Genomic DNA, 72,089 nt, shown 5'->3' with positions numbered 1-72,089 from the left:
AGACAGCCACATTCTCACACATAAATATGTGTAAACATAAACACAGGTGTGTATGTATGTGTACTGACAAAGAGAAGTGTAGATCCTCTACAATGTGTCAATATTACAAAACCATGCTCTCTGATGTCCTGCCTCCTGTACATTGAGAGCACATGAATCTTTCTAGGCTTGAGAATATTCATGCATAAATCAAAAGGTCTGACACCTGCAGCCCTTCATGAAGGCAGGCTCTGTGAGCAGAAAGATTGAAACAACTGGTCGTTTGTGGGAACCCACAGAGGTTTCCTAATGAGATATGAGCTTCCTTTACCTAGGCAGGGTTGCATAAAGGGATGGATTGACCACATGCATGGTTACCAGGTGTTTGGAAGGTTCTACACTTGACTATGCTGGGGGGGAGGTCTTTTGCTCCACCCCTTGGCATTTATATAACAAAAAGCCCTTTAGAAGAGACAGAAGGGACCAGTGGATAAGGATCCAGGCCCTTCCGAGGTTATCCTGTGTTTCTGTCTTTCTCTCTCCCTTCTATATTTCTATCTACATCTCTTATCTCTCACTCCTCAAGAGTACCTTGGGAGAAAAGGTGGGAGCAGGTCCCCCACAAATAACATCATGAACAGAGACAGAGAATTGGCAAAAGGGGTGTTAGGGGGTGTTGCAGGTACAAGGAGGCATGCTGATAAGGAAGTCAAAAATAAAGGTGATGGTATTTTATTCTCAGGAGTGAAAGTTGGGCAGTGGGATGCTGGAGTTGAAAAGTGAGGCTGCAGTGTATATTTCTCCCCATCTAGGTTTCTCTCTCTCTCTCTCTCTCTCTCTCTCTCTCTCTCTCTCTCTCTCTCTCTCTCTCTCTCTCTCCCTTAATTTCTATCTATAGGAAAATAGTGTAAGAAGAAATTTAGAATAAGAGTAGAATGTAGGAATATAGTTTAAGAAAAAAATTAGGATAAGATAAGCAATAAGACAGAGGAACTATGTCCTTGATTTTCCTATGAGACTATGAATGCAAACTCCTGGGACAAATCAGAGAAAAAAAATCTATCAAAGATGAGAAAACTGGACAGAAAAAGATTCCTATGGAAGCTTTTTGGCCTATGAACAGCTTAGATTTAAGTTCTGAGTGGCAGAGGAAAGAATTTTCCCTGAGGTGGATATGGATGAAACAAAATTCTCTGTTCTGCTGGCAAACACCATTACAACACTGTACCATCAGAATTAGTTTCCATTTGGCCATGAAGTCAAGGAGAACAGAGGTTTTAGGAAAATTTTAATAATCTCTCTCTAAAAATCTAAAAGCTTTTCAGGTCTTTGTTTCTCAGATTTTTTCTCTTTCTGTAAAAGCAAAAATTAGATTCACCTAAAAATAACATCAGTTTAGGAAAAATCACTTGCAATTGCTCTAGAAAAAACAAAAAAAAATCTTTTGGAATATGGCAAATCCTCTCTGCTAGTTCTGTCTCTCCTTCCAACTAGTGTTAGAAAAACAACATCCAGAATCCCCTGGGGCTAGAGCCTAGCCATAGATGCTTGGGAGAGTGCAGGTGGAGTCTTGTAGAGCCCCTAATTGTGAATCCACAACAGAGGTGGTGTGGGACCTGGGGAGGGGCTGCTGGCATGGAGGAAGCAGTGAAGCTGAGCTTCAGCTGCAGCATCAGGGACTCTGTATCTGGGGGAGGAGATAAGTCAGGATAAGACAAAGATCTGTCCCGGAGGAAATCTCTCTTGAAAAGGCTGAATAGACTTTTAAGTATTTTCTTTTTCTTTCACTGACCCAGTAAGATGGGAGACAAGCGCCGATCCATAAGTGCATGCATGCAGACACGTCCCACTCTGGAGACAATATCAGGTGAAGGAAATACACTTATTAATGCCAGCTCAGGGAGAACAGAAACCTCCTGTGATGAAAAAAAAAAAGCTCATTTGATCTTGGTTTTCAATACAAAATCAATCCATAGAAATGGAAATGGGAGTGCAGCATACTCGAAAGGCAGCATGGGAAACATAGTCTGAAACGTCATTCGTAACCACAGGACGATATTGAGAAAGCAATATGGGAAATGTAGTTTTTCAGCTCAAAATGGCGATACTGCTACAAACTGTTTTTTTTTTTTTTTCAGCTCAAAGTGCAGTTTCTTTTCCAAGCAATGTTAGAAAGCTTAGTCCTACCTCCTGAGAACTAAGAACAGTTGAACAGCTTGCCTCTCAGGATATAATTAAAAATGCTAATACTGTTTATCAACAAGTCACTTTGAAAACCTTAAGAAAGCAAAGGAAAGCAGTTTGTACACTGGAAAATTGCTTTAAATACGGAAAAACTTACAGGCAAATAAAGAAGTTCTTTGCCTCTTGAAAAGCAGCCTGCAGTGAGTGATTCCTTTGCAAATCTAATGGGGGGACAAGGAAGCATGTATTCAGAAAGGAATGACTGCTTTGTTGATGGGGACCAAATTTCAGGAAATCTAGCTGTCTTACAAAATACAGTCACTTCACTTGAAAGTTCCCTATGAAAAAAACAATGCTAAATTAGAATGCTTGCTTAGTGAATGCACTCATGTTTGTGAGAAGCTAGTGAATGAAGTGAAAATACTAAATGATGAAAATATATAAAACAACACATCTATATTCTTAACTCTTTGGGACAGTAGCAGCTTCTGTGAACAAATAACCTTGTTAGAAACATTGGACTAATAAAAATCTATCAAAAACAAGGCATCCTTAAAAAGAGCTCATGGTAATCTTAAAAGGCAGCTTTAAAAAATTAAGAAGGGGAAGCCGGGCGGTGGTGGCACACGCCTTTAATCCCAGCACTCGGGAGGCAGAGCCAGGTGGATCTCTGTGAGTTCGAGGCCAGCCTGGGCTACCAAGTGAGTCCCAGGAAAGGCACAAAGCTACGCAGAGAAACCCTGTCTCGAAAAACCAAAAAAAAAAAAAATTAAGAAGGGGAAATCATACCCTCAGAAACTTGCTGGCTGTCTGAGCATTTGGTGAGGAGTGTAGAACAGAGGAATGTCAGCTCCAATGACATTCCTCCAGAGAACCTCGATTGAAAACAGCTGAACCAATGTTCCTGATATTGAAGTTCAATCCTGCAGTCTAGGGAAAGCAGCAGACTAAGGGGTCCCCAGACTGCTGAGGAGTTTGGGACAAAGGTTTTGTGAAAGGAAACGGAGCTCAGAGCCACACTGCTTTTTTTGACTAGCAGAAAATCAATGCAGGCTCCTTTGAGATGGTGCTTAATAGCGCACAGGAAGTTTTTTCTAAAAGCTTTATGGCAGCTCAATATGGTAATTTCACCCTCGCCCTGAGGCAAGGCTTCTTGGTAGAGCAAACCAAAAGTTCTGCTGTAGCTGAGTGAAGTTTCAGCAATGTTTATCTGAATTGTGGCACTCAGAGGAACTGCAATGAGTTAAGTGAAGGGACAGCCTCCAACTGGCAACTGTCTGTGCTGTGTGAAACAGTTGGAAGGGCCAGTGGGAAAGGTGGCTTTGGGGAGTGGCATTGTCCCAAGTGTTACAGCCCCATAGCAACAGCACTCACTAAATTACAGAGTTGAGGGAGTTAGATGCAACTATTTTAGAGCTATTGACGAATTAGGCTCTTGTTTCCAACTGTCATGGGAACTTTAAAAATGTTATCAAAACTGACTATGAACTTCAGAAACAAAGCAGTTTTGAGTTCACCTGCAATTTTAACTGTGGCGATTCTCAATTCATGTGCTTTGTCTTATTGGAAGAAAATGTAAATAGTTCTGTGAAGAAATCTGGTTTAGATATTTGTTAAGGTTTGCAAGGTAGTCCTATAGAGAGCTTGCTTTTGAATGTAGGTTTGTAAGAAGTGTAAATACATATAGTAAATAGTCATGCTAGTTGTAAATATGTATAGTAATGTTCATACTAGAATTATGTTGATATTAATGAACCAGGGTTTGATGAAGCTAAGAGAATCTTTAAGTTTGATGCAGTTTATTGGATGTAGTTTGCATCAGGAGTTTATTGATTTAAAAAGGGCTTGGCACAGCTAAGGCTGCTATAGACATCTTAAGACCCATTCAAAAAGGAACATTCCAACTTGGTCATCTTCTACTTCTTTACTAGGGAATGTGGAAGCCTAGGGATCACTGGGTTATTCAAACTACTTGCAAGCTCCTGAGTCAGAGTTGAGGTAAGCTCTGTACCTCCTACTGCCAGAGGCTGGTAGTCAGAGATGGGTCACATTCCTCTTGTTAGCTGCCAACCTAAGATGCAAGTATGCTTGATGGAAAGTATATTTCCATGACGAGTAAGGTTTGTCTAACTGAAGTAGATGAGCTAAGACAGACACAGTACATCTGAGGGGAATGGGGGCCCTTTAGAAAATTAAGAAGAGGGACCTGTGGGAACCCATAGAGGTTTCCCAGTGAGATCTGAGCTTGCTTTACCCAGCAGGGCTGCATAAAGGGATAGATTGACCACATGCATGGTTACCAGGTGTTTGGAAGGGTCTGCACGTGGATGTGCAGTGTGCTTTGATCTGGCAAGAGGGAGGTCTTTTGCTCCACCCCTTGGCATTCCTATACAAAGCCCTTTAGAAGAGACAGAAGAGGCCAATAGATAAGGATCCAGGCCCTCCTGAGGCTATCCTGTGTTTCTGTCTTTGTCTCCCTCTTCTAGATATTACAGATTAGATATTTCTATCTAAATCTCTTATCCCTCATTCCTCAAGAGTACCCTGGGGCAGAAGGTGGGGGCAGATTCTCCCAAAGTCGTTGGGCCACATTTCCTGACCATTTGCTCAAATTCAAATAGAGAACATAAGACACAAATGTAGCAACAGAGTGAGGAAGGAATGACATAGGAAGACAGAGAGACACTCAGACATAGAGCCAGGAGACAGAGAATTGTGTTAATGCACGGCATCAAGACAGAATAGACCATACTACATATCACTTGCCTGGATGAAGGTCACCACTCAAAATTCAAAGCATAGTTTCTACAGAGCTTGTTCTGTTTTTCACATTATTGTGATTTTGATAAATAAATCATTAAATTGAACCATCATAACTCAAAGCTTCAGTATTGCTCAACTTCCCATAGATCAAAATACTTGAGAGCACAACTTAATAAGGAATGATTTAGTTTGGGTCATAGTTCAGAGATCTGAGTCTATTGTCCTTGGTTTTGTGGATTTCACAAGGGCAGGAGCCAGATATTTCTCTATGGTGAGAGCAGGCGACAGAGGCTACCCACATCAGAGAGGATAGGTATCAGAGACACAAGGGACCAGGGATAAGGTAAAATTTTCAGAGATATGCATGCTGATATCTACTTATAGCTATGTCCTAACTACTTAAGTGTTAAGAATATCCCACAACATTGTCACCAGCTAGGGACCAAATATTTAACACATGAGCCTCTTGGGGGTCAGATCACATCAAAATATAATATCACCACAGAAGATCAAATACTGTATGATTGCACTAAGAAGATCCCTGGTATGGTCAACTACACAGAGACAGAAAGCAGAATGGTAGTTACTAAGAGCTGGGGCAGTCAGAAATGGGAGATGACATTTAATGAGGACAGCATTTCTGTTGGGGAATATGGGCAGTGGTAGCCACTCCATGGCACTGTGAATATATTTATAGCCACAAATCTGTATACTTAGACAGGTCAGTGATGAATTGTGACATGTATATTTTGCCATATTGCTTAGAATATACACCAAAAATGGATGGAACCTCTACTAACCAGCAATGATGTCTTCACATGAACCAGTGACCCACTCTATGACAAAACAAGCAGCTGTCTGGGCCTGCAGGGATGATGACACAGCTCTGTTAATATATCCTTTGATGTCCTTTGTTGCTAGCAACACAACTGGCCTGTTTTATAATTCTGAGAATTCTACTATGTCATCAAATTCCAACCCTCACAGACCTCACCTATCTGTTTTCATCCATTAATATGTGAATATCATGATACTATTTGTGAACACATTATAGCACTGACTTTGCTTTCTTTTGTCACATATTAATTCCCATCCACACCCATTTTGCAGCATGGGTTGTATATACTAGTGGCCCTTTCTGCTCATGGCCAAGTAGAGCCATTTGAGTAATTCAGACCTGTCTGACATCCTTTTCTTAATTCCTTCCCTTTGAGGCATAGTTTCTCACCCCAGTATTAGAAAAGTTATTGCCATATTTAGATGTAGGTGATAGCAGAGGTGCTATCAACATACTAGGAATGATCCTGGTTAATTCATCAGAGATGTGCACAAAGATCCAGGTGTGTGGAACACCCAATGAGGTTATAGCTGCAACAAAAGGGAAAAACCTCCTAAAACACATTGATTGATGAAGCCCATGTGGCTAACCATTGTAGATCCTCACAGTGGAATACTACGCAGCCACACCAATTATGTTAAATTATATTGAAGGAAACGTCACAACACTACTTACTAAAAAAAGAATTTCAAAAAGCTATCATTTGCCTAAATCCTATTTCTATTTGAAAAAAAAAGGAAAAGTAAGAGATGGAGGTAGAAAATGATTTCAGAGAGGGAAGGAAAGTATGGAATTGATAGCAATGTTTCTTTATCTTTTTTCTTATTTTTGAGACAGTTTCACTATGTAGCCCATGGTCAACATGAACTTCTAATTCTCTAACCTCTAATCCCAGAGGCCTCAGATTTCAGGCATATGCCACCTGGAATCTAATATAATGACTGTGTCTGCCTGTAAGATTGAAAAATGCTTATTATTTCTTTAATATTTTGTAATATATCAATCTGTATTTCTATACTGAGTAGTGGTTGTCTTTAGAAACAGAAAAACAACACTGGTATGAATTTTCCTTCACTATATAGACCATTATGTAAAGGTTCAGACAGGCACAGATACCCCAGACAGATTCCCTGAAAATAAGAAAAGCAACTAACTATATGCAGAATTTAGAGGCAATGTCTGCACAAGGCCTGGGTTCCAAGCACATTACCATATTCACTCATATCAAAACAGCTCATCTCCGCCGCGCGGTGGTGGTGCACACCTTTAATCCCAGCACTCGGGAGGCAGAGGCAGGTGGATCTCTGTGAGTTCGAGTCCAGCCTGGTCTACAAAGCGAGTTCCAGGAAAGGCACAAGGCTACGCAGAGGAACCCTGCCTCAAAAAACCAAAAACAAACAAACAAACGAACAAACAAAAACAAAAACAACTCATCTCCAATTGAGAGAACATGCTCAGTAGGTTGGCAGTGCTGAGTCACTTGTTCAGGCCATGCAACTGTGAAGTGAAAGGTACTTTATACCAGGTAGTTTCTCAGGGTTTGAATGTGTTTGCACTTGGCCATGTGATTTGCTTAAGCCAATAGAAGATTTTGAGGTATGAAATGACCAATGCTATGACAAGCGTTTTTATGACTGGATTGGTGCTCTGTTTTACCTGCTAAAGGTGTGCCTAATTCACATGATTGCTTCCAGCAACAAGATGAGGGTCACAAGGTAAAGAGTCCAGTCTGTACCAGCTGCTGGACCTATAAACTCATGAGTTAAGTAAATACTTTGTATTCTGCATTGCTGAGAATTTATAATTGCTACATATCATAGATTTAGGCAGTTAACCAATAGAAGCTGTGCCCCACACCATTGCTGGACTGCAAATTATAAACATATTATCAATAGCAGAGATTGCTCAAATAATTTAAGAATCTCCCTTATAATGAGACTCTTCTTCCTCCTTCTTCTCATTCTCATCCCCCTCCTCCTCCCCCCTTTCCCTTATTCCTTTTCTCCTCTTCCTTTCCCCATCCCCCTATTTTACCCCCCACCTTTGCTCCTCTTTCTACACTGCATCTTATTGTATAGCCCAGGCTGGTTCTGAACTCTCATAATGCTCTTCTAGTATTTCAGGTGTGTGCTAACATACCTGGCTTAGGTTATTTTTTGGTGGGAAAAGAATAAGCAGGTTAATAGCTTGGCTTAAAGTAAAAACAAAATTTTTCATAGGAGGTTTGTGGACATATACCTCCACCTTTTCTAATGTGACCCATGTTCCATGTTCATAGGAAGAACTGAACACATGGAAGGAAGAGGAGGCTGTGGTGGCAGCAAGGTGGGAGTAGTTTCACTGAACAGGAATCAACACTTTTGCAAAAGTTTTCATCCAACAAGTATTGGTAAACTGTCAACAAGGCCATTTGTGTTCTTCAGTGCTGAAGCTTGTGAACCTTGACTCAACCGATTTGAGGGCATTATCAATCTTTACCAAAGCCTCTGGCACCAGGATCCTCTGGCTCAAGAAGTATGGATTTTAGTACTTCAAGACAACATGAGTCCATGTACATACATGAATGCATGTTTCAGGAAGGCTGTGGTTACTGCAGAGAAAAGGGAAATCTCTGCACCTGCTGAAAGCTCAGGAGAAAATGAGAAGTAAAGAACAAAGACCCTAGTGATAGATAAACTTCAGGTCTTCTGGGAAACTTCCTTACTGTTCTCCATGTATTTGGTTACATAAACATCTTTTGAGAACTACACGCAAGGATCTATACGCATTAAAAAGTGGGTTGTAACCAAGTCCTTGGTGGCTGAACATTTTTCATGTGCTTCCATGGGTATATCCTGTTTGACAAAGTATCTCATCAAATCCTTTGCCCACTTATTAAATTGAGCTGTTTGTTTTGTTACTTGGGTTTTTGGGAGTTCTTTGTATATCTAGGCATCAAAGCACTTATCAGATGCATGCAGTCATGAAGAAGGTGTGATAGTGCATGTCTATGATCCCAGCACTCAGAAGGTGGAGGCAGGAAGACCAGAAGATCAAGACTATCCTTGTCTACACAGGAAGATTGAGGTGAAGCTAAGGCTACATGAGACCCTTCTTACTAAAACAAGCAAACAAATCAGACACATGGCTTCAAAATGTTTTCTCATAGTTTCTCTTTTGTCAACTGGAAATTAACAGCATGGCAGTGTTTTCCTGATGGGTAAGACTCTACTTAGCATCTTCGGTTTTAATTGATTAGAAGAGCACAGAAACTTGAATCTCTGTTTCAAATGCAGGTGCTAGTCAGGCCACAAGACCTTTGACAAACCAGTGTGCTGACTTGTTTTATGTCAACTGACACAGCATAGAGTCATCTGAGAAGAGGGAACCTCAATTGAGAAAAAGCCTGTAGGGCATTTTATTGGTTGATGATTGATGTGGAAGGGCCCAGCCCATGGAGGGGGTGCTGCCCTTGGGCTAGTAGCCTTAAGTTGCATAAGAAAGCAGACTGAGCAAGTCATGAGAAGGAGCAGGCCTAAGCAGCACCCCTCATGGACACTGCATTATTTCCTGCCTCCAGGGTCCTTTTTTGAGTTCCTGCCCTGACTTCCCTAGATGATGAACTACAAATTGTAAGACAAAATGCCCCATGCTGCTTTTTGTTTTAGCAGAACAATAGAAAAGTAACCAATAGACACAAGAAGGGGGTCTTATGATCTTATGTGTGCTTATGTGTCATGGTAATAGCAGAGAGATAAAAAGAGAAAAGTCAAGAACTATGATACAGGATCATATGCACAAAATGATATTTCAAAGAAGGTAACTTCAAAATATTCCATTTGACTCAAAAAACCAAGAACTAGTGAGAACATTATTACTGGACATACTTCTTAATGTGGTTTGGTTTTGAGACTGGCCAGGAACTTGCTCTATAGACTAAGCTCGCCTCAAACTCATGGAGATCCAACTACATCAGCCTCCTGAGGACTGAGATTAAAGGCATGTGCCACCACAATCAGCACTGGACATGCTTTAAGCCAAGTGATGTTACTTGACTGGAAAATATTATTTAACCTGTGACAAGAAAAAAAACCACTATCTTTATTTTGAGTGTTTCAAAGCAACATGCATACAAGCTATATAGTGATTTTAATCCTGTATTGAATACACTTAACACACTGGTTGTTTCATGGGTTCACTGGTTTTTTTTTTTTTTTTTTTTTTTTTTTTGTTTGTTGGTTTTTAAGAACTAGGAAACCACTCATGTTTCCCACATATTAATAAGTTACCATCATCACTGATTTTTGCTTGGTCAGAGAACAACTTGATGATAGACACAATGGATGTGCACACTGTTGAACTAACAAGGACAAAACAGCCCATGCCTGTTTGAATCACAAGAGTCTCTCCTCTTCTGCACCTTAGGGATGTATGGTGTATCTACACATAGGAGGCAGGTCCATCCTTCATCCATCCTGGGGATCTTGCCAGTCAGCAGATCCCAGAGCTCATGTCCTTTGTATTCACATGTGATAGGAAACTCTGCTGAGCAATCCAAGAGAAACAAAAAGATAAACTCTCACACACTGACTGGATATTACCAGTTTTCTAGTACCCATGTGACTTGAGAGGATGTCTCTCTCGGAAATTAACAAACAGACTGGAGTTTTCTCTTGCACTCCCACACATAGAAGCACTTGAGGACCATGCATAGAGCCACTTGGGGACCATCCTTGCCTCTTTATGCCTTTTACTCACATCTTTGTTCCACATGAAAATCATAATCATTCCATATTGGGATATAAACAAGTGCACTATTTCTGGTTGTCTCGAAGAATTCCAATAATGAATTTCTGTGCAGAGCCCACCTGAGCTGCCTCGGGATTAAAATCCTATTCAGTGTCCTTAGTACATACAGTGCTTCCTGATGTACCACCAAATTCTGCTGCATGCCTTTTGCTTCTTCACACCCCTAGTTTTCTTTTTTAAATTACCTTTTAAAAGATTTTAAAGAGTTATTTATTTTTATTTCATGTGTATAAATGTTTTGTCTATGTATTGTGCATATTGTCTATGTATTCCTTCATCTTGTATCCTTGCTGATGCCACTCCATGCTTAACTAGAATATGTTCTCCTTGATGGAGAATCCCATGGAAAACTACCCAGCCCTATTCTAGGAACCAAAGATCAGGATATCCTAGCTACCTTATTTTGGCACCTGTTAAACTGTCTGTTTGTACAAAACCACCTCCAGCAGTTCACCTTAGCTTCTGTTAAAATTACGTGTTTGTACCCCAAGCCCACTCCAGCTAACCGCTTATCTAAGCTTCTGTTAAAACTGCTCACTTCAAACTACTTATTCTGTGAAGCCCCATACACAGCTGCAGAGTGAGATGCCAGGATGTGGACACTCGGAGCTACATCCAGATCCCTGAACACTTGGGGTGTAGTCCCAGCCAGCTGGAATAAAGAATTTCAATTGGCTCTATAGTGTATCTGAGTGGTCATCTCTGGAGAGCTCCCATACTACAATCTAATCCTCAGAGAGATACTGGGTTTGGCAAGGACTTTAAAACCCCAAAGGCCACCCTCAATAACATATTTCCTTCCTTCAACAATGTCATACCTCCTAATCCTTTTAAATAATGTCACTTCCTAGTGACTAAGAATTCAAATATAGGAGCCTTTGAGGGACATTCTTATTCAAACCACCACAGATTTCCTGGAGGTGGAGTTACAGACAACTGTAAGCTGCCATGACGGTGCTGGGAACTGAACCTGGGTTCCCTGCAAGGACAGTAAGTGCTCTTAACCATGAAACCATATCTCCAGGCCCAAATTCTTAGTTTACTAAATCAAACTTTGGTTTGCCTCTTGGTTCTCTGACACATTGGTGGAGATAGTAGCTAAGACCACTAGGGAATGCTGGATATATGTGCAATGTGGTTTGAGTAGTCTCCCAGAATTCAATGTTGGAAAGTTAATCTCAGAACCTATATGTTGATGGTGTTTGGAAGATGAATATTGGAACAGAATTAGAACCAGATAAGGTCATGATCTTAGGGCTCACAGGAATGGCACATAAGATGATGAAGAGAGATCTAAGTGAGCATGCTTGGTCCATCTCTCCTCATTGCTATTGAGGTAGGATAGGAAGACAGGAACTATAATGGGGGCATAAGAAGTGAGAAAGGTCCCTAACACAAGAATATGTTTGAAGCCTTTTCCAGCAGAGAAGCAAGAATTCCAGCACAATTAACAATGGGTTAGGACCTTGCTCCTTTCCTAGATACAAACCTCTCATTTTCTAGGAATCCCACCACAGACTTTATTCACAGGCAAAGGCCATGTGCTCAAACCCCTTGTGAACCTTAATGGCTCCCCACTTTACCTTAGTCTATCCAAGGCAGCTCCACCACTACCCTATGCTTTCACTCACAGAGAAAGAGAGAGAGAGTGTGTGTGAGAGAGAGAGACAGAGACAGAGAGACAGAGAGAGAGACAGAGGCAGAGACAAACAGACAGACAGAGATAGAACACCTCTAACACTAGCCAGCTTCTAAGGCAATTGACACAGTGAAATGGCTAGACTTGAAAAACCCATGTCAACTTGCACAGCTCAGGGAAAACTTTGGAAAGCACAGGTCCCAATCAGGATCCTAAGGATGGATTTCCAGTGCTAGACAACTACTATCAGTGGGCAGCATCAATAGCTAGAGGCAAAGAGAAATCAACCTTCTTGGGTAGAAGGCTGGAGATGCAGGCTTATTGTATCTTAATGCCTCCTCTTTCTGTGTAGCATCTCCAAGCTTGTTGTTCTTTGAGATGAGAATTCTTTCCCTTCTCGAGCCTGTAACTCCAGTTCCAGGGAGTCTAGTGTCTTTTTCTGGTCTCTGAAGGTACAAGTCACATAGTTATCTCTGAGGTGAGATGCTCCATGGCTGTTGTCTGCTTTGCTTCTGTAACATTATGCCCTGGGTACCCTGCTTTTGTTTTTATTTTCCAGTTCACTGTGATGTAAATAGGATAAGGAAAAAGAAAATTGTGCTGCCATTTATTTTCAAGTTCTTTTAGATGTTACTGTTTTATATGTCCCATGTTCTTTAGATGATGGGTTTTATAAAATGGCGTGCAATAGCAAGTGGAGGGGGATTAGGGTGTGGAATTCTGGAAGCTGCTTCCTGCTGATTTTGGAGTGAAGTGGGAAGGGGGAGTTGGGAGTCACACACATCAGGAGGTGTGAGTGAAGAAGCATTCACTTAGCTGTCATCCTGGAGACCCCTTGAGGGAGCTGAGAAGGCAGGTTTCTAGGAAAAGAAATAGATTGTTATCATTGGCACATATGCCCACTGGAAAATTAAATATCTCCTCGTGAGGATTGGACTCATTTTCAAATTGAGTGGAGACATACCCTGTTTCTAATAAGTGGGTTCAGACAGTTGCAGATCTCCTTCTCTGAAAAATTATTCCTTGGTTTGGGATTCCTGCCCCGATTCAGTCTGACAATGGTCCAGAGTTCACCTCCCAGGTTTCCCAGACACTAGCTAAGGCTCTTAACATTCCTTGGCATTTTCATATCCCATACCATCCTCAGTCCTCAGGAAAGGTGGAGCACACCAACTGGTCTTTAAAATCTATTCTTACTAAAATGTCACAGGAACTTCACCTCGACTGGGTAAGATCATTGGCTCTAGCTCTTTTCAGGCTCAGGGCTCTTCCTAAGAAGCCTCTTTCAATTTCTGCATTTGAACTAATGTATGGAAGACCGGTTCTAACATCAGGTTTTCTATCCAACCCTTCAACCATTCCAGACAGGCTGTTAACTCCCCTGCTGTGTCACTTAAGGTCTATCCTGTGGAACTTCATAGACCATTCCTTACCTCAGCCATGTGACAGTCCTTGCCCACCCCCAATCCACACTGGGGATCAGGTTCTTCTTTCCCTTCCAGGCCAGTGCCCTTCACCCCTTTCCCCTAAATGGCAGGAACCCTTCAAGGTAACTCTTTTAACTCTCAAGGGCTTTCCTCACTGGGTCCACCTGTCTCATCTGAAACCTTTTATCTCACCTCCATCCCAGAAAAATCTCTCTTCATACACAGCGACAAAGACAGGGCCCTGCTCTCTCAAGTTCTAGAGGACACAAGGATCCACTGCTTTGTCACCAATTCTGGAGGAACGAGGTATCACCCCACAAGCTGTCCCTTTCCTAATTAACTACTCAGCTAATTGTTATAGGGCTACCACAGAGCTGGAGGCAAAAGGACCATCAGATGTATCCAGACAGTAAGGAAAAAAACAGTAATAAGCAAAAGGTATTTACACCCCCAGACCAAAGAGTGTCTGGGCTCTGCAAAAAACATACTCTAATATATTAAACAATCTTTCATTGTTGAATGCTTTCAGCAATTGATCACCTGTGTCTCCTGAATTCTAAACTAATAAAGGAAGCAGGCACCTTAAATAATCTACCTCCAATAAAGCTTGTCTCAGGTAAAAATTAAGCAGAGTACTAAACACTACAATGGTCACCAGTGCAAAACTTTAATTATCTCATGGCTTCTTGATATGTTCAAAATTTTCCCAAGCTCTAGAAATCAGCTTAAATCCATCTGGACAGGTCAGATCTACTTCAGATAATTGCCAAACCCAAACTTTCCTGGTCTGAGAACACTCCAAAGAAAAATAATAAAAATAATAATGATTCTTTTTTCCAAGCTTTTCTCTGTCTCACCAGCATCCCGTCAGACACAAAAGCAGCCAGAGTGCCAAGCCAGAAAAGATGGACGCCTCCAGGGCAGCAGATGATAGCTCACCATCCCAGGACACCTGCTTACTTCAGAAGCCCCCTTCCCTATCTCCCCCAAGAGCCAACCGATGCCCACCAAGTCAGCTGGCACCCACCAAGTCAGCTGGAAGCAGTTTTTGGGAGAAACAATACCCCATACCCACTCATCCACCATCTTTTATAAAAACAAAGAGTTCAGATGATAGGAATTCCAGCCACGCCCCCATGGTCGTACATGCCCTGGCAGGACACTTAGTCATTTCTGCCTAGTCATTTCCGGGCCATACATTCCTATGTAACCCATGCACAGTGTGGTCACGTGATCAGGCATGGCATGACCTTGTGATTTATGTGCATGCATGGAGTAGCCACATGGGCCTGTGTACACATGTGCAGGGTGGTCCTTAAAAAAGCGGGCTCTATGTCACCCCACCATCCTTCCCTCACATGTTCTTTCAGCAGGCCTGATCATATCTATCCCTTTCTCCTTGTCTTAATAATACTCCTGTTAGTGGGTTTGTCGTGTTCCATGACTTTTCCTCTCAGGATAAGAGCGCCGATAAAAACCATCACTTACGCTAGAAGGAGATAAAATGAACACAGAGGTCATCAGGGCTAAATTTATTTTTTAACCTTAGTAAACCTTAGTAAAAGATGGCTGCCAGCCACATGGCTGGCTACATCATGATGAGGTCACCAGCCAAGATGGAGGAAAGCCCTGTGGTTGCTGCACAAAACATGTTTTGTTTTGTTTTGTTTTTCTAAATGGGTAAATCTAAGTGATAAGGAAAGGAGAAGAAAGAAAGTGGAGAATTTTTTCTTGGTTCCATGACTGTCTGGCCCAAGAAATACTGAGGCCAGTTTCACATCCATGGGGATGGTCAGAGGTGGGTAGCTCTGCCAGATATCCGAGTGGTGGTATTGAATGGAAGACAAAGCCACTCATGAATGAGAAAGCAGACTTGTTACAGGTGGGAGAGAGCAGATCTACCACAGGTGGAGACAAGTACCACCAAAGAAACAGGTCACACACCTAGGAGTTTTGAGGAGGAGGAAAGCAAAAGAGTGAAAGACTGCATCAGAGTCGGGGCTTGAGAGGGGCAGGCCCTGATCACTCACCTTAGCCGTAAATGTCCTGAAAAATACAACACAGTACCCATGGATGAGATGGGGGAAAAGGGAGTCACTATAGCCTGTAGCCATGGACGAACCAGGACTAAAGGGAGGATGAACAAGGACCAAACTATTAAGAGGGTCGTTACCACACTCAACAGGGGTCAGAGAATCTCAGCCCCTAGTACCAGGAGGAGAGGCCAGGAGGAGAGAATGAAAACTGATCTCCAAGAGGGATCTCATCCATAGGAAAAGATCAGGAATTGTGTTTCAAAAGCCAGAAGGGCCTAAAGGAGCTGTGGGATTGTGGGCAGCACCCATTTGAAACTTACAAGGTTGTCTCTGGTGGTGAGTGATCAGCGAGCTGGAAGGGGAGCCTGGCGCAGGTAGACAGTCCAGTCCAGGGTCCCAGCATACCTCAGATTGAGGAACCACCAGGAGAACCTGCCGAGATTTCATGACACCAATTTTGTAAAATGGTGCCCAAGAGGTCTTGATGGGTTTGAGCCCAGGTTCTCCATGGAGGCCAAGGAGGCATGATGCAGGCAGTGGTGTGGCATGGTGCAAAGTTATTCACACAATGCAGACACGGCATCCATGTGGAAAATTTTATTATTTTCCCACCTGTAACAAGTCTGCTTTCTCATTCATGAGTGGCTTTGTCTTCAATTCAATACCACCACTCAGATATCTGGCAGAGCTACCCACCTCTGACCATCCCCATGGATGTGAAACTGGCCTCAGTATTTCTTGGGCCAGACAGTCATGGAACCAAGAAAAAATTCTCCACTTTCTTTCTTCTCCTTTCCTTATCACTTAGATTTACCCATTTAGAAAAACAAAACATGTTTTGTGCAGCAACCACAGGGCTCTCCTCCATCTTGGCTGGTGACCTCATCATGATGTAAAGGGAGAGGGGAGAGAGAAGGGGAGAAAGATAGGGAAGGAGTAGGAGAGAGAAAGAGAAAGAGAGGGAAAAGAAGGAAAGTGGAGGTGTGCACTACCTCAGAATGAGACAGGGAGGAAGGAAGGAGGAAGAAGAAGAGAGAAGGTTTTTTTCTCTTAAAGGGGACTTTATCTAAGATGATATCATGATGCTGGGTGGGTTCCCAAGGAGCGATTCACAATGCTAACAATGGGTGCTTGATCCAAGTTTACTATTATTTATCCCATGATATAAAAATATTTATAATAAAAATAGCTAATGGATGCTCATCCGTGGAGAAGATAGAAAGGCCCTCTGTTTAAAAAAGTAACTCAATAGTAATTCTAGCATCATAGTTTTAAGAAGGCCTCCTTAGTTGAGTTTTGCTGGATGTTGTAACCACCTATTTGATGGTGTTTTGCTATGTGTCTACTGTTTCTCTTCATCTGTTATTCACATTTATTAAAAAACCCAAAGCACAGTTATGATAGATCACTCTCTGTACTGTATAAAGCAAAAACTAAACAAAAGGATTTTTTAAAAACTTCTTGTGTTTCCTATAAGGTTTACTTACAAAGCCTTGGGAACTTACAAAACCTCATTATTTAACAGCATATACATAGGTGATATTTATTATACTATCTTATGTATGTAATTTGGATTTAGATTTCTTTTATTAAGGTGGCCTTACACAGAACTTTCCTCTAAGCCAAATGACTGCCATATTCTCTTTGGACCCTTACCTGAGCATTCAGTCACTTCTCCCTGCCAGGAATATGATAATCCGCCCTAATCACATGGGGCTTCATGGTTTCAGAGAAGGCTAGAACATATAGGCTGGGAAAGGTTAGGGAGAGAGGCTCCATCTATATGTCTAGGGAAAAGCTACCATTCACACTGAGTGTACTGGATAGAGTGCAGCTGCTTTTACATATTCCCTTGTTGGTAACCCTCCACCCATTATCTACAAGGAAGCCCAATAAACTCACTGGTCCCCCAGAATGACTGGTGGGCTTAAACTTTGGTTTCTCACAAGAATTTCACAAGAAAGGGGTGCACATCACTTGGTTTCTCCCTGCCACACCTGGGAAGAAAATTAGCACAACACATGGCAAATTTATTCATTGGTTTTATTATGTTTTGTGGCATTAATAAAAAGAAATCAAAAAATAAAATAAAATGTTAAAATGATGTAAACATGAAAATAGTTTTATTAAAGAAGGATTTGTGCCGGGCGGTGGTGGTGCACGCCTGTAATCCCCAGCACTTGGGAGGCAGGGGCAGGTGGATCTCTGTGAGTTTGAAGCCAGCCTGGTCTACAGAGCTAGTCCAGGACAAGCTCCAAAGCTACAGAGAAACCCTGTCTCAAAAAACCAAAAAATAAATTAAAGAAAGAAAGAACGGAAGGAAGGAAGGAAGGAAAGAAGGAAGGAAGGAAGGAAGGGAAAGAAAGAAAGAAAGAAAGAAAAAGAAAGAAAAGGAAGAGAAAAGAAAGAAAAAAGAGAAAGAAAGAAAGAAAGAAAGAAAGAAAGAAAGAGAAAGAAAGAAAGAAAGAAAGAAAGAAAGAAGAAAGAAGGACTTGTGTGTGAAGATTAAAATGACTGGATGATTCCAGAACAGAGAAGAAAACTATAAAGCTTATCCAAGTTTTGAATGTCTGAGTCAGTTATTTAAGCTACATAAAGAAAAAACTTACAGAATATGTTATTAAAATTTCTAAGGTCAAAGTTCAATACATTGATATCAGACTTCTGTTTAAAACCAATGGAATTATTTGTCTGCTCTTCACAATGATTACAAGGGCCAGCTCAAAGGACAAAATATATATCTAATCAAAGTTCATTTAAAAGTTTTGCCTATCACTTAACTTTTGTGCTGTGGAATATTATTTTAACTGGGCAAAGATGTGTTACATTTGTTTATGCTGTGGAATATTATTTTTTACTGTGTAAAGATGTGTAACTTTTGTTTATGCTGCCTTTGTTTAATTATGTAAAGATATATTGCATCTATTTCACTTTGCCTGCCTAAAGCACTTGATTGATGTAATAAAGAACTGAGCCAGGCAGTGGTGGCACACGCCTTTAATCCCAGCACTTGGGAGGCAGAGCCAGGCAGATCTATGTGAGTTCGAGGCCAGCCTGGACTACCAAGTGAGTTCCAGGAAAGGCGCAAAGATACACAGAGAAACCCTGTCTCGAAAAAACCAAAAAAAAAAAAAAAAAAAAAAAGAACTGGACAGCCAATAGCTAGGCAGAGAAAGAATAGGTAGGGCTGGCAAGGAAAGAGAATAAATAGGAGAGGAAATCTAGGCTCAGGGACAGAAAAGATAAGAGGAGAAGGAAAAGAGGAGAGAAAGAGGGAGCTGTCCAGGGCCAGCCAGCCAGTCTCCAGACAGACAGACACCAGAAGCAGTGAAAGTAAGATACACAGAAAGAAATGCAAAAAGCCCCGAGGCAAAAGGTAGATAAAAGAAACAGGTTAATTTAAGTTAAAAGAGCGAGCCAGAAATGAACCAAAGCAAGGGCTGAGCATTCAAAACTAATAATAAGTCTCTGTGTCATAATTTGGGAGCTGGTTGGTGGTTCAAAAGAAAAAGCTCGGTACACTTTCGTTGAAATATAAAACAGTAGTTCAAAGTACAAGACTGGTATAACGGAACTTCTGGGTCTTTAATAGTCATACTCTAGAGACCATACTAATATTTCCTTTTGCCCACTGTGGGACAGCTCTCAACATGGTCTATAATTGTGGGAAATTACCTGTTCACTTCCATTGTGGGACAGCTCTCAACATGGTCTATAATTGTGGGAAATTACCTGTTCACTTCCATGGAGGCCATGGAAAACCCACCTGGCGATTTATTTATTTGTGTGTGTGTGTATGTGTGTGTGTGTGTGTGTGTGTGTGTGTGTGTGTGTACATTATTTTGTTTTGGTTTTTTTCTTTTCATTTTTCTTTATTAAGAAATTTTCTTCTCACTCTACATAACACCCATAGATTCCCCCTCCTCCCACCCTACAACTCTCCCTCCCAAGGCACCCTACAACCCCACATCCCCCAAATCAAGGTCTCCCATGGGGAGTCAGCAGAGTCTGGCATACTGAGTCTAGGCAGGTCCAAGCTCCTCCCCACTGAACTAAGGCTGCACAAGGTGTCACACCTTGGGCACCGGGCTCCCAAAAGCCTGACCATGCACCAGAGATGGATCCCAATCCCCCTGCCTGGGTGCCCCCCAAACAGTTCGAGCCAAACAACCGTCTTCCATATCCAGAGGGCCTAATCCAGTGCCGTGGGGGCTCCACAGTCACCAGTCTACAGTTCATGGGCTTCCACTAGTGTGGCCAGTCATCTCTGCACATACTCCCATCATGATCTCGACATCCCCTGCCTGCAGAATACCTCCTCTCTCTCATCAATTGGATTCCCAGAGCTCAGCCTGGTGCCTGGGCGTGGATCTCTGCATCTGCCGCCATCTGTCACTGGACAAAGGCTCTATGATGACAGCTAGGTTTTTGCTAGGCTGGTCACCAGAGTAGACCAGTCCAGGCACCCTCTAGACCACTGCCAGCACTCCAAGGTGGGGTCATCCTTGTGCATTCCTGAGAGCCTCCCTGGCACCCTGCCTCTTCCTATTCCCATGATGTCCTCATCTATCATGGTATCTTCCTTCCTGCCCTCCCACTCTGTTCCTGTTCCAGCTCGACCCTCCCATTTCCCTATGTTCTCATGCCCCACTCCTTGCCCTCTACCCCCCCCCCAGTCCACTCATGTAGATCTCATCCACTTCTCCTTTGCTGGGCCATCCATGTGTCCCTACTAGAGTCTTTCCCTGCTAGCTGGCCTCTCTGGAGCTGTGGGTTGCAGTCTGACCATCCCTTCCCTCACATCTAGTATCCACTTATGAGTGAGTACATACTATATTTGTCCTTCTGAGTCTGGGTTACCTCACTCAGGACGATATTTTCTAATTCCATCCATTTGCCTGCAAATTTTATGATGTCATTGTTTTTTACTGCTGAGTAGTACTCCATTGTGTATATGTGCCACATTTTCTTTATCCATTCTTCAGTTGAGAGGCATCTAGGTTGTTTCCAGGTTCTTGCTACTATGAATAATGCTGATGTAAACATAGTTGGGCATGTGTACTTGTGGTAAGATTGAGCATTTCTTGGGTATATGCTCAAGAGTGGTATAGCTGGGCCACCTGGTGATTTATAACTAGTATCCAGTCTATAAATAAGAGGATCAACACAGAGAAAAAATTTTCTCAATGCTTCCAAGTGAAGACATGTTCAAACAAGGCATTTGACTTATCTTCATATAGATGGAAGAATTGGAAATACAAAGCCTAGAAGAGTCAAATATTCTTCTTAAGCCCAAAAGACCCCAAAGTACCAGGTTCTCAAGTGGCCTTAACAGTACAAAAATGAAACAAAACATGATAAAATGATTAATTTTGGACTTGCAGGATCTTAACCACATCATGGAGGAGAAGACACATCATGCATTTCAGATCCAGGTTCCAAAGGCCCATGAGCTATAACTGATCTGACTGCTTCCCCGCTAGTGACTAGCTTTTATGGTACCAAAAAGCACCATTCAAGCTTCCAAATAAGAGAAGCAATCAACATTCCTATACAATTATAGCACCTATGAACCATATCAATTACCTACATGGCACAAAAAAAGATCAGGCTGCAGTAGTGGCAACCATACCTTGGCAGTAATCAACAGTGTTCTAATTGGACAACAAGAGGGAAAGTATGTCCAGTATGGGAAACCTAGATAACCACCTAGGGCTAGGGAAATCATGGCTCTTGGAGGAAAACCTACCACCACTTTACTAAACTGTACAATCCCTAGCTATAGTCTAAATATTTGTACTTATATCCATCTATGTATATAAGTATAGTCCTCATTCCTCATCAAGGAAACGTCTCTTTGAAACAGACAAAAAATATTACAGAAAACCACAACCAATCAAAAGGCAGAGTTGTGGAGCCCAATCTCAATGGAAATAGCTACAAAACAATTTCTATACCCAAGACTGAGGGAGCATTGCAGAAGATGGGGGAGGAAAGAATGTAAGAGACAGAGGATCAGGGAGTTTTCTGTGAGACTGTATCTCCTAGGAATGTCAGACCCTACATCCATAAAGTCTCACCAACATTACTGCCTCAACATGAGCTGAACAAAGGACAGCAATAGACTTCTTTAGCTGAATCCCTACAGTTCAAATCACCCTCAGCACTGGCTTCCATGCTCCTACTAGAATGGCTCATTAAGCCCTGCTTAAATCACCCAACCACTTTTCTAGTCCAAAGTTCCAAAGTCTTTCATATTCCTACAATGAACATCATGGTCAGGCCTGTCACATCAATACCCTGCTCCCTGGTACCAACTTTTGTCTTAGTTAGGGTTGCTGTTGCTGTGACGAGACACCATAACCGTGGCAACTCTTACAAAAGAAAGCATTTAATTGGGGGCTTGCTTAGAGTTTCATAGGATTAGTTCATTATCATCATGGTAGGGAACATGGTAGTTTGCAGACAGACACGGTGCTAGAGAAGCAGCTGAGAGTTTTACCTCCAGATCTACAGACAGCAAGAAGAGGGAGACCCTGGCCTGGTTTGGGCTTTTTTAAATTAGTTAAATAATATTTTTTATTTTATTTTATAATTTAATTTAATTTTACATATCAGCCACGGATTCCCTTGTCCTCCCCCCTCCCGCCCCCCCACATTCCCCCCAGCCCACCCCCTGCTACTGGTTTGGGCTTTTTAAAACTCAAAGTCCACCCCCAGTGACACACTTCCTCCAGCAAGGCCACATCTACTCTAACAAAGCCATACCTCCTAATCCTTCTCAAGTAGTGTCACTCCATGATGACTAAACATTCAAATATGTGAGCCTATGGGGGCCATTCTAATTCAAACCACCACTTTACTAAACCAACATAATCCCTAATTATATTATAAATATTTGTACTTATATCCACAGATAAGTATAGTCTTATCTCTTCATCAAGGAAACTTCTTTGCCCCAAACAAAAAACATTAGAGAAAAACCACAACAAAATGCAGAGTTGTAGAGCCCAGCCCCAATGGAAACATCTAAAAAACAACTCCTGTAGCCAAGACTAAGGGATCATTGCAGAAGAGGAGGAGGAAAAATTGTAAGAGCCAGTATGGTGATATTTTATTTGTGCTGAAATGTGATTTTATTTGTATGTTAATAAATAAAGTGGCTTGCAGATGCAGAAGTCTGGCAGTGGTAGCACACACCCTTAATCTAATCACATGGCAAGCAGAGTTTCTGTGTGTTCAAGGACACAGCCAAGCGCGGTGACACATGCCTTTAATCTCAGTACCAACCATAGAGACCTGGAGGTCTGTATAGACAGGCAGTGACAAGAGAGTCATGTGGTTGGGTTTAGAGCCAATGAGAAGGCAGAACAGAAAGGCAATAAAAAGACAAGACACAGGAAGAAGGTCTCTCTCTCAGGGGAAGGACAGCAGTGACTGGTAAGCTAAAGGCTATTTGCTAGCGCTCTGATCTCTTGGGCTTTTAACTCGGTATTTGGCTCTGTGTTTCTTATTTAATAAGACTGTTTATAATTTCTTCTACAAGCCAAAGGATCAGGGAGTTTTCTGGGAGAAAGTGTCTCCTAATAACGCCAGAAGCTACACCCATAAAGTCTCACCAACATGCCTGCCTCAACATGAGCTGAATAAAGACAACAACAATAGACATGCTAAATTGAACAGAGGGTAGTCCTTATGGCTTCAACCCTACACAAAGAACTACAGGTAACTAGGGAATACTGAGAGTGGGAGAAGTAGTCTTCCCCTGGGAAGAATCCACTAATTGGTTATCCAATAAATGGTCAGCCCCAAAAACATACATACAAGTAACATTATACATACAGAACAGTGTGTATTTGGGTATTTACAAATATATATGTATTCATATGTATATATACATATGTAACAACAATTAATGAAAAATAGACATTAAATTTGAAAGATTAAAGAGGGTGTACTTGAGGATTTTGAGGGAGGAAAGGAAAGAGAGAAATGGTATAATTATATTATAATCTCAAAAAAAATTAGAAGAAATAATTGAAGAAAGCATATAGAGCAAGCAGTAAGTAGCACTCCTCCATGGCTTCTGTTTCAATTCCTGCCTCCAGGTTCCTGCCCTGCTTGAGTTTCTGTCCCGACTTCCTCAATAATGAAATGTTATCTGGAATTTTAATATAAACAAATCCTTTCCTCCCCAAGATGCTTTTGGTCACAGTGTTTTGTCACATTGATAGTAACCCTGACTGAGACAGAAATTACTACCAGGGACTGTAATATTGCTGTAACAGATCTGACCATGTTGTTTTGGAGAAGACTGTGGAAGGAGTTGGGAACTTAGGGCTAAAAATGCTATTGAGTGCTCAGAGCTGTCCTGTAGGAGCTTGGAAGATAAGAATGTTGAGAGCAAAGCAGATAATGAAGCTCAGCCTGGGAAGTTTCAGAGGGAAACAAAGACTCTAATGGGGTAATTTATGTGATATTTTAAATTAAAAAATACATGGTTCTGGTCCGCTGTGGCTAAAGAATCATCTATGATTAGCAAGAAACAAGAACAACTAAATTGAAGTCTTTGCTTTGCTGGAACAATTAATGCTTGTCAGCAATATCTAAGAAATTAGCCATAACTAAGAGACCCTCATCACTGAGGATCCTAAATCTGTGATTATTTCCTCAGGGTCAGCACACAGAGACTGTGGTCCATGGGGACCAAGGCTTAATCTCATCTGGCAGCTGAACTTGCTAACATGTACAGGTGGTACTGGTTTTGAAGAAATAAAGGGGTTATGGAGAATAGCTGAGGCTTGCCTTGCCACTATGTGGCAGTATCAGAGTACCTGAAGAGTGCCCAGGAAAGGCTATCAGTGAAGGGTCAGCCCAGTGACAGCAGAGGCATCAGCATTTTGGAGATTTCAGTACCGTGGAATGACTACCAAGGAGAGCAGCAGCAGAGGAATGAAGCCAGCCTGAGCCTAGGAGACAAGCTGTGTGTGCTTCAAATGGCAGAGCTGGAGAAGTGCCATTGTCAAGGTTCTTTAGAGTTCAGAGGATCATGAGCGCGGTCCCAGACTTCAAGTATTGAACACTTTACATTGTTGAAGTTGAGTTTTGCTTTAATCTGATTGTGACAGTGCCCTGGATATCCCTCTTGGAGTAAGAGCATAACTTATTCTTTATTTTACAGGAGTCCACAGTTAAGAGACTGGATATTTTAGAGAGACTTTGAATCATTTAAAAAAAAGAAAAATCTTTGAACTTAGAAAAATACTTTGAATGTTTTTTTTTTGGTTTTTCGAGACAGGGTTTCTCTGTGTAGCTTTGCGCCTTTCCTGGAACTCGCTTTGGAGACCAGGCTGGCCTCGAACTCACAGAGATCCGCCTGCCTCTGCCTCCCGAGTGCTGGGATTAAAGGCGTGCGCCACCACCGCCCGGCCTTGCGCCACCACCGCCCGGCCTGAAAAATACTTTGAATGTTTTAAAGAGACTTTTTAAAGTATTTGATTTTTAAAAAGAATATGGGACTTTTAAGAGTTGAAATGTTTTATATTGTGATAATAATATTAACATGAGAATAAAGTGGTTCTAGTTGAATAGGTATATGTTTGTGTGTCAAACTGATAAGGGGTAAGTTGTGTTGGTTAGTTTTGTGTCAACTTGACACAAAGGAGAATCATTTGGGAAGTGAGAACTTCAATTGAGAAAATGTCCCTGTCAGATTTTCACCAGTAGGCAAGCTTGTGAGGCATGTTCTTGATTGATGATTGATGTAGAAGGGCTCAGCTCACTGTGGACAGTGCCACCCCTGGTAGTTCTGGGTACTACAAGAAAGCAAGCTGTTTATAATAGAGATGAGATGAAATATGGCCCATTAATTCTGTTTGGCCATATTTGTTATAAGAATTTTCTTTTCTTGCTCTGACAGTAACTCTTTCTCCTTTTTATAAGCACTCAACACTAACCTATTACTGATATATTTGAAAATGATGTAAGTACAGTGTTTTGTATGTTTTGAAGGTCTAAGCAATATACTTTTTATAATTAAATTAAAAATGAAATAATTACTCTAAATTTGTAAAATTTCCCAAGCAGAAAGTAAAATTGCTCACAATTGGTACTATCAGTTATGTATCATTCACAAATCAATTACTTTTGGTAATTTAATAACATCATATTTATTACAAAACATAAGACCATTCTTTTATACAGTTAGAAATGCTGATGGACTAAAAAATCTGCATATTTAGCCGGGCGTTGGTGGCGCACGCCTTTAATCCCAGCACTCGGGAGGCAGAGCCAGGCGGATCTCTGTGAGTTCGAGGCCAGCCTGGGCTACCAAGTGAGCTCCCGGAAAGGCGCAAAGCTACACAGAGAAACCCTGTCTCGGAAAAAAAAAAATATCTGCATATTTAAACTAAACTCTAAACAAGAATTTAAAATAAACACATTAAAATGGAAAAAAAAAATAAAGAAAGCAGTTTGAGGAAACCATGAGGAACAAACCAGTAAGCAGCACATGGCTTCTGCCCTGTTGAGTCCTGCCTCGACTTCCTCAATTATGGACTGTTAACCTGGAATTATTAAGACAAAATAAGCCATCCCCTAGTTGTTTTTTTGTCATGGTGTTTAATCACAGCAATAGAAACCATAACTAAGACAAATTGGTCATTGCTTCAATCACATAATAGCAGTTAAGGTTACCTCTTTGGGGGTGAGTAATCAGAACAGTAAGTAGAAATTGGTTAGGCAGTTTAAAGTAAAAGGACTCCAAAGAAAAGTAACCAGTTTCTTTCTTGGCTAAAGCCAAAAATGGTCTTGGGCCTCTTGGTATCATCCTTGCCAGAGACTATATATGCCAAAAAACATGTTAGGAACTCCAATTTCTGATCTGGTTCCTAAATGATTTGGGGGCTACTTTTTCAGAGGGGAGATTAATAAAATAGCAGTAAGGACTGTTAGGACAAAATACCCTCTGATCAATAAAAGTTCTGGCCAGGGCAAAAGCCTTACATTCTCAATGGGCCAGGGCAACTACTCAATCAAAAGACCATGCCTAGGAAAGCCATCACTTATCATAACAACAATTTATTGCCACTAGATACTTCAGATGGTCAATATATGCTGGCTAAGTTTGAATATATATGTGAATATGTATATGAGAGGGGATTGCAAGAATTTTTTTCTAAAAAGGCAGTCAGCTTGGAAATAACTCATATTTCCTGAACCTTCCCCCTTCCTTTTTGTGTCAGTTATCCATTTGTATCAGATTGTGAAGTTGACCTCCCACCAATGGGATAAAACATGGTCACTATCTACATCAGAATAAAAGCAAGCCATCTTGAGTAAGTGGTGGTTTGAATAAGAATATCCCCATTGACTCATATATTTGAATGCTTATATATCAGGGAGTGGTACTATTTAAGAAGGATTAGGAGGTGTGTTGGAGGAAGTGTGTCACTGGGGGTGGGCTTTGAGCTTTTTTTTTTTTTTTTTTTTTTTGGTTTTTCGAGACAGGGTTTCTCTGTGTAGCTTTGCGCCTTTCCTGGAATTTTTTTTTTCATTTTTCTTTATTAAGAAATTTTCTACTCACTCCACATGCTATCCATAGACCCCCCTCCCTCCTCCCACTCCCCAGCCCTCTTTCCCAAGCCACCCCACATCCCCACATCCCTCAAATCGAAGTCTCCCATGGGGAGTCAGCAGAGACCAGCACACTTAGCCTAGGCAGGTCCAAGCCCCTTCCCACTGTATCAAGGCTGTGCAAGGTGTCACACCACAGGCACTGAATTCCAGAAGCCTGCCCATAGACCAGGGACAGACCCCGATCCACTTGCCTGGGTGCCTCCCAATCAGTTTGAACCAAACAACCACCCAAAGGGCCTAGTCCAGTCCCATGGGGCCTCCACAGCCACCAGTCCACAGTTCATAGGCTTCCACTAGTGTGGCCGGTCATCTCTGCATGTCCTCCCATCAGGGAACCTGGAAACAACCTAGATACCCCTTAACTGAAAAATGGATAAAGAAAATATGGTACATATACACAATGGGGTACTACTCAGCAGTTAAAAAAAATGATATGAAATTTGCAGGCAAATGGATGGATCTAGAAAATATCATCTTGAGTGAGGTAACCCAGACTCAGAAGGGCTTTGAGTTTTAAAAAGCCCAGGCCAGACCTGGAGTCAGTCTCTCTCTCTCTCTCTCTCTCTTGGCCAGTGGATCAGAATGTAGCTCTCAGCTACTTCTCCAGCACCATGCATGCTAGCATACTCCCTACCATGATAATGGACTAAACCTCTGAAACTGTAAACAAGTCCCCAATTAAATGTTTATTTAATAAGAGTTTTCTTGGTCATGATGTCTCTTCACAGAAATAGAACCATGACTAAGATAGTGACATTGAGATCATTTTTTGTTTTTAAGCAGACATAATGGTTTTCAACTATTCCTATCTGCATGGGCAGTGCTTAGTCATCTTGATTGATGCAGGTTTATATGCATACAGGATCTGGGCCTTCAGTTGGTTTAGCACATGATATGCCAGAAAACTAACCAATCTCATAGCAATTACCCCAGCCTTTGTCTGGTTTCTTTCATGGCCCAAGAAACTCTGCTAGATGAGGAATTTTTTAATATATTTTAATGGATATATATATATATTAAAATCTTAATGGGTATATATATATATATATATATATTCGTGTGTGCCTGCATAAGTTTATGTGCAACACATGCATGCAGATTCTCACAGAGGCCAGAAAAGAGCATTGGATCCCCTCAAATTAGAAGTGCAGATGGTTGTGAGCCACCTGATGTGAGTGCTGGGAACTAAACCCAGGCCTTCTGAGTCACTTCTCCCAACCCCTTGACAAGGAGTTCCAACAGCTTCTTTCTCTCTTGAAAACCCCTCCCTACTCTCAGAAGTTTCTTTTACTTTTCCTTAATTTCTCACTTTTCTGTAATTTTTATTAATAGATGTGATTCCACTTTACATGGTAACCTAAAGTCTGTTTTGTTTTGTTTTGTTTTGTTTTAATCTTCCCTGGCGTGATACAAAATAACTTGAAGCTCCTATCTCTTGACCATCGAATTGCAGGCATCTTCAGACACCGAGTCAAATACAACCTAACTAAGAAAAGTCTTACTCAAAAGACTTACAACAATTTTAGTTCATATTGTATTTGTGAATTAGAGTAACTGTAGCTTACAGATTTTCACTAGTATAGGATATTAGATTATGTTATATACTGCAAATATAATTTAGTGGACATTTTAGTGGACATTTGGATATTTTAATATTTTTCTGACACATATATGCATACATTCATACATATGTCTTTGTTATTACATGTATTGTGTGTATTCATGTGTGTATGTGTGTATAGTTGTGTGTACTTGTATATGTGGCTCATATATGTAACAATGCATGTGTCAATGTCAGAGGATAACTTGTGGAAGTCAGTTCCCTCCTTCCATGATGTGGGTCCCAGAGGTTGAACCCAGGCCACTACGCTTGGTAGAAAACAGGTTAGATCAGAGTATCTGAATCAGCTTTACCAAGTGATATCAAATTGTTCTCAAATACATTAATGCCTAGTCACTCTTTTTTATTTTTATTTTTAATTGAAAAAATTTTCCAAACAATATATTATAATAACAGTTTCCCCTCCCCAAACTCCTCTCAGGTCCTCCCCACCTTCCTACCTATCAAATTAAACAACTTTTCTCTATTTAGAAAACAAAAAACAAAAAACCCAAACAAATCAGAATTTAAAAAAAATAAAATAAAAATACAAGAAACACACACCTACACCCCCAAATCCATGAAAACACGAAATCAGAGACCATAATGTACAAGCAAAAGACCAGCAAGACCAAAAACAAATGCCTAAACAAAACAATATGAAACAAAAAGTCTACAAAAATATCATTGAGGTAGTTTTGTGTTGACCATCTACTGCTGGGGCCTTCCCTTAAGTGTGGTTAATATACCCAGGAAGACTCCATTGGAGAAAACAAATTTTTCCTTTGCAAGTGGTTGTCAAACGAAGATAGCTTCTTGATTAGGAATGGGAGCCCATGTCCACTTCCCCCTCTCAGTGCTGGAACCCCATCTGGCTTGGACCTGTGCAGGTCTTGTAATGCCTAGTTACTCTTGCAATGCAGAATATGAGAGTTTCTACTATTCAGCTTCTATATATCACTGAGTATTGTCGGTTGAAGCATTCCACCCTGGAAGGGAGGCTTTTATCATTAGTTTTTAAATTTGTAGTTCTTCAAATGGTTCTAAAATGTAAATGTTCATATGAAAAATATGTGTCAATCAATAAAATTTGAACATTGGGTTTTTGAGTACATTAAAAGGTTGTTGTCAGCTATGCTGGTACAGGCCTATAATCCCAGCACTTGAGAGCCTGAGGCAGTTGGATCACAAGTCCAGGGGCAATCTGAGTGTCATAATGAAAGCCTGTCTCTAAATGAATTAAATAAAAAAGAGGGTGAGAAGGAAAAGAATGGTCAGACTTTTTGGTGTTACAGTGGCAACAGGTTGTAGAGGAGGAGTACCTTCAAACTTATAAAATGCATATTGTACCTTCAGCTACAAATCTGGGCTACTCTATGGACACAGATCTTTATAACAAGACCAGCAGGTGACCAAGAACATGAACAAGTTGAGGTATAGTTGCAAGGATAGATGCTTTAACAAGCACACTAACTTTGTGGGCAACATGATCACAGAGCACCATGGAGCTAGTCAAAATCTTCCAGGATGAGTAAGTTTCGAAGGAAAAGGAGGGAAACACGTTCCCACAAAAATAAAGTAAGAGGGTCTGAGCTACATCACGGCTGCTAGGAGGAAAGCAGCTGCCAAGGACTGAGCTTGCTCAGATGGTGTGCATTCCAAAAGCATTAGAGAACAAAAGTGTATTGAAGTGCATTCGGACAAAATATGTATTGCTAGGCAATTCAAATTTAGAACTGGAGCAATGAGAAAGAGTACAGATGAATCATGACTGACCACAGATAGACCATTATTGAGGATGAAGTCACGATCTATGTTTGAATTTCCTTTGATTTGTTGATACAAGAATACATGAATGCTTTGGGTGAAACATGTGCCTTCATACATGCTGGAAAGTATTCTTCCGTGCAAATACTCCCCAGTGCTTGATCTTTACCATTGTTAGAAATTCAGAAATATCTCATAAGTTCATATAAGGAACTGAGTCAACTTAAACAAAGGAAAAAGCTAAACCCAAACAAAAATGAGTAAAATATACTTCGTGGCTTCAAAGCCGATTTGATATTTCTCTTAACTCTAGGAATCAAAAAACTAGAGGGAAAGAGTGAAGTTTTACCTTGCCTCGTGTGTGTGAATTGAATGGTGGAGTAACCAAGTGGTCATAGAAGATAAGGTCAAACTCTAAAAGCTTCTCAGCTAATTACAAAGATGTTGGAAATCGACTTTTGGGGATTCCAGTGTGATCACTTGTGGAAACAGGGACCACGGGAGATCAAACTATCAGTAAGATGTAAAATCTATGGGGCTTAAGTACAAATTTGATTAGAATTTAAATGGGAATTAGGCTTTCCCTTCATGGAGCAACAGATTCATGTATCAAACCTGGTAGCACTAAAAAGTACCAGTCTCATGTTACACCTGGTATACCACAGCCAGTTAATAATGCCACCACTCAGGAAATGCTCTTCCTCAAACAGCTCAACTGGAGTTTGTTGAATGACAGGACAATTAACCCACTTTGTTCAGCAAATCGAAATAGTTAAAAACTGCATGGATGAGAGGCACAAGGGAAGTCATGGCCGTATACCTCCATGCAAAAGTGTTGTCAGTTATGAACTAGGAGGCAGACCTAGGAAATTATGTGTAAATGGATTGAGAAAAAAACTTTTGGGGCCTGGGAATTGTTGTAAAACAAGTTCATCTGAATTAAGGCATTCCACCTTGGAGGGAGGCTCTTAAAATTCAAGAGGTAGCTGGGCATGGTGGCTCACACTTTCAATCCCAGCACTCAGGAGGCAGAGGCAGGTAGATTTCTGTGAATTTGAAGTGAGGCTCATCTACACAGCAAATTCCAGGACAGTCAGGGCTACATAGAGAGACTCTCTAAACAACAATGACCCAGGAAGTTAAAAATTTATACCTAAAGATGCCCCTGAAATGAGGAGAGGAGACTGTGATACCCACTGGGTGGCTTTTTTGAGTAAACACCCATACTGGGGTGGCCTTTTTGGTGATGCAGCTGTCTTGAGTTGTCCCTGCTCCTATAGATAACTCCTCACCCATATTACTGTAAGTAACCCCAATAAACACATTAATTTGCCAACTTGGTCCTAGGTACAACTGTTTATTTGTTCTGTTGCTGATGCCCTATCTTGGGGTAAGTAATTTTTGTTCACATTTCCCCAGAAAGTGGCATCCAACAAGGGAAGCAATGAAAAATAGTGAGGATTTCTAACAGGGAATACCTGTTAAGCTTTTAAAGGTTTAGGAAGGTCAAAAATGTCATTTTTACAGATTATTGGATTATATAGGCATGAAAGGATGGGGTAGAATGCCTCGGGTTTAAAATACTTAGGGAAAAGGAAAATAGATTTAAAAGACTGAAGGAGAGAGCAAGGAAACACAAAGAAATCTTCAAGAGTATTTATTTTTTATACTTCGTTGGGGAGATTCCTTACAGCAATCTGTCAACTTCAACATAGTTTGGGAAATTTCATCTGGTGGAGAGATGACATAGGAAACAGACCCACTTTCATTTTATGGATTCACAGGAGGATAATATATTCTGACACTCATTTCCATATATACTATATTCTTGAATTCTTTGCCTTCATCAACAGTAATTAAAACTCAGATATCATAAGACCAAGTAGGCAAAATTTTACATAATGAAATCCATAAGCTGTCCAATAAAGTATAAAACAATAGTAGAAGGTCCACTTGTCCACTTCAGACATGGTGGTGTTGAACTCTGGAAGTTTTAGGTTGACATCTTTAGGTTGATAAATACTTGCTGTAAATTCCGGGAAATTCTGAATTTTCAAGGCTATGTTAGGTGGTAATTTACTTAGAAATCTTAGAATGAATTTCAGTGTCTAGGTGGGTGAAAAGTGAAAGAAATGAAAATTGTGCCACTTAACACAAAAAAGAATGCAGCAAGAGTTGCTACTGCCAGGGCGCTGCCAGCTTTCTGGGTGTCTGGGAAGGATGGGATGTGGTAAAATGGTGGGAAGGCAATATCTTCATTTCTCATGATGCATAAGTAATTGTACAAGAGAGCAAAAAGGACAAAGCTGCTAGTGAGGATGTTCAGAATCCCTGGAAAGAAAAATGAATTGTAGGTGGTGTTCTTCCTTGCTCTCTCTGTGTACATTTTCCAAAGAGCAACAATGCTAGAAACTGTCCCAGCCATCCCCAAAAAGCTGGAGACCAGTACCAGGTGTTGAGCAACTCGAATACTCAATGGGATGAAGGAGTCATGGTAGTTGTATCGGTGACATACTCGGACATTGCTGGAGTAGTTGTTATTGTGGTAGATGCAGGTTCTCCACAGTCCTACTAAGGCCATGCTGGGCTTGGAGTCCATGGGTTCTTGAAAGTACCATACTCGCCACTGAGGAAGGCCCATGGAGACACTACAAAACATCCATGCTAGGATGGCTGCAGTGAACCCCGTTATCTGGAGATTGGTATCTTTTCTGAGTAGCATCATGGTGAACAGTGAACACTGGGCAACTGCAAAGAAATACAGGACAGCATGAGGATGAGCTATTCAGGCCTGGGACAGTGTTCCCTGAAGAAGCACTACCAGGAAGGAAGGGTTATGTTGAAAAAGTGTGGTCTGAGCAAACTCAGAGAGGGGCATTATTTACTGGCAGGGACATAATCAACACACCCTCTAACACTGGTCACACATGTTTAGAAAACAGTATGTATAGTCAGATGTTTTCCTATGTCCTGCTGTGGTCCAGACAAATCTCTCCTACCTGTGGTTCCATAACTGCTCATAAAATACTCATTCAGGGGCTTATATTAATTACAAACTACATGGCCTATAACCACAAGATTCTTACTAGATAGCTCTTCTATCTTAAATTAATCCATTTCTATTAATCTATGTTTTGCCACGTGACTGTGGCATTACTAGTCTGTTGGCATGTGGCTCCTTGGGTGGAAAGCTAGTGTCTCCTCTACCTCTGCCTTTCTTCTTCCTGTCTCTCTCTTAGATTTCCTACCTGGCTATAACCTGACTGACCATAGGCCAGAGCAACTTCTTTATTAACCAATCACAGCAACACATATTCACAGCATACAAAAAGACATCCCACAGCACTTCCCCTTTTCTGTCTAATCAAAAAGAAAGGTTTTAACATTAACATAGTAAAATTGCATATAATAAAACAGTTACCAAGCAAGAATTATAATTACAATATCTAATCTATTTGTATTGTATTTAGTAAAATTAAAGAAAATACTTTATCATCTATCCTATTTTGTGAGTCTGAAGTTTCATATCTAATTTATCTTTTATCATAACCAAGGAAAATTATAGATATCTAGTCTGCAACTACATCAAAGATCCAAGAAGGATATAATATTACCTAAGTAAACAGTAAGTTCATTGTAAGCAACTTCCAAAACTCTAGAATGACAGACACAGCTGGCTACCTGGACAGTCACCCAAAGTTTCTCTGTAATGTTGGGGCATCCATCTTCAGCCTATAGGCCTAGAGTTTTTTAGATGCTTCTCCCTGTGTCCCGTAGAATATCTGGCAGTCTCCTCTGTGAAGCAGGAACCTGAAGGACCATCTCACGTTGTTTTGGCAAAATTTAGTGGTCATTTTTCCATGGGTCCTGTGGCTGGAGAATGTCATTCTATATGCTGCAAATATGTGTTGCTCTGATTGGTTGATAAATAAAGCCACTTGGCCTATGGCAAGGCAGATTAGAAACAGGTAGGAAATTCAAAAAGAGAAACAGAAAGAAGGTGGAAGGAGACTCCAGCAAGCTGCCCAAGGAGCAACATGAAATGGGACACAAGTAAAGCCACGGAACGTGGCAATACATAGATTAATAGTTATGGTTAATTTAAGATATAAAAGCTAGCTAGCAGAAGGCTTGAGCCATGGCCATGCAGTTATAATTAATATAAACCTCTGTGTGTTTACTTGGGGGACACGAGTGGGAGAGATTTGTCCTGACCGTGGCCAAGCAGGACACAGGAAATCTTCTGACTACAGGTTCTGTATGTCCAGTCTATACAACATTTTGTCAAGCAGTCCATGCAAGATCAGTTTCTTGCCCAAATGGTCAGTTCTGCCAAGAAGAAGATAAACTCCATATGGAGTGTTTTTGATGCCCATCTTCCTCTTTGAAGTAAATCTGTGCTGACAGGAGCAGACGTGTCTCACAGTCCAGGAAAGTTTTTAAAACATTTTAAATGCCATATTCTATAGGTCTTTTAAGTGTTTTAAGATTACCTACCTAATTGAAATATATCTATGTATACCTAGAAAACTTATCTAACAGGACTCTAAGTTTGATTATCATAGATGACTAATTATTAATCTATATTTCTTAATTATATATTACAGTTTCAAATGATTTGCACAAACATAATACCTTATCAATAAACTAAAATCTATAGCAATGTAAAACATTTCAAACAAGTTGTTGCTCTTTAAAAGTAGATTCAATAATCTGCCTGTTAACACTATCATATCTATAATATCCCCTTTTCTTCTTTAGAAAGAGATTGTACTTATAATCAACCCCCTTTTAAAATAAAATAAACATTTATAAACAATATTTTGGTAATTTGGGTGTTGCTTTTCATACTACTTCCTGCTGATTGAAGATGCTGGCAATATTTTGGGGATCCTTAGAAAATTGAGGATAATGGTCAAGTCATGACTAGAGTAGTCTGTGAGACTGTATTGTCTGAGCCATTTGCTTTGAAGCTGTTTTGGATGTTGAATCCTCTGGAGACCTCTCAGGGGGTCTTCCTTGATGGAACCATATTAGCCTGAAAGGAATCCACAGCTTCTTATCTTCTGTGAAAAAAATAAAGCAGAACCTCTTTTCCAAAGTAACATATCCTTAGACATAAATTTTGAAGGCAAGATACCTTTAAAATATACATATTGGTTTAACTTAGTAGTTTTTGTTTGTTTGTTTGTTTGTTTTTCTTTTCTTTTTTTTTTTTTTTTTGGTTTTTCGAGACAGGGTTTCTCTGCGTAGCTTTGCACCTTTCCTGGAGCTCACTTGGTAGCCCAGGCTGGCCTCGAACTCACAGAGATCCGCCTGGCTCTGCCTCCCGAGTGCTGGGATTAAAGGCGTGCGCCACCACTGCCCGGCAGTAGTTTTTATAATCAAATGTCTCTCTCCAGTTAAAAATCCCAAAAACAATATAATAATATGCAGTATCCAGATTCTTTGTGTAATTCCCATCTTTACGTGGCTTACAACTTTTATATTATTCTTATTGTCTCTTTAAAGACTTTATTTTTAAAACTATTTTTCTTTATATAACTGTCTATATTCATTTTTCTCTCTCTCTTCCAAGTCTACATATATTTTTACACGCATTGTAAACCATTTAGAGTTTTATTCCATCTGAATCTTATTGTGTATCTATAGTCTTTTCCTGGCTAGGAGAGATTTTAAACTGTTAAGCTGTGTGGTTAGGATGAAAAGCAGCAGCCCTACCTGCTGACTCCGCCCCACTCAGCTTTACTGCTAGCTCTGGGAGCCATGCTCATCACAGATTCTGGGAAGCAGTGAGTCTGTGCCTCCATTCAGCAGCATATATCCCAAAAACCTTATTTATTTATTATTATCATTGGTCTGTAATAGCAAAAGCTAAATCTGCCATGCAGTTAGAGACACCTCTGTGTACTATGGTGGGAATCTGCCATGCCGTAGGTCAAGCCACATGCAGTGAGCCCGCCATACTGTAGCTCACAGCTTGTCTGAGAGACATAAGTAGAAAGCTGTTTTTAGCTCCATCTTAAAATCTTTTTTAAAATCTTTCTCAGGTTTTGGGTGGAAATTCTTGCTGCCACAATGAGTGTCAAATGTAGCTGGAAGTTTGTCCAGTCCCACCCAGCCCCGCAGTCCTGCAATCGCTTATAAAATAAGAAAAGGGGATAGTACAGATACAATAAGATAAAAAGGTAGATTATTGAACCTACTTTTAAAAAGCAACTACTAGTTTTAAATATTTAACATTGGATTGGAGTTTTGTGTATTGTATACAATTTATGTATATCGATACAAATTTGAGATTGATTTTGTTAGAAAATACTGTACATATATTTCTAATCTTGTTCAAGATATTGTACTTATACAGCTCATTTAACAATGTAATGCAATTTTCTAGTCCTTGAAAGTTACTATTACCAACTAATTAAAATATAAGAAATGTAAGTTAATAGTCTTTACAATCAAACTTGTAGTCATATTAGGTGTGTTTTCAAGATTAAACAGAAATATATTTTAGATAGACAGAATCATCTAGAAACACTTCAGAGATCTACAGAAGATGTTTTAATAACAGTTTTTTTATGACTATGAGACATGTCTGTTCCTGGCAGCACCAATCTACTTCAGAGAAGATAACGGGCATTGAAGAAACTGTTCATGGAGTTTACTTTCTTTGTGGCAAAAGTTAGCCACTAGGCAAGAAAATGCCCTTGCCTCAACTGCTGACAGTATGCTGTCCAAATGGGACAAGCAGGACACAAAGAAAGGACTTCGAACCTTGCCAAGACAAGGTAGGAAGGCCCTTTAGAAAAATCATGCTTCACAGAAGTCTGTCAGATTTACTATATCTGTAGGCTGAAGATGGATACCCCAACATTGCAAAGAAACCTTGGGTGATTGTTCAGGCAGCCAGCTGTTTCTGTCATTTCTCACATTTTTTGGAAGTTGCTTGTTTGCACTTCCTGCTTATGTGGTTAATATTTCCTTCTCGGATCTCTGAGGAAGTTGAAGATTAGATAGTTATAGTTATAATTTTCCTTATTAACAAATTCAGAAAAGAAACTCACTAAAGATGTGTAAAGTGTATAAGTTTGAAAGACATCAAAAGATAGTTTTGGGTTGGTACTGCAAATTAGGATAGAAGGTGAATTTGATACAATCCTTTGAATTCACAAAGATAGGATAGATAATGGAGTAATTTCTCTGAATTTGTCAAATGCAAATGGACTAGACATTGTTGATATATTTATTGCCTATATATATTGTATATACTTATTGTACTTATTGTATATAGTTTTTCTTATATTAGTTATAACCTTCTTTTACTATTTTAGACAAAAAAAAAGGGAAATGTGGTGATATACTGTGTATGCCAATAAAGCTTACCTGGTAATCAGAAGACAGAGCCAACCACTAAATTAGACATAAAGGTCAGGCAGTGGTGGCACATACCCTTAATCTTATCACTCAGGAGGCAGAGATCCATCTGGATCTCTGTGAGTTTAAGGACACACTGGGCTACATGAGAGAAACAGAGCCAGGCAGTGGTGACACACACCTTTAACCCCAGGAAGTAATATGGCAGGACACAGAACAGTATGCAAGGCATGAGGAAATAGGAACTCTCTTCAGGCTGAGGATTTCATAGAGGAAAGACCATGGCTGGCTTGTTCTGTTTCTTTGATCTTTCAGCTTTCACCCCAATATCTGGCTCTGATTTTTTTTAATTAATAAGACCTTTTAAGATTCATGTTACAAGTATGGTCACCACAACACTATTTTTCATACTGAAGATGAGAAAACACTTTAAGTCTGACAGTCACATATTTTATGCTATATCCATTTCACAGAAATATATGGCAACATTAATGGATGCAAATGGAGTCATGAGTACAAACTGTAATCTTTGGAGCTCAGTGCCATTCACTTAGCATTATTATTATACTTTTAAGATATGATATGACTATAGTATCCCAGGCTGTCCTAGAATTGTCCATAGAATGACTATGTCCTCAGGCTGACCTTTAATTAGAGGCACTCTTGCTGCCTCTCCTTCCCTAGTGCTGGTGTTAACGGCATGAGACACATCAAATTACAAGTACCACATTTTTAAAGTTCACCCATAGTGTATCACAGGTGAGAAGTTTGATCTCTTTCACACTATTTTCTCAAGGTATAGAAAAAACATGTTTTATCTTCTCACTCATTAAGTTTGGACGTCTAGATTAGTTCCAAGTTGTTTTGTTTGTTTGTTTGTTTGTTTTGGGTTTTTTGTTTTGTTTTGCTCTGTTTTTTTCCTAGACAAGGTTTCTCCAAGTAGTTCTGGCTATCCTGGAACTCACTCTGTAGACCAGGCTAGTCATGAACTCAGAGATCTGCCTGCCTCTGCCTCCCAAGTGCTGTAATTAAAGGTGTGCACCACCACCACCACCACCACCACCACCACCACCACCCAACTTTAGCTCCAAGTTTTACTTATCATTAAAAATGTCATATGCATGAGTATGCATATATAAAACTTTATGTTGATAGACAATTTTGTTTCTCTTGAGTATATCCTAAGAGGAGAACTAGGGAGGTAATATGGTGTCTAGTTCATATTTCAGAATGTACTGAACTGTTTCACCAATGATTACACCATTTTATACTCTCATAACAAGATAAAAAGGAACCATCTTCTTTATATCTTCACACATTGGCTATCTCAAAAAAAACCAATGTACCAATACCAAAAATTATGAATAATTTAAAATTTGTAAATTAATAGAGAATTAACTTTTTCTAGCCCATACATAGAATTTAATACTTACTATACATTTCCTTGAAGCAGCCTATTCACTGGAATACTTAACTAACACATATCCAACCTAAGATAATTTGGGAGCAGGACTGGGCATTGGGAAGATAATGTTCACTTGTAGGCAAATGTAAAACACAGAGAATATTGTAAGCACATACTTATTATGATAGTTTGATTGCCCACTTGATCAATTCAGAATCACCCAACTTATTTAGTAATCATGTAGTAATTCTGGTTAGTTAATTAATTAACTACATTAAAGTAATTAACGTAGTTATTCTGGGTCAAAGTCTATCATTCTGGGGAAGTCAAGAAGGAGGATCTTGAAATAATTAATTCATTATGGGTAGCATCATTTCTTGAGAAGGGATTCTGAACTGTATCAAAATGGAGAAAGCTATCTGAATGCTAGAATGAATTCATTAATTCATTGCTTTCTGTTCATGACTATGGATGTAATGGGATTAATTATTTCAAGATCCTCCTTCTTGACTTCCCCAGAATGATAGACCTTGACCCAGAATAACTACATTTCTAAATAAGTTGCTTTTGTTGGTGTATTTTACCATAGAAGCATAAAGAAGCTATGCCATAAAATTGTTAAGATTTTTTGTATCATGAAATATGTTATATAGATATGAAAAACAAAAGAAGGTGCAGCTGAATCCTGGGATTAAGGGCAATTTTTATTTCCCTTTTGTTTTAGGTTAAAAATCCACTACAAGGGGCTGGGGATTTAGCTCAGTGGTAGAGCACTTGCCTAGCAAGTACAAGGCCCTGGGTTCGGTCCCCAGCTCTGGAAAATTTTAAAAAAAAAATTAAAAAAGGGCTGGAGAGATGCCTCAGCAGTTAAGAGCACTGGCTGTTCTTCCAGAGGTCCTGAGTTCAATTCCCAGCAACCACATGGTGGCTCACAACCATCCGTAATGAGATCTGGTGCCCTCTTCTGGCCTGCAGGTGTATATGCAGACAGAACACTGTATACATGATAGATAAATAAATAAATCTTAAAAAAAAAAAAGTCCACTACACTTGTGCTGTTTTATTTTGTTTGCATTGTGCTTTTGTTTTCCTGTGACTGGGCCTCACGGTGTAGACAAGGGTTTTTTCAAAATAAATATGTAGTCCAGATTTATCTCAAACTCAAATAAATTAATGTGCCTCCAACTCCCTCATGTTGGGATTATAGACATGTACAACCATATTAGGTGTTCTGGACAGTTTTGTGTCAACTTGACACAAGCTAGAGTCATCTGAGAGGAAGGAACCTCAATTAGGAAAATGTCTCCATGGGATCAGGCTAGAGGCAAGCCTGTAGCACAGTTTCTTAATTAGTGATTGATGTGAGAAGGCCCAGCCCATTGTGAGTGGTGTCATACTTGGGCTGGTGGTCCTGGGTTCTATCATAAGTCAGGCTGAGCAAGCCATGATGAGCAAGCCAGTAAGCAGCACTCCTCCATGATCTCTGCATCAGCTCCTGCCTCCAGGTTCCTACCCTGTTTGAGTTCCTGTCCTGACTTCCTTCAGTGATGGACTACAATGTGGAAATGTAAGCCAAATAAGCCCTTTCCTCCCCTAAGTTGCTTTTGGTCATGATGTTTCATCATAGCAATAGTAAACCCTAACTAAGAGAAGTTTGTACCAGCAGTGCGTATTGATGACCCTGTTGTTTGGGGGAAGATTGTGGAAGGAATTTGGAACATTGGGATAGAAAAGCCACTGAGTGTTGAGAGTTCAATAAGCTGTTCTGTAAGAGCCTGGAAGATGAGAACGTTAATAGCAGTACAGAATATGGAGGCCTGGCTTGTGAAGTTTCAGAGAGAAGTTTAAAGGCTCTATTGTGGCCATTTTTGTCAAGAATCTGTGGTGTCTGGTCAGCTGGAGTTTAAAAATCAGCTGTGATTAAGAAGAGACCAGAAACACTAAAGTAAAACCTTTGTTTTACTGGACAATTGATGCTCATTAGCTAGAGCTGAGAAATTAGCAGTGATTTAAAAACAAACCAATATTATTGAAGTGAAATCTTCTGGAAGTGTTTCCTAAGAGTCAGCATCCAGAAGCTGTGTCCCAGAGGTAGCCAAAATTGTACCTTGCTCTGGCAGCTGAACTTGGTAGTGTAAGAGTCACCTAGCTTGGCACTATCAGAGGTCAGGAGAGGCCATTGGTGAAGGTGTAGCCTCAGTGGCAGTTGAAGGCCCAGGATGGAAGGGGTCATACAGAGAAATTGAGGCTTGGTACCATGAAGAGAGCCTATGAGAGGCTATTGGTGAAAGTGCAGCCCAGTTGCAGCAGAAGACCCCAGCATTTTGAAGATGCCAGTATCATGGATGACCTTGGAGTGGAGCCAGCCAGAGCTTAGAAGACAAGCTGTGTGTGCTGCAGAGGGCAGATCAGGAGAAGTGACTCAAGAACTTTGGAGCAGCCAGAATATCATGAATGGATCCCAGACTTTGAGCATTGAGTTATTTACATTGTTGGAGTTTGGTTTTGCTTTGATCTGATTGGGACTATGCCCTGGTTCTTCCCTCTTGAAGTAAGAAAGTATTTCATTTAATTTTGATTTTTCCAGGAGCCTACAGTTAAGGAATTTTGAACTTTTAAAAGAGATTCTGATTTTTTAGAAAGACTGGATATTTTAAAGAGTTTGAGCTTTTAGTGCATTTGAATTTGTAAAGACTTTTTAAAGATTTTTGAAGTTATTTATATTTTTAATGTGAGGTCTTAGAGATAAATGAGAAAGGAGAGGAAATTTTTCTAATTGAAAAGTGTCAAGTTGACAAGGGGGTCAGTTGTACTGGCTAATTTTATGTCAACTTGACACAAGCTAAAGTCATCCTAGAGAAAGAAACCTTAATTAAGAAAATGCCTCCATGGGATCCGGCTGTAGGCAAGCCTGTAGCATGTTTTCTTAATTAGTGATTGGTGGGAGAGGACCCAGCCTATTGGCTGATGTGAATTTTTGTGGTGTTCTTGGTATCAGTGGTTCGGATTTTTGTTGGTTGGTTTATTGTTTTTGTTTTTAATTTGTCCTGCAAATAGAATGCAGAGACCTGTGCAAGCTAGTCAAATGCTCTAACACCCACCTAAATCCCTGTCCCCCAAAGTGTGTTTTTGTGAGCTTTAATCTCAAGTACTGTCTACAAGGTGTCCTTCCTGGTATCCTGGGAAGAAAATTCAAGGCTAGACTGCAGGATGGGACACAAGGGAATTCAGTTCCCTGAAGCCAACTATCTACAAAATGAATCATTTGTAACTCCTGGAAACAAATCTCTGAGGCATTCTCACTCTCATTGCTCAAAAGGTAGAGTTTAAAAAAAAAGGTAGAGTTTAGATAAAACACAGTTTTATTTTTAATAACTGCTTGTTTGTTCCATAAATTGCCCTTGCTGCACGTCTCTTATAGATGATCTAAATAAGATCACCTGAGCCAACAACAAAAGGTATATTAAAATATGCTTTAAGTGGAAAATAGAGTGATGAAGCCACATGGGTACAGAAGAAGTTTTTTAAGGACATTTCTCTTAACTCATCTGGAAGAAGAGTCTAAATGGCAGAAGTTGAGATACAAGATACCACCATGTACCTGAGACCTGCTTTGAATTGCTAGTTCAAAATGCAAAATACAGAGCATAACTTCTGTGATGGTGAATGGCAAGTGAGGGTTCAGGTAAATGAGGGGTGAGCAGGAAAAGACCTCTAATTCAATCTGTGGATAGCATGGAGGGATATGAAGGGTTTTTTTTTTTTTATTAGAAATACTACATAGAAGGAAATAAGGGGAGAGATTGTTGAAGACAGATACTGGAAGTTCCTACTAATGACCAGAGCAACCCTGGCAGCAAAACTAATAGTAAGCAATGTTCTCTTTAGCTGGATAATTCTGTATCAGCAGCTTTTCTGGTAGTACAGACTGAATCTAGGCCACCATGCATATTAGGCAAGCACTCTTTACATTTACATTTTGAGACTGAGTCTTAAAGGGTGCCTGATATACTGAGTAGCCTGGAAGAAGGTGTCTGTGCTGTGGTTTGTTTTTTCTATCTGACACCAGCCTCATTATGTAGATCAGGCTGGCCATCATCTGGAGCTCTGACTGCATTTCGAGTCATATTCCCTTTTCCTTTGCTTTCCTGCACCTGGCAACTATGGTGCATTTATGATAACATTGTTTAGAAGGAAATGAACACAAACGCTTGAATTAAATTCACAGGCTGCCTCTGTTATTTGTCATCCAGGGGTAGGTGAGAGGAGGTAGTGCAGACTGTTTCCCAGGGCAAAGGCTCCTATCAGAGAAATCATTTTGTGCTCAGCTGGCATCAGCAGATTCAACAAACCAACAGTTTGTCCCAGGCTGAGTCCTACTGCTAAAAACTCTAACATAATCAAAAGTAGCAGGGATCAAATGCCCACTCAAGTAGAAAATTGGAGTAATGGAGGTCAGGTAAATCACAGTGGAACAGAAGAGAGGCCTCCACTGCATGTGAAGGGGATAGAAGAACCTATAGGGATCCTCAGAACATGGTTGCATAAAGGGTGATGACATAAAAGCAAATAGTGTAATCTTAGGTGAGCTTTTAATTCATTTACATCCATTCTTTCTGGGAAGGGCTCTGAGGTAAGGGCTTTGAAGCCCCCAGTGACAGCCTGGGCAGGCAGTTCAGAGCAGAGCATCACCTATTGGGACCACAGTAGGACAGTTACAAATCTAAATTCAAAATTCTAGTATGATTTCTACTGACCATATTAACTCTTTCACATAATGTTGTTTTTCAACAAAATAACTGTCTTAGTTAGGGTTTTATTGTTGTAAAAAGACATCATGACCATGACAAGTCTTATAAAGGAAAACATTTAATTGGGGCTGGCTTACAGTTCAGAGGTTTAGTCCATTGTCATCATGGTGGGACATGGTAGCATGCAGGCAGATGGTGCAGAGGAATTGAGAGTTTTACATCTTGATCCACAGGAAGAAGAAAGAGACTACCACGCCTGGCCTGGCTTGAGCATCTAAGACCTCAAAGTCCCACCCCTAGTGACCCACTTCCTCCAACAAAGCCACACCTACTCCAACAAGGCCACATCTCCTAATAGTGCCACTTCCTATGGGCCTATGGGGCCATTTTCTTTCAAACCACAACAACAAAGTTTAAACTCCACAACTTAAAGCTTCCCTGTTGGCTAGCTTCTGTAGCTATTGCTAAACTATCCTAGAGAACAACTTAATGGGTTCCAGAATTATTTACTTTAGTTCAGTTCCAGAGATTTGAAACCATAGTCCTTGGCTGTTTGGATTCCAGATAGGCAGTAGAGCAGATTATGACTATGGTGGGATCAGATGGCAAAGACAACTCAAGTTGTAGTGGTCAGAATCCAGAGACAGAAAAAGGAACATGGATGAGGAGGGAATATCTTCAAAGGCACATACCCTGGGTTCTACTTCCTCCTTGGAAATGCTATAACATTAGTGTCCAAATCCTCTCAAAGTAGTACCAACAGCTAGGGATCAATGATTTAATACAAGAGTCCTTTGCGGGACAGGCAACATCCAAACTATACACCATCATGAAAAATTAGGGGCTAACTGTAGAGGTGATAGAATATTATTCCTATTTATAGACTTGGTAATAAAAAAGAAGTTCTCACATGGATGGCACATGGATGAAGCTTGAGAACAGATAAAAATACAAATAAACAAATAAAACAAATACACTGGTCAGAAAAAGTCAAATATCATGTGATTCCACTAAGGAGATTCCTGGGCCAAGTCAACTTTGCCAAGACCAAAAGCAGAATGGTAGGTACTAGAAACCAGGTCATGGAGAAACAGGAGATGGAATTCAATGAGAATATATTTCAGCTAGAGAAGGTGGGCAGTGGCAACATTTCCATCTTACTGTGAATACAGTCATAGCCGTGAAACTGTACACTTAGAAAGATCAGTGGTAAATTCTGATATGTGCATTTATTCACGTTAATTAGAGTGTAAAACAATGATGGATTGAGCCTCTCCTAACCGGTGATGCTGTCTTCACATGAACCAGGGGCCAGTGATGTAGCAGAATGTGTCTCTAGCTTGGGCCAGCAGGGCTGACAAGGACACAGCTCTCTTCAAGTGTCCTTCAGGGCCCATTGCTTGCTTCACAGTGACCTGTGAGCTCTTGGCCTAGTTCACAGTTCTGAGAATTCTATTGTGCCATGAAATTCCAACTCTCACTGAGCTTATTTTCCAAGTTTCAGTCATCCGTGTATGAATGCCATGACATCTTTGGGGGATAACAATGCAGGTCCTTATATTTTTGTATCAAATGCTTCCTTGTATAGCCTTTTCAGGGTGAGGGATTTTTTTCTAGCAGGCTGCCCTGCTCATGGTTAAGACCCACTTGACTGGTTCAGACCTGTCTACCATCCCTTTGTTTATTCCTCTTCTTTAAGGCATAGTTTCTAACACCAATCATTGGGGGTTTCAGGTTTGTGTCTTTGATCCATTTTGTCACAGGTCATGCCATAAATACAACAGATGGCAATTAATAATTCAGGTGTCAACCCACCAGATGAATAACTCTCTGATGGGGGAATCTTGTTAAGCAAGTCTTACGTGACTGCAGACTCTGAAAACGGGTTGTTTCTGTCTAATTTTTATCATGTGCCACTACATTTCTTCCCTAAAAACAGCTATGGGTATTTTCTCCACTGTCTGTGTGTTTATCTCTTGTATATATTCCATCTATTTGGGGCACATATATCTGTGGAATGTCAGGAAGATGATTTCTTCATAAGCTGTATAATTTTGATGAATAGAAATAATACTGGCATATTTTTATAGCTCAGACTGACATAGGAAAAAAGGAATAGTAATGATATTCTCAGTTACAAAGACAGTTATTTACACCATTAGCTGATTTAAGACCTCAGAACAAATTCAAAGCAGACTAGTTGCCCCTATAAATGAATTGCACAGGGACAGATCCCCAGGTGTCTGTTGAACCAGGGTCAGGCATGAAGCAACTTTCGTGGCAGCTTTTCACTTGCAAAAGCCTGGTTGATAACATTAAAGACACAACTGCCTGTACAGATTCTCTCAGCAATTAACTCTCTGCACGTATCATGCAGGACTCGAGGTTCAGCCAACTAATTATTTATTGCTCAGGTCCTCAATTTCAATGTCACTTTTCATGATGTCTCTCAAGCTACATGCCTCCCACCTGCACGGCCAAGCGTTGCCATGGTTACTCGCTTCCAGACGGTCAGTGTGACATCCCTAGCCTAAGAGAAACTGTGTGATTTCTCATGGCTCTATTTTTTATTGTTTACTCAAGAAATGCTGTGTGACCCTGAAAATGTAATTCATATATTGTCCAGAGTTTGTTCTGTGAGGAGTGAGTGATGTAGAAGAGAGATGTAGCTGTGTGAGAAGAAATATAGCAGAGTAGAGAGAAGTGTGTATAGAAGAGAGATGTATGGAGAGAAGAGATATAGCTGCTGAGGAGAGATGCGTGGATAGAAAAGAGAGCTATGTAGATGAGATGTATAGCTCTGTAGAAGAGGTGTGTGGAAAATGTAGCTGTGCGGAGACTGTAGCTGTATGGAGACAGAGAGAATTTCAGAAAGGGATTTTTCAAGACGAAGTAAAAAGAGAAAGTTGCCATCAGAAAGCATGTGTTTCTTTCCTTCCTTACCTCTCAGATAGAAAAAGTTTAGCCTTAATTGCATTAGTGGATTATTTTTGCATACCCTAGATTCTGCTGGAGGCTGGCCCTCCAGGCAGCAATACCATTTTGAGTTAGTTTTTGTGTAGTGTGATAGATACAGGTCTAATTTCATTATTCTGCATGTGGACATCCAATTTCCCCAGAACCATTTGTTAAAGATGCATTCTTTTCTGTGAGCTCAAGACCAGCCTGGTCTACAGAGTGAGTTCTAGAACAGCCAGGACTGCTTCACAGAGAAAACCTGTCTCAAAAAAAAAAAACCAACAACAACAACAACAAAAAAACACATTTGAAATCTTCAAGAGTATTGAGTCTCACAATGTACTGGAAAAATTCCTTATATATATTTTAACATTTCACAGGGTTGAGTGATGCTACTATCATGACATGGTCTATAGGACTACATTAGTTTTTAGTTTTGGATTCAGAATGTGATGTAACAGTTTAATGTGCTCAGACACTCATTTCAGTATACACTGGGTTTATGATTGTTTACAAACAGTAATTAAAGCCCAGGTCCTATTATACATACTGGAAAACAGAAAAGATTTTAAAAAATGAAAGCCATACTCCAAACAATGAATTAAAGTACCAAGTAAACTAGAAAAGATGTTGGATGGAGTCATGGAGCTATTTTCAGTTACAGACCACATTGGTCAGTTTTAAATCCCGGGAAAATTTATGTAGACATGTCAATAACACTGTCCACTTCTCTGGGAATTTTTAATTTGTGAAGCCATGCAAGCCATAAATTCATTTTTAAATCTCTACATATACTTGGATATCCAGAGAAATATTATAAAAGTGAAATTCATAGTATTTAGCAAAAACAGGATATTAGCTATACTTCCCACTACCATGGCACCTCCAACTTTCTAAGTATCTGGCTGGAAGGGTATATGGAAAGATAATGGAAAGACAATCCTCATAATACTCATAACTGAATGGTAATTGCATAGAACAGTAACACACAAGGACTAATGATCATGTGCACAGTCCATAAAAGGATGGGTGGATTCTATATCGCATTCTTCCAGTCTCCCCTTGTAAATGTTCCTAAGTCTCAGACACCGGAGACTGTTCTGAGAATGTGGGTGTTCCAACTGTAGGTGTTGAGCAACACAATTATCTAAGGGAGCAGAGTGTCATGGTAGGTGTTTCTGTGACACACTGTGATATTGATGGAGTTGCTGTTATGGTGATAAATGCAGGTTCTCCATAACCCCACAAAGGTCATGCTAGGGCAGAAGACTGGATTCTTGAAAGTACCACCCACATTTGCTACAGTTGGGAGGCTCATGGAGGTACTGCAAAGGATCCATACTGTGGATGCTTTGGGAAATGTTAAAAAAAAAAAATGCACTGTCTTTCCTATCAAGGATTAAGACAAAATTCCATATATATATATATATAAAATAAAGAAGCCACTTGGCAGAAACTCAAAGTCCTCCAGACTCACCACTTCTTGCAATCAAGATATGTGCCCCACACCCAGGCAGGGGGATTGGGATCCGTCCCTGGTGCGTGGGCAGGCTTCTGGAATCCGGTGCCTGTGGTGTGACACCTTGCACAGCCTTGGTGCAGTGGGAAGGGGCTTAGACCTGCCTAGGCTCTGTGTGCTGGGCTCTGCTGACTCCCCATGGGAGACCTCGATTTGGGGGATGTGGGGTGGCTTGGGAAAGAGGGGTGGGGTGGAAGGAGGGAGAAGGGGGGAATCTGTGGAGAGTATGTGGAGTGAGTAGAAATTTTCTTAATAAAGAAAAATGAAAGAATAAAAGATATGTGCCCCAAATTACACCCTCTTCTAAAAAGTTCTACTTTCCCTATCAGCTGTGCTGTTTTGAGTTAGCTGTGTAAGAGTATGACTGTATCTAGGGCTGGCCTGGAACAATGTTCTCAGGCTGGCCTTGAAATTGTGACAATCCTCCTGCCTCTTCCTGCCAAATGCTGGCATGGGAAGTATGAGCCACTACATCCCACTACTAAAATAATGTTTTCACAGTCTAACCATATTGCAGCATGAGAAATTTGCCCTCTTTTATTCTAACTCATGTTTCAGGGCACAGACCTCAGCAGTTTGCCCATTCACCGATAAAATTCAGACATTTGGACTAGTTCTAAGCTTTACATAACATGGAAAAGCATACATAAAATTTTGTGTTAGTATATGCTCTCATTTCTCTTGGGTGGACCCTGAGGAGCTGAATTGGGGTAAGGTTGTGCCATGTCTGGTCCATTATTTTAGAAATAACTAAACTGTTTCACAAAAGTGGTTGAACAATTTTTCACTGTTGGCTGCAAGACATGAAGGTCCCAGTTTCTTTGTAACTTTTTTTTACAGTGACTGCTTTAAACATTTTTTTAAGAGATAGTTCCTCACCAAGTTGCCCAGGCTGGCCTAGAAATCACTGTATAACTCAGACTGGCCTCAAATGTGCACTTCTGCTTTGGCCTCTTGAGTAGCTAGAAATACAGCCTTGTACCACTCTGTCAGAGAATTTTCGTACATAGTCTTATTGTGTAGCCTCCCCACTCTGAGTCTGGACTTCCTTCTTTAATCTAGTCTGGTCAAAAATTCACAATCTTCCTGCCCTCCTATTCTGAGTACTAAAATCACAGGCATGAAGCATCATGCCTAGTTGTTTTTAGTCTTTCTGATTATAGCCATTGTCACTATGATTATAGGTAACCCAAAGGAAGGTATTGGCAATAAAGTGAATATAAACAGCATGATATAAAATAGTTTGTATAATAAAATCATGGTTGCAAAATAAATAGCAACTCTATATGTCATTAAGATAAAATTTAACAGGGATGGAGAAATTCCTGGTATTTTTTAAAAGTTATTAGTGCTGTGGTGTATCTCATACACAGGAGGAACATAAAAATCTAAGAATAAAGCTAAAGAAATGATCAGGGAGCAAACATCCACACTGCCACCCCTCTTAAAAATATATACATCATCATTTTATTGCTTTGTTTTATAGCTGAATCAACTAAGCATTGCCAAATGTCATAGCATAATTTTGGCTGTTATGGAAAATGGGAACCATGCAGGACACAGTCTTGTGGGGATAGCTTAGATCAGGAGTATTTTATTTTGTTATGTTGGGTTTAGTTTTGATGGTGGTAGGGATGAAATCAGCACTTTGAAGATGTTAGATAAGTGCTTTATTTTTTGCCTACCCCAGCACCAGCTTATGGTATTTAAATAGTACCTGGGTGCTCAATGACTTTAAGTATTTCTGACATGAGCATACTTTAAGAAAATAATTTTAAAAAATGCATCATTGAAAACTTATCAATCTATATAACTCATAAGTATAATCTCAGCACTTAGGAGACAAGAGGAAGAATGACAAAGTTCAAGGCAAGCAATCTACATACTGAATTGCAGGCTGTGCAGGACTATATAATGAAACTGTCTCAAAAACCAATATACAAATATCAATCAATAAATAAATAGTTGGAATGCACAAGGTTTAACTAATTCTGGTACATACATACAGTTTAATACTTAGAATACACTAATTTGAAGCAAATTCATTCACGGCAATGTTGTCTCATGTCAAAGCAGACAATTTCTTAACCAAGCAAAATATCTAACAGGAGGTGAATCTAAAATACAAAGAGAAGAATAAGTGCATACTCTAGTGTGGTATTTGTTTATCTATTTATTTATTCCTATCACAAAGTAAGTAGGGGAGATTCAAAGCAAGACATTTGAATGCTGGGATTACTCATGATTTCTCTTTTTGTGTTTTAGTCTAAAATTCTATCAATGTTTTGTGGTATTTATTTATTTATCTATCTATCTATCTATCTATCTATCTATCTATCTATCTATCTATCTATCTATTTTGGGGGGAAAGGCTCTCTCTGTGTACAAAAGACTTTCCTTGAAATTCCTGTTTAGCCCCGGGTAATGTGACACTAAAGGAAAATTACCTGCTTCAGTTCCCTAAGTGGTGGGGTTATAGGTCTGTACCACCATGCATGGCTTTGGGAAGGTTTTATATTACTCATTTGTTGTTATTTGATGCATGGATAGAACCCCAAGACTTGTGTGTGCTAGAAAATTTCTCTGCCACTGATCTGCCCCAAAGTATGTTTTCATAGACTTTATTTTCAGGTACTTTCTAAGTATGTGTCCTTCCTGGTGCCCCAGAAGAAATTCCAAGAATAGACTGCAAGATGGGACACAAGGGAATTCAGTTCCTTGAAGTCAACTATCTACAAAATAAATAGAATGTAATAGCTTGAAACAGAGCTCTGAGGGCATCTCCAATTTCATTGCTCAAAGAAACAGCATTTATGCACAATATGAGTTTTCCTTCTAATAGTCTTTGTTCCATAGATTGCACTTCTTGCATAACTCCTACCTATCAGCTACTAAAGACCATCTCTTTAAGAGCCAGTGTGGGAACATATGTCAACACATGTTAAAAGAGCAGAAAAGATGGATAGAAGAAGCCACATGATGGGTAAGAGTGATGGTGTAAAAAGTTCCTTAAGGACATTTCCTCTAGCTCAACTAAAAGGATAAGTCAAAGTGTTAAAAATGGAGAGAGGGAATACTACTATGAGCCTGAGCAGAAAGGTAAAAAGGAACAGTGAAAGGATCTTGTTATTAGCTCAGGACACCCCAAGACCAAGTTCTCAGCACAAAGGAGATTTATTTGCCCCAGAGGGACAAAGGACAGAGAATTTTAGACAAAGACAGGAGACAGAGGACAAAGAAGAAGGGGAAAGGAACAAGGGATGGAGGGGGTGATATTTGCCCTGGAGAGACAAAGGTCTGCCTCTGGATACAGACATGGCCCATAGGCAAATGGCAGTTCATAAAGGTACACAGGGGAAATCCTTGTGTTAGGATGAAGTGTTTGATTTTAATTGGGCTTGTTACTTGAGCAAGCCAAAGGGGCTTTTGATTGCTGGATGTCAATACTTTGATAGCTGAATCTTGGTATTCAGCCTCAGGAGAAGGAAGTGGCCAAATAGGAGAATAGACCTTGGTGGCTAGCTTTAGGAATGAAATCTAATGGGTTTGGGCAAGGAAGAGGGAATGGGGGAAGGGCAAGGCCTGCCAGAGCTGCATACGGGGATTGGGACCAGTCCAAGAGAGAAATGTATGTATACTATAGGCCACAAAGGTGGAGGGGTAGAGCCATCCATTGACACTGGACATGGAGCTAGGATTTGATGTTTGCCCTGCTGGGTTCTGGTCTAGCTTTGGTTCAATATTTCCTCACTAGGCCTCCATTCCTCTCTTTTGGAATGGTAATATGTTGTTATATGTTGGAAGTATGCAATTTGCATTTTGAATTTATAAGGGATTACAGCTAAGAAATTGTAAGAGACTTTAGACTTTTAAATAGTGTTGATACTGTTGAAGACTATGGGGGGCGGGGGTTGAACTGAATGTATTTTGCATGACATAGCTATGAGTCTACTGGAGCCAGAAAGTGGAATATGGTAGCTTGAATGATAAATGTCCCATGGCCTCAGGCATATGCATACTTTGTCCTTAGTTACTGATGTTATTTGGGGAGATTTAAGAGGTTCAGCTTGCTGGAAGACATACATCACCAGAAGTGGGCTTTGAAAGTTAGCCTCATACCACTTACAGTTTGCTCTTTCATGTTCCTACTGTGGTCCACCATGCCTGTCTGCTGCCATACTACCCCACCATGATGAACTCTTACCCCTATGGAACCATCAGTCCAAACAAACTTTTTCTTCTATAAGTTTCCTTGGTCATGGTGTTTTATCATACCAACAAAAGAGTAACTAATAAAGGCTGTAACCTGTGAGGTGGCATAAAATGTTTCTTCCCCAAGTTGATTTTGGTCATGGAATTTATCACAGCAAGAGAAAGCAAGCTATAACAGAAACTGGCACCGAGAGTTGGTTTTGGAACAGGATAAGATTTTTCAACAGGTCCAGGACTGCTATGCAGTCTGCTTTCCTGGTTGGGCCATATGATCCAGGAGACACTAAAACAAACACCCCTGGGTAGAGACTCAGGATGATAATGAGACAAGAGATGTGTGAAGTTGTGTTCAGAGCTGTATGTAGTAAATAGAGCATGTGTGAGAAAGCCCACATTGTGTAAATGTGCCAGAAAGTCTGCCCCATGCTTGTGAGCAAAAAAACCCAGGCAATATGTCAAAAAAATTCCCCTGATCATGTGAATTCTACTGACACTGAGCTACAGAATCTCCCCCCTCTGCTCCAGCCTGCTTCATCCCTCTAAAGTGTAAATTTTCTGTTTTAAAAATATGGTTAATCTTTTTTTTTTAATTTCATGCATGTATGTCATGTATTTTCATCACATCCACTCCCCACATTCCTTCACATCTGGAACCTTTCTGCCTAACACATCTCTCTCCTATTTGTGTCTTCTTTTTCTTTTTTTAATTAACTGAATTAAGTTAGGGTTGCTTGCATGGGGTTATTTACTAGAGCATGATCAACTTAACAGTGGCTTCACTCCTGAAGAAAAATGACTTCTCTTCCCCAACAGCCATTAACCACCAAGAGTAATCTCAACAAGGGACAGCACCTCATGAGATCCTCTGCACCTATGCTGGGAAGATGACAGGCTGGATGTTAGGAAGGAAACTTCAAATATCACTGGTACAGTCCAAATGTCCCGCTAAGAAAATATATGTTTTTCCAAGGGTATCTTCTCAAAGTCAATAAACAAAATGTATTCACTGAGGTCCAGTATACATTCCCAGAGGCACTTCAGTCAAGAACCTCAAGGACAGTAATTAGGCTGTCTTACTTAGTGCTAAAATTATGTATAATCTTATGTTCTCAACACTCCTTTTTTCTCAGATACACCTTATGATTATGTACAGTGAAAAGAATTCTTATTCTTAGACATTATTGCAAATTACACTCCTTGGGCAATGTTAGAAAGGGTGGTAGTTTTTTAGCAACTGTATTCACTAATTTTTTGTCAACTTGACACAGTCAAGAGTCACCTGAGAGGAGGGAACCTCAATTGAGAAAATGCCTCCAATAAGACTGGGCTGTGGGAAAGCCTGTAGAGCATTTTTCCTAACTATTGATTGATGGGAGAAGGCCCAGCCCATTGTGGGTAGAACTATCCCTGGGCTGGTCCTGGGTTCTATAAGAAAGCAGGCTGAGCAAGCCATGGGGAGCAAGGCCATAAGCAGCACCCATCCATGCCCTCTGCATCAGCTCCTGCCTCCAGGTTCCTGCCCTGTTTGAGTTCCTGTCCTGACTTCCTTCAGTAATGGACTATGGTAGTAAAATCATAAGCCAAATAAACCCTTTCCTCCCCACCTTGCTTGTTTCATCATAAGAATAGTAACCAAAACTAAGAAAGCAGCCTTTAGAGTTATAAGCTGAGTCACTGAAATCCTCTATAAACTCACTGTGAAAAAGAAAAAGTAAAAAAAAAAAGAAAAAAGAAAAAAGAAAAAGGTAATTTACACTCTTCTTCGAAAACCCTGCATAGTTCTATTGGGTACGCTTTAATCTCTCTTGTGCAGCACTTTTCTTTCTGCTTTTAGTTAATTTGAATTTCCTTCACATTTACCCTGCCCTAAGACTTATATTTCAAAGACAAGTCTGATTGACACAATGAGATTCCTGTCTCCAAACAAATAAAATCAAAATGAAGGAAGGAAGAGTGTAAGGGAGGAAGGAAAGGAATGGATAGCATGTTTGGTGTGGTAGCAGCAATGTGATTGTAGAAGAGCAATCACTTTATCCTTTCAAAATGGATGTTGCACCTTTTGTTGTAGCATCCAGGGCTCTGAACTCCCTCTGACCATAGTCCTTGCAACAAGCAAGGCCCATGGGTGACCAAAAACATCTTCAAGATGGGGCATAATCGCAAGCTCAACAATCTCACTCATAGTGTGGGAAGCATGAACACAAAACTACGCATTACAGTATTGTGCAGGTTATGTACCAAGGAGCTGGTGGAAGTCTTCAAGAACCAATCGGCCCTGTGGTGGTTTGAAAAAGAATGGTCCCCATAGATTCATATTTTTGAATGCTTAGGGAGTGGCATTAGGAGGTGTGGCCTTGGTGGAGTAGGTATGGACTTATTGGAGTAGATGTGGCCTTGTTTGAGGAAGTATAGCACTGGGGTGGGCTTTGGGCTTTCAAAATACTCAAGCCAGGCCCAATGTCTCTCCCTTGCTGCTGCCTACAGATCCAGAGTAACTCTCAGTTACTCTCCAGCACCATGTCTGCCTGTGTGCCACCACGCTCCCCACCATAACAATAATGAACTAAGTCTCTGAAACTGTAAGCCAGCCTCAATTAAATGCTTTCTTTTATAGGAGTTGTCATGGTCATGGTGTCTCTTTACAGTGACAGACAACTGACTAAAACAGGCCCTAAATGAAAGAATAGAGAAATATGTCCCTCCCCTTTATAAAGCAAGAACAACTGAGCAACATTGTGGCTGCCAAAAGCAAAACAGCCATCAAGGACTGAGCCTGCCTGCTCTAATGCCCTGAATTCTAAAAGCATTACAGAATAAAAGCATATTGAAGTACACATGGATAAAATATGTATTGCCATGGATTTGTTATCAAATAATCCAAAACCGACTTTAATGATTTGCTAACAGGGAAACATCATTAAGGATTTAAAAGTATGGTGTGTTCAGGCAAAGAACTGTCCAGTTTTAGAGAATTAAATTGTGGTTTATTGGGATAAAAAGATATAATGGGAAGAATAAACTCTAAAATACTTTGGGGAAAAGAATGTCTATTAAAAGGTTCAAAGAAAGGAGGAGATACAGAAGAAATACGGAAATGTTCAGTACTTGTAATATATAGGGAAGATTCTGACCAACAATCTTGTCAACCCTAAGAAATTTTGGAAGATATCATGGGGATTCTCTTATCATGATATTGTAAATAGACCTGTTTTTGTTTTACCTTGGTTTCAGAGGATGATGTGACAGGCTGATCGTTGCCACTACATTGTCACTCATTGCCATTACATTGGCAATTCCAACTTTCTGAGTAGATGGGTATAAAAGTTTATGGAAAGATGGTGGAAAGGCTATGCCTTCCTTGTATAAGCCAGAGAAACAATTGCATAAGACAGCAAGGAAGACAAAGCTGCTGACAATGATGTTCAGAACTGCTGAAATGACAAATGGATTATAAGTGACATTCTTTTGTAATCTCCCTGTGTACAGATTTGGAAAAGCAAAAATGAGGGAGACTGTCCCATTCATCACAAGAATGGTGGAGGCCAGTAGCTGGTGTTGAGCTACACAAATATACAAAGGGATGAAGGTATCCTGGTAGGTGTATCAGTGACAAACTCTGGCATTGCTGCAGTTGTCGCCCTGGTGGTAACTGCAGGCTCTCTGCATTCCCACAAAGGCCATGCAAGGGTAAAAGATAATGGCATTATCTAAGTACCACACTCACCACGGTGGAAGGTCCATGGAGGTATTGCAAAAGAGCCATGCTATGGTAGCCAAATCAAAATCCTCTACTTGGATATTGACAGATTTGTTGAGTAAGACCATGATGACAGTGAACACTGGGCAACTCAAAAGAAATACAAAACAGAATAGGGTGACCTCTTTGGATATGGAGAGTACACTCTGCAAGATCAATACCTGAAAGAAAGAACTGATTGTGTTTGAGGATCCAGGCTTTTTCCCTGGAGATCTACTCCTGGAAGTACGATCTATACAAACTCATAGAAGAGTCCTATAGCAATATTTACTGACAACTGGATGGATGCATGCACCCTCTAACAGTTGCAATTCTGAATGTTGGTGCAGACACATGATAAAGTTTAGACACAAACATTTAACCATAAAGACGATAAACATAGCACCATCTTTAATATTGGTGACCTTCAAGACCAATATTACCTATGTAGTGAATTTCATGCCTTTCAGGGAAGCATAATGAGACCCAGTCTGAAAAAAAATAAATACCAATATTAATAAATGAGTAATAAACAAATGAATACGGTGGCATAAAGTATCATGACATAAAAAAATAGTGAAATCAAGGAGTGAGGCAAAGACACCAGCCATGACGTTGATCCAATCATCAAATTGAAACCTGAGGATATACACACACCGAGAGAGAGAGAGAGAGAGAGAGAGAGAGAGAGAGAGAGAGAGAGAGCTGCACACATAAACATATATACAGTTATAGGCACACGTGGGCTGACAATAAGGAGGGCAGATCCACTATAGGGTGTCAATCCTACAAACCAGGGAGTATTTTATGCCCTACCTAACATAGATTGCATACATACACACCTTTCTATGCCTGTTAATATGCCCAGATAAATCAAAAGCATGGTAACCTGGAGCTCTTTATGAAGGCAGAAAGTGTCAGTAGAAGAAAACTTGCAATCAGACAGCCAGATTTTGGATAGCATTTCCTTACTGTCCTGGTTGATTTTATGTTATGTTTATGTCAACTTAACACATTCTAGAGTCATTTTGGAAGAGGAACTCTTGGCTGAGAAAATAACCTCATAAGATCTGTGCTAAAAGTCTGTACTTCATTTTCTTGATTAATTATTGATGTCAGAAGGCCTGGCCCACTGACAGCAGTACCATGCCTGGTCAGATGTTTTTGGATGGTATAATAAAGTGGTTTGAACAGGCCATGGGAAGCAAACCAGTAAGCAGCATTCTTCTATGGCCTCTGCATCAGCTCCTGCAGCCATCAGGGAGTTCCAGCCCTGATGTTTTTGAATGATAAACTATAAGCTGTAATATGAAACAAATCTTTTCATTCCCAAGTTGCTTTTGGTCATGATGTTTTATTACAGCAACAGATAACCTAAGATACTTACCATTCATTAAAGAATTAGAGGGAAAAGACACAGGCATAGTGAGGCAGAAATGACTCAGAAAGACACAGAGACAAAGAGTGGTACCACTGCCAAGCATCATGAAAGAGAGAGAGGGAGAGAAAGAGGAGGGAGGGATTCACCTACATATTGTTAGCCTTGGGGAAGTATGGTTTCTGTTAACCTTGGTCTATCTTTCAAATCATTGTAATGTCAAGAAATAAAACATTAAGTTGAGTGCCCATAACTCCAAAGCCTCTGTGTTGCTTAGCTTCCCATATCTGTGACCCAAATGATTATGAGAACAGATTAAAGGAATGAATTATTTAGTTTTGCTCAGTATCAGAGATTTGAGTTTATAGTCCTTGGCTGTATTGATTTGGGGTATTTGAATTGAAAACAGGAGGCAGAGGCTACTGATTTTATAATGGATAGGAAGTAGAGAAGGGACCAAGGATGTGGTAAAATTTTTGAAAGCACACCTCCTGGTATCTATTTCCTACTGCTACATATCATCTCCTTAAGAGTTCAAATCCTACCATAATAGCACTATTATCTTGGAACCAATAATTTAACACATGAGCTGTTTTCATGGACAGGTCACACCCAAACTATAACACCATTATACAAGGTCATTCACCATGCCATTCCACTAAGGAGGTTCCTGGGGTCATCAACTCAAAAAACAATTTTTTTTTACTTATTAAAAAAAAGTAGAAAGGTGGTTGCTAGGAGCTGGAACAGAGAAAAAGGAGATGGCATTCAATGAGGACAGCATTTCAGTGGTGAAAATGGACAGTGGTGGCAGTTTCATATCACTGTGAATGTATTTATAGCTACAGACACTTAGAAATGTCAGTGGTAAATATTGATATGTATACTTAACCATATTACCCAGAGTATACAATAAAGATAGATGGATCCTTTACTAACCAGTGATGCTGTCTTCAACTCAATCAATGATAGGTGACATGGCAGGGCAGTCAGCTATCTGGACCATCAAAGCTAATGAGGACACAGCTTTCCTTACATGTCTTTCACAGCTTGTTGCTGGCTTATCAGTCAACTGTGAGCTCTTGGAACACTACTGATCTATTTCACAAGCCTGAGAATCTCATTGTGTCATCAAATTCTAAACCATTATTGACCTCACCTACCAAGTTTTCAGCCATTAATGTTTGAGGAGCATGACAGCTGTCTTTGCTTTCTTTTGTCATCTACTTTCTTTTTCAGGATTTGTGGGGTAGGATGTGTTTGCTAGTGGACCTCTAAAGCCCATGGCTAAGACCCACTTGACAGATTCAGATCTGTCTGTCATCCATTTCTTTCATAGCTTCTAATCCTTCTAACACCTTATCAGAGAGAAATGTGGAGAAAGATCCATGTGTGTTGGACAGTCAATGTCATTATACAGCTGGAATGAAAAGGAAAAACTCCTACATATTTAGGAAACACATTCAGTAACCATTTGTAGATATTGACAGTGAAGTATTACTGTATACTAACTCTATATTATATTGAAATATGTTGAAAGAAAGTCCCCAATGATACTTATTAAAAAAAAACAGTTTTCAAAAATAAGTCATTAGCTCTAGTTAGGCATGCCAATACTACTCAGGAACCTCACTATAAGCACTATGCCACTATGGCCTCCTGCTCAAACCCCATCCACAGCTATGGGTAATTTTACTCCAGTAACTCCACCCTTGAAGCTTCCTGTACCAGGTAGGGGAGCACAACTTCCCCCATAGGGAACTCTGCCGCAGGCTTGGGATACCAAGTTCTCCTGCACCAAGCCTACCCACAACTTCGGAGAATTTTGCCCCAGTAGCCAAGCTCACATAGCCTTCTCAAAGCAAGAGGTCCAGTAGAGATTTGGGGGGGAAAGAGTAATATCTGTCACTCATGCTACCTAATATGGCAGTGATTTCCTTGTGTTTGGTTTTTATTAGCCTGCATTTAAACAGTACAAGTGAATACTGTACTGTGTAGCAGGAATCTTAAAAGTTCTTATTTAAAAAATCAAACCTGAGGCCAGTTATTGGGGTGAACACTGGAAGGTCAGAGAGACAGAACAAGCCACAGCTATCTCACCTCATCAGTTCCTCAGCTGGTCCTGTTTCCTCAGACTGGAAGCCTCTGAGTCCTCATCCAGAATGAATCCCAGCTGAACTGTGCTGCTTCAAAGCCTGAAAGCTTAACCAGCCAAATGCTTAACCAGTCACATGCTTAACCAGCCAAATGCTGAACCAGCCAAATGCTTCTAGTTTCTGGTCCTCACGCCTTATATACCTTTCTGCTTTCTACCATCACTCCCTAGGATTAAAGGCTTGCTTCCTGGGATTAAAGGCGTGTGTCACCATACCTGGCTGTTTCCAATGTGGCCTTGAACTCACAGAGATCCCAGATGGATTTCTGCCTCTGGAATGCTAGGATTAAGGCGTGTGCTATCACTGCCTAACTAGTGGCTTTTCTGTTCTCTCACCCCAGATAAGTTTATTAAGGTACACAATATTTTGGGGAACACAATACCACCACATTACTGCATGTGCAGGTATAGACAAAGCTCCCCAACTTCAGCAACACTGACATTTGAGGTCTATACTTCTTTGCTGTGTGGACTCCAAAAACACGTGTTTTGAGTTCTTTGCTTTAGGCTTATCTTTGACAACATTTACATTTGTACTTAGTGAGGCTACAAACATAATTCTGAGCACATTAAAAATGTTTGATCACTATAAGGTGACTGATAATTTGTATGTCTTAATTACCCTTTTTTTAAGAATTCACAATAAGTAACTCTTATAAGATTAGCATTTATAAATTAATTTATCCCTGTTATGATTTTGATCCTTAAATTTTTCAGTTTTTTAACTGAAGCTCTTTTAATACCAAAATAAACTTTAAACCAGAAATATAGTCTATGGAGAAACTGAGAGCCACATTTAAAAATCAATTTTATAGTATACTTTTATAAGATCTAAATTAATTTAATAGAACTTTTAATTTACATACATAATTTTTACTGTAGTTTTTGTTATGACTTAACTTCTTCAAATGGTTAAAGCTTAAGAAAGTTAGCAAAGACATAAGTGATTATCTCAATTAGGCATATATTTTTAAGTCAATTTTTGTTACCATGAACAGATCATTACACCATCAGGAATTTGTAACTCTAAATCACCAAACATATATCATCCTTAAGTCATGGCCTCCATTAACTTGTAGAACTTAGTCATACCTTCTGCAGCTTGGTTTTGTCCTCATCTGTTCATTTTTATTTCTAGGACAAAAATCTTAGTTTATCATACAAAATTCATCCTTATTCAAAATATTATCCTTTCTTTTTAACCCTTTTTACCAAAAATATAACCTCATTCTTTTAAACATTTTTCTCTCATATCTATTGTTTCTTAGAATCCAAACTGTAAATATGACTTTTGTAGCAAATTATGACTGCCTGTACACGTACTTTTAAATATTAACCTTTTGTGGGGAGTTTTAGACAACTTTTTCTGTTTAGGCTTTTATCACTTTTTAATATCTACCTTGCCCTGTCCTATGGCTTTAAAGATACAGAAACAGAGAACTTTGACATTTCAGCAAGAGCTTCAAAAATATAGATAATCTTGAATGAGGAAACATTTATTTTTTTAAATAAGAACCAAGTAGTATGGTAGAGCTAAACATCCGTAATTGCATTTAGCCATCTTAACCTGTATATACAAATTTTTCTTGACTAAAAAAATTTAATACCATGAGCATAATAACATTAACAAACAAATCTACTATTTGTTGTAAGAAATTTTCCACAAAGTGTGGGGGGGAGGTGTTTGGTAATATCTGGGGCCTTTTCTCAGTATATATCATAGCATTCCCATAGCTACATAGGTTGACTCCCTCTCCATTCTTAGTTTTCAGGGTGTACACACTAGCTTCTCCACAAAACCTTGAGGCCTCATATAATTGAAACCTAATTACATCATGAGCTGGCTTTTTGGAACCTAGGGCCTATACTGAGATACTTTGCTCAGCCTTGATCCAGGGAGGAGGGGACTGGATCTGCCTCAACTGAATCACCAGACTGGGCTGAATCCCCAGGGGAGACCTTGCCTTGGAGGAGGTGGGAATGGGGTTGGATTACGGGGGGGGGGGGGGGGGCACCGCGGAGGAGAGTGGGGGTGGAAGGAGAGAGGACAGGGGAATCCGTGGCTGATATGTAAAATTAAATTAATTATAAAATAAAATATTTTTTAAAAAAAACCTAATTACATACAAGCCAGGAGGGACTGGATACTAAGGTGAAGGTCCACTGGCCTTGTCGATTTCATCTGTTTCTGAAGGAATATTAACATTTAACAAGCCCACCTATGATTATTTGAACAGTCACAGCTGGAGTTATTATTGAGCCATTTTAAACAGAGGGTCTTTTTTTAAATCCCTTTTATGTATAAGCATCTCATTAGCTGTTTTCAAGGGCACAGTGTCTATCTCTTTTTTCTACCTGTCACAGAGTCAAGAAGCCAGTCTGACCCAGGACAGGAGCTTTGAAAGGAAAGCTGAGAAAAACATGCTTGGTTCTGAAGTGAGTGGACCAAGTCTCATCTCCAGAGCCAGCTTTTCAGTGAGCTAAAACAGCATATGACAATATTTTTTAAATAATATTTTCCTACCCCAAAGGCATTTGCTCTCTGTAACTGAGAAAGAAACAAAAGCAACAGTATCCAGGCTTGGGGGAGGGGCAGAAACAATGGAAGACCACAGGCATAAGGCAAGGGAATCCCAAACCAGAAAGACTATCATCCTATGTGAGTTAGAGGAAGCAGGTTTGGAGACCCAATAGAAAGGATCCAGCATAGCTTTTATCTCAGTCTCCTGCCCAAGAAATGCAGCTGGAGGAACCCTTCCCACACAGAAAAACTGGCCATACACCTCTTGGCCACAATGAGATAGGGTCCTGAGCTGCCAGCTGGCAAGGCTGCCTGGATGCCTGGGCTCTCTGTGAAGATAAAGAGGAGGCTGCTATGCTCCTGCGCACTTCACAGATCCTGCTCCAGTGTCTCCACAACCACCATGTGCCCTACATCACAGATATCTTGCCCTGGCTGGGACCTTATCATGCAGGGCCAGGCTGATGAGACTATATAACTCCCTCCAACCAGACAGGGGAGTCCTCTGGGAGAAGGGGGACTGGAGGTGACTATGTTCTGGGTCTTGGTGACACCATAATCAGGAGGTGAGTGGCGGCAATGAAAGGGGTTGAGAGGAAAGTCTGAGGGGTGGAGAACCTGGGAGAAGCAGATAAAGAAATGATTGGGAGGAAGGACCAAATAAGGAGAGAGCCTGGGAGGGAAAGGGAACAGATAGGTGGGGAGTCTGTGGAGGACAAACAAACAAAATCAGAGGACAGAGTTTACTGGAGCTGTCAATATAATCCCACAAAGGGATTAGCACCACTCATGTAACAGGTGACAAAGGCAGTGCATGGATCTCTTCTTAAGAGTGAGGTTTATACCCCAGGTTGACTTCTGGCCACCAGTAAGTCAAAGTGAGCTGGGAGGACAGGTCATCTTTCCTGTCCTCAAGACAGACAACCAAAGGCGACAAGATGAAACTGAGACACCAATAACAAGGATGACATCCTCTGAGCATAACCTGCCCAGAATATATCCACAGTCACTCACACAATAATCTATCTGGCCATCCACCCAAACCCCATGTCTCCCATAAACTAATGGGAGACAGAATCAGAAAACTGGGTCCTCAGTTATTGGCATCCCAATATAGCATGAGAAGACCAGGGAAGGCTCCTTGTCAGGCATTTCCTTCCCAAACCTTAGGAAGAACCCTCAGCAGGCTGGTTCTCCTTAACTTGAAGAGGGCTCCTCAAGAAGCCTATCCACCTTAGCCAGAACAGAATTGGTTTACAGCCTTATCTCCTAGAAGAATCAGGAAGAATCAATCCACTTTGGTGTCTGGGAACACAGAAGTCATCCCTGGAACATCTTCAGGTGGCACCTCTCCTGCATCCTCCCCACTGACTGAGGAGCTCCAGTATGAAGCTGAGTTCCATATGCATGGGGTAATCTCACTGGGGCTCCAAGTCCAGGTGAGAAAGTTCCAGACCACCATACATAGAAGGCCCAAACAGAGTATTGTATTAGTCAGCAACAGAGAGCAGGCTCTTGCTCCAAAGAACTCATAGCATTGAAGCTGAGAGACACGAAGCTTTTAAAGACAAAAAACAAAATGACATTATGTCAGGTATAGGTCTGGGGAACTTTGTGGTATTCATTTTGGAAGACTGGTTTTTTGGGTGTTATACATTTGGACCATGGTCAGGGTCACAGGAAGACTGAAATGTGTTGCCAAGGTGGATGAGGTTGCCAAGGATTAGAGATTTGCAAAAAGTTCCTGAGCAGACACAAAGTGGAGTTAGAACAAGATCATGACAAGGCAGTGCTACTTCAGTCCCTTCAATCTGGCTGTCTCCATCCATGTCAACATCTAGGATCAATTCATTCACTGATCTGTCAAGTTCTCCTCCAAGTTCATCATAATGTGATGTAGCTTAGCAACACTGCTATAGCTATTTCCATCCTTGTACAGAAGGCCTCTCAGATCTCCTCCTTACCCCCACTGCTTCTTTCATAATTTTGACCATCACAGTCAGAGACTCTGGGAAGTCAATGATCCCATTCCCATAGACATCCACCTCACTGATCATGTCCTAGAGTTCAGCCCCAGCTGGGTTCTGCCCCAGAGATCACACCATGACCCCCAACTCCCTGGTAGTAACGATGCCATCTCCATCCTCATCAAAGAAAGATAAGGCATTCTTTAACTTTGCAATCTGATCTTTGATTACCTTGTCAGCCATGGCAAGGCACAGGATGCACAGAGCACCAGGATCAAGGTTCATCTAGCAGTTGCAGTCCTGTTCTTTATGGAAGACACTGTTTTCTTGAAGTCATCCACCACCTCTGGCTCTTAGAATCTTTCCTCTTCCTCTTCCTCATAGATCCCTGATCCTTAGGAGGTGGAGTTTGATGAAGATATTCCATATAGGATTAAGTGCTCCAAAGTCTCTCACTTTCTGCACATTGTTCACCTGTCGGTCTCTGTGTTAATTCTCATGTACTTTAAGAAGCTTCTCTTATGAGGATTAAGTGAAGCACTGATCTATGGATATAGAAATATGCTATCAGGAGACATTTTTGTTGCTATTTTCTTTTAGCAAAATAATAGTAGTAGGTTTTTCCCTAGGGCCCATGACCTGTCTAGTCACAGGTTCTTGGCCACTTTAGCAGTGTCAGGTATTGGTTCCCTCTCATGAAATGGGCCTTAAATCCCATCAAAAAGTGGTTAGTTATTCACATAAAATTTGTGACACTATTGAACCAGTGTATCTTGCAGGCAGGTCACTCTGTTAAGTAGAAGGGTTTATAGAGGGTGATATTGGTGATTACTTTTATCCTCCGGTGCTGTGCAATGTACTTTATAGCACCATGAGTGCTAGTCAGTAGAAGTGAAGCTTCTCTTTGTGTACCAGCTCAATTCTTCCACATTCAATGGCGTAAGTAAGTGGTATCTTCAGCAATAGGGCCTTATTTTCAGGTTGTGGGGGGTAGCCAATATCCTTGGCAGTACTCTGAGGTGCTTTTGGGTTTCCTTGGTATCCCTTTGTCCAACGGCTCAACAAGATGTAACTCATTCATATCACTGGAGGTTTTACTTGGTGGTATAAGATGTCTAGTTGTGGTATTGTCTCCCCACATCAAATGGTGACTCCATATAAATTCTTTTTACACATGTATATATTTTAGGAAGCTTCTACTGTAGTAGGTTTCGATTTTCAAAATGTCTTTAGTGTTAGTTGTCCCTACCCATATTCCTTCCTCTACCCTGTCCTTCCATTTCCTTCACCATTTAATCTTTATAGTCTAATTTCTCCTTTATCCATTTATAACACTATATTCTATTTCCGTTCATTGGAAGATCCCCTCTTCTATCCCTGTCTGTTACTACTTAACTAACCTCTGTGGCTATTCTGATTGAAACACACATATCTAAGGCTTAAAAGCTAACATCCACTGTTGTGGAATATTTGCACACTATGTGAAGATGTGTCGCTGTGATTGATTTAATAAAGAGCTGAATGGCTAACAGCTAGGCAGGAGAGACAGGTGGGATGTCCGGGGACAGAGAGAAAGAGGAGGAGGAAATCTAGGTGCGCTAATTACAACAGGGAGATGCCTGGAGATGTGGAACTAGTCAGGTGTACAGAAAGAGAGAAGTGGTTTTAAAAAAAGCCACATGGAAGAACATAGATTAAAAATATGAATTACTACTGAATGTACCAGGCTCTGCTGATTCCCCATGGGAGGCTTTACCTTCTTGTAGGAGGAAATGGGAGGTGGGTTGTGGGGGGTAGGCTGGAGAGGCGGGAGGAGGGAAGAGGGGGATCTGTGATTGGTATGTAAAATGAATAAAAAATTTCTTAATAAAAAAGCAATAGAAAAATAAATAAATAAATGAGTTAATTAAGTTATAAGCTAGTTGTGGAAAAGCCTAAGGTAAGGTCAAGCTTTCATAATTAGTAATAAATCTCTGTGTCATTATTTTTGGGCTGGCAGTCCAGACAAGAAAGCTTACTATAATCCACATATAAGACAAAACATAATATTTGCCTTTCTGGGTCTGGATTACCTTACTCAGGATGACTTTTTCTAGCTCTATCTACTTACCTACAAATTTCATTATTCTTAACAGCTGAATAGCAGTCCATTGTGTAAATGTATGACATTTTAAGTTTCCATCCATCAGTTGGTGATATCTAAACCATTTCCACCTTCTGGCTATTATGATTAGGGCATCAGTGAACATGAATAAGCAAATATCTCTATAGTGAGATGTAGAGTCATTTGGGTATGTGCCCAATAGTTGTATAGCTGGATCTTGAGGTAGATCTAGTTCCAGCTTCCTAAGGAACCTACACTGATTTTCACAGTGACTGTTCAAGTTTACACTCTTACCAGTGGGTGAGTGTTCGCCTTAAACCACATCTTCACCAGCATGAGCTGTCTTTTCTTTTATTGATCTTGGCCATTCTGACTTGGGTAAGATGCAACCACAAACTGCTTTTAATTTGTAATAATTTGGTTTAAGATGATGACCATTGAAAGTATTTCTCAGTCATTTGTGTTTCATATTTTGAAAACTCTGTCTGGTTCTGTAGCCCTTTTTTTATTTTTTTATTTTTCTAGTTTTTTGAGACAGGGTTTCTCTGTGTAGTCCTGACTTTCCTGGAACTAGCTCTGTAGACCTGGCTGGCCTCAAACTCACAGAGATCCACCTGCCTCTGCCTCCCAAGTGCTGGGATTAAAGGTGTGCACCACCACCACCCAGCCCTTCTCTGACTTTTTAATTGAAAATTTTTTCATACAAATTATTTGATCACCTTATAATCCAGGACTAGTTCCTCAGTAACAACTCAGTCCTGCTAGAGAAGAGTGAGTGGCCCAGCTCCTTCCAGGACTCTTTATCTTTTGGGTGTGACATAAATCGAGGTGCGAAAACAGAGAAAAGTCTCCAGATACCTACAGGGTTAATTTATTCAAAGAGAATGAAGTCTTATGAAGAGAATGAAGGAACAGCCCAGAACACACCAAAGGCTGATGAAGGCCATCCTTCAGAAGATCCACCACAACAGGCAGGAGGAAATCTTCAGGCTTCTGGTGAAAGTAGGGGGAGGGGCGGCAAGAAGCAGCTGGAAGCTTTAGAGAAGAGCCTACTCAGCCAGTCCCAGAAACTAAAGAGGACACTCCCACAAGACATTTGGACCCTGAAGAAGTGATAAGAGGAGTAGATAAGGGAAGAAATACAAAGAGTAAGAAACAAGTTTGTGGTGATGCATTAGAAGCAAAGACATTCCCGAAGCCGTCCTTACCCTTTGAGCTTCAGGTCTTGAAACCTTTTCTTCTCTGAGATTGAAGTCTTGCAGCTGCTTTTTTCTCTTAGAATTTCCTAATGTACCTTTGAACTTCATCTTACTTCTAACTACCTGGAGGTATTTTCTTTAGGTAGTTTTGTTGTTATCAGCATCTTGTTGGATTTTGGATTTTGACCCATTTTCTACGTTTGTTTATCAGTGGGAAAGTTTTACACTTATGCACGGAAGTGTTAAAAGTCAAATTAAAAAGCAGCATATTTAGTATCAGCTCACATATATAGAAAAATTCCTAATTATGTGTGTACATGTAAAATTATACATATCTCAAAAAACTTAACAGTGCTTATCTTTATATGGTGTGTTTTAATTTTGTTTTTGCTTATGTGTATTTTTAATGAGTATGTGTCTCACAAAGAACTTCAGATTTTTTAATAAGTGGGAGTTCATTAAAATTAATTTGTAAACCAGCTTGTAGAGGCAATAAAGGCACTAACCTCTTGATGATGAACTATTAAAAAGGAATGTAAACCTGGAATTGCCTCTGGATTTCTTAGCCAGAGGAATAAAACTGGCATTATTATAGATTAAAAAATATATATTTGATCATGTTTTCCCTCCCCCCAGTTTCTCCTAGAAACTTCCTTCCCATCTCCCTACCCACCAAACTTCATAATCTTTTTTCAAGGCAAGAGAGAGAGAGAGAGAGAGAGAGAGAGAGAGAGAGAGAGAGAGAGAGAGAAACAAAACCCACAAAAATCCTCAAAGACAAAATGAAAATCAAAACAAGCAAAGTAACAATAAGACAAAAAAGCCAAAACAAAGCAAAATTAAACAAAAAGTTTTCAAAAATAACATTGAGTTTATTTTGGTTTTGCCAACTACTTTTGGGTACTCAGCCTATCCTGGAGTATGGTTGATATACACAGTGACATTCTATTGGAAAAATAAGAATTTCCCTTTGCCAGGTATCAAATTGCATATAGCTTCTTGGTTAGGGGTAGGACCCCATGTCCACTTCCCCCCCTTAGTGCTGGGATCCCTTCTGACTTGAACCTGTACAGGTCTTGAGCATGCTGCCACAGTCTCTGTGAGTTCATATGTGCATCAGTCCTGTTGTATCTGACAGACACTGTTTCCCTGGAGACATTCACTACCTCTGGTTCTTAAAATCTTTCCACATCCTCTTCCTCATGATCCTTGAGATGATGGCTTTGATAAAGACACCCCACTTAGTATTGAGTGCTTCAAAGTCTCTTACTCTCTGCACATTGTTCAGTTGCAGGTCTCTGTGTTAATTCCAATATACTGCAAGATGTTTCGCTGATGAGGGCTGAGTGAGGCACTATCTATAGGTATAACAGTACGCTATCAGGAGTTATTTTATGTCTATGTACCTTTAACAGTGGTTCTCAACCTGTGGGTTGCAACCCCTTTGGGAATCAAACGACCCTTTCACCTGGTTTGCATATCAGATATTTACATTATGATTCATAACAGTAGCAAAACTACAGTTATGAAGTAGCAATGAAAATAATTTTATGGTTGGGGTCACCACAACACAAGGAACTATATTAAAGGGTTGCAGCATTAGGAAGGTTGAGAATCATTGCTTTAGCAAAACATTAGTATTAGGTTTTCCACTAGGTCCATGAGCTATCTAGTCTCTGGTTCTTGGCCACTTTACCATTGTCAGGTACAGGTTCCCTCTCATGGAGTGGGCCATAAATCCAATGGAAAAAGTGTTTGTTGCTCCCATAATATTGGTGCCACTAACTGGGCAGTGGTGGCACATGCCTTAAATCCTAGCATTTGGGAGGCAGTCAGATCTCTGAATTCGAGGTGTACAGAGTGAGTTCCAGGACAACCAGGATGACACAGAGAAACCCTGTCTTGAAAACCCCCCAAAAAAAAATTGTGCCACTGTTGCATGTAGTGGGTAGCCATTCCAGCTTTGATCTGGAAGTTCCAACCCCCACTGAAGCTTCAGTAACTGTCACGCCTACAAGGCGGGGTCAAGAGAGGGCCCTGAAGACCGGAGATCCAGATGCGCCCCCTTCTCTTAGTTCCTGGACCCTGGACACTAGAGGTAGACCGAGCAGAGTTCTTCAGAGAACACTGCCGGACTGCGCTGTCTTCCCCAGACCCTGCAACCTACCTATCCCTTCATTTGTAAGTTACTCCACTAAATAAACCTCCCTTTTAACTATGTAGAGTGGCCTTAATAATTTCACCAATATTGAGCCTGCTGGCGACCTTGGCTGGCCGCAGCTGAAGGCAGAAGTCAAGATGGCAGGGAGCCACAGCCGGCACTCAGGGAGGAGGGGAATACCTCACTCACAGCGGTTTTTCACTGGTCTGGGGGCTAAGCTAGGGAACTGAGATGGGATTAGCTGTTCCCTTTTTCGGGAATGGAACTGTGTAGGTGTTCCCTGGTTATATGGAACTTTGCAGGCCGGTTTAGGTACCCACCAGCCAAGGAGGAGGCTGAGGGTGGGAACCACCCAGGCCTTTGGAATTTGCCCCACGTGAGCACCAGATATTGGTGAAATTATTAAGGCCACTGCACGTAGTTAAAAGGGAGGTTTATTTAGTGGCATAACTTACAAATGAAGGGATAGGTAGGTTGCAGGGTCTGGGGAAGACTTAGGGCAGTCCGGCAGTGTTCCCTGGAGAACTCTACTCGGTCTACCTCTAGCGTCCAGGGTCCAGGAAACAAGAGAGCATGGTACATCTGGATCTTGGGTCTGTAGGGCCCTCTCTTGGCCCTGCCTTGTAGGTGTGACAGTTACCGAAGCCTCAGTGGGGGTTGGAACCTCCAGATCAAAGCTGGAATGGCTACCCACTACAGTTGCACCAGTAGGATATCTTACAGGCAGGTCACTGTTGTGGGTCACAGAGTTTTTAGATGGGAGATATTAATGATTGCCTTTCTCTTCCAGTAGCATCAGAGTACCTTCCAGTAGCATGAAAACTAGTCAGCAGGGGTTTTGACAGCCATGGGGTTGCTCAGAGTTGCCTGATCAAGTCCCTTCAGCAGAGAACACAACTGTTCTATCACCCCTACTTTCCAGGTTTTAGGGAGGACCCAGGACACAAGGCCTGTGTTCTTTGTTAGTATAACCTTGTTGCTATATTACTATATGCCATATTGGATTTTCCCTACATTTGTGATGTATTGGGTCATCTGTTTGGCCTCGGGATCTTAGGTTAGATCTAGCACAAGGGATGTCATTCTATATAATAACTCATATGAGTTATGCTTAGTATTAGAATTTGGAGCTGTTCTAATTGTTATGAGTTACAATTTTCTCCATTTTTAAGAGATTTCCTGGCAACCTTTTGTTAGGATATGTTTAATGGATTGGTCAGTCCTTTCACCTTTGCCTGAGGATTATGTCCTCCAAGCTGACTGCAGATAATATTTGGCCCTTGGGACCTCTATCTAGAGTCTGTTACCTGTGATGTAAAGGATGGTTTGTTGTCTCTGTGTAATGGACTGGGGAGACCAAACCTTAGGATAATTTTCTTCAGCTGGTTCTTTGCCACTTTAGTGGCCTTTTCCATTCTAATAGGAAAATCTTCTTTCCAGACAATGAAAGTGTAAACACCAAAAGATTTTTGAAGCTGTCACAGGTAGCATGTGAATAGGGGGTATTTGTCAGTTTTTCCCTGGATAAGTACATCTCCTCTGGGTCTATGGAAGTAGTAGTGGAGGATAAAGATGGCCAGAATTTTTATGTATGCAGAGACTCCAGACCTGACATACAATTTCACTCCAGCGACTAGTCTTTGTCCTGCTAGGGTAGCATTTTCCTCAAATGGAGTGAGTCATGTATTGCCTTAATTACTTTCCACTATAGGACTTTGGATAATAATACTTTATTCCCACATGAACCTATGAAACGATTTAACTGCTCTAAACCTTCTTGCTTCCTGGTCATATACTTTGCTGTACCACATCTGTGATGGCTAATGTCAGTTAACAACTTGATACACACAGGAAGAGGGAACCTCAATTGAAGAAATGCCTCCATCAGATCGACCTGTGAGTATGTCTGTGGGACATTTTCTAGGTTGTTAATTGATAGGAGGGTCCATTCTACTATGGGTAGTACATCTCCAAACAGAGGAACCTGGTAT

At 40.4% G+C, this 72,089-nt stretch overlaps 2 protein-coding genes and 1 pseudogene across 2 annotated transcripts in view; 1 reads left to right on the top strand and 2 right to left on the bottom strand.

Annotated features, from left to right (window-relative positions):
* Positions 1 to 5,831, bottom strand: part of LOC114683391 (claudin-34-like) — a 13,052-nt gene extending 7,221 nt beyond the window's left edge. The window contains exon 1 of the mRNA XM_028857686.2: positions 5,727 to 5,831. The gene's annotated coding sequence lies outside the window, so the exon portion shown is untranslated. The remainder of the gene's footprint in view (positions 1 to 5,726) is intronic.
* A 26,467-nt stretch (positions 5,832 to 32,298) lies between these two features.
* LOC114683388 (claudin-34-like) lies at positions 32,299 to 59,065 on the bottom strand. The gene is made up of 2 exons (XM_028857684.2): positions 58,931 to 59,065; positions 32,299 to 33,406 (listed from the first exon to the last, which is right to left on the bottom strand). The coding sequence occupies exon 2, from the start codon at positions 33,381 to 33,383 to the stop codon at positions 32,760 to 32,762; it is 624 nt and encodes a 207-aa protein (XP_028713517.1). The 5' UTR covers positions 33,384 to 33,406; positions 58,931 to 59,065; the 3' UTR covers positions 32,299 to 32,759.
* An 8,557-nt stretch (positions 59,066 to 67,622) lies between these two features.
* LOC114683387 lies at positions 67,623 to 67,967 on the top strand (annotated as a pseudogene).
* The last annotated feature ends 4,122 nt before the right edge of the window (positions 67,968 to 72,089 follow it).

Source organism: Peromyscus leucopus, chromosome X, assembly GCF_004664715.2.
Source record: "Peromyscus leucopus breed LL Stock chromosome X, UCI_PerLeu_2.1, whole genome shotgun sequence".
Taxonomy (NCBI): domain Eukaryota; kingdom Metazoa; phylum Chordata; class Mammalia; order Rodentia; family Cricetidae; genus Peromyscus; species Peromyscus leucopus.
Note: the sequence above shows the minus strand (reverse complement) of the source record. Positions and strands in the feature narration are given on the sequence as shown.

Coding starts and splice junctions, on each gene's coding strand:
- LOC114683388 (XM_028857684.2), bottom strand. CDS start 33,383: ATGATGCTACTCAGAAAAGATACCAATCTCCAGATAACGGGGTTCACT.